This window comes from Neodiprion lecontei, chromosome 5 (genome assembly GCF_021901455.1).
Source record: "Neodiprion lecontei isolate iyNeoLeco1 chromosome 5, iyNeoLeco1.1, whole genome shotgun sequence".
Taxonomy (NCBI): Eukaryota; Metazoa; Arthropoda; class Insecta; order Hymenoptera; family Diprionidae; genus Neodiprion; species Neodiprion lecontei.
The window spans coordinates 11,358,369-11,430,457 of NC_060264.1; the positions used below are offsets into that span (position 1 = coordinate 11,358,369).

General features: G+C 41.1%; 1 protein-coding gene across 2 annotated transcripts; it reads right to left on the minus strand.

The window, feature by feature from the left end:
• Positions 1 to 9,860: 9,860 nt before the first annotated feature.
• On the minus strand, positions 9,861 to 48,403 carry LOC107220646 (mucin-17). 2 transcript variants are annotated; one of them, XM_046739298.1, is made up of 8 exons: positions 47,957 to 48,403; positions 31,002 to 31,111; positions 24,799 to 24,846; positions 24,193 to 24,663; positions 23,820 to 24,107; positions 16,485 to 23,739; positions 12,438 to 16,394; positions 9,861 to 12,341 (listed from the first exon to the last, which is right to left on the minus strand). In XM_046739298.1, the coding sequence occupies exons 2-8, from the start codon at positions 31,090 to 31,092 to the stop codon at positions 12,239 to 12,241; spliced, it is 12,213 nt and encodes a 4,070-aa protein (XP_046595254.1). In that variant the 5' UTR covers positions 31,093 to 31,111; positions 47,957 to 48,403; the 3' UTR covers positions 9,861 to 12,238. The 2 variants fall into 2 exon arrangements, with proteins under 2 accessions (XP_046595254.1, XP_046595253.1); XM_046739297.1 differs by having other exon boundaries at positions 12,438 to 23,739.
• Positions 48,404 to 72,089: the final 23,686 nt, after the last annotated feature.

The window sequence follows — 72,089 nt, forward strand, 5'->3', positions numbered from 1 at the left end:
TTTTTCATTTGACGCAGAAATAATAAAATGGCACGGATTCTACGAATTTACTATTGCGATTTCTTTAGGGGGGTACTTGTGCTCGATCCATACCTATGCCTACTCTTATATCTCTTCTTTTCAGTCTTCTACCAGAATATTGCACTTGTTGGTATTACTACACGTTTTGATATTATTGTTGTTGTTATTGTCTTTATCCGTTGTTGTCTCGAATTTTGCACACCTGTTAGGAAAAATAGTATACGGAACTCGTGCGCGAAACAGGCAATTCCCGTACTTGATGCGTAATGTAATATTTTTGCTCTTATCCCTTCAAATGTTAGTGCTTGACAGAAAAAAGATCCTTCCGGAAGATGCGCTCTTCAGCTCAAGTCCAACAGGTCGCTGTTTCGATTTTTATCTCCCATTCGTCTGACATGGAAAAATTTTACTTTTCGTTAAAAGTTAAAATATTCGTAAACCACTTCATATTTTTTAAATTCACGGATAAATCCTTGAAGCTGATTATTCAAGTTTTCCAAACCTCTATAACAAAGCGTAGTGATCATCATTATAACACTCATTAAAGTCATCTGAAAACTACCGATTTTTATCTTGTCCGTTAAAATACTTTACCAGTATTTCATCCGCTAACAAAAAGTGAGCTTTTCCCGTATTAAATTACGGGGAAAAAAATTAAAAAAGTGAACTATTGGATTGGAGTTCATTTTTCGGAGGATCTTGTTTCCATGAAACATGAACATTTCAGGGACCGCCAGGTAAAAGCAAAAATAAAACTTTTAATTTTGAACCACTCTAGTAAATATATAATAATATTATTTAATTACTAGAAAAGGTTGAATCAAAAAATTCCTCGAAAGAAATATCGTCTATGATATATATACACACAGGTATATGTAAATTAATCAATTTTCTATGACGACAATGAATAATTTTTTCCAGAAACTGCATTTTTCTTTGCACTGAAATAAATAGGCATGACTGATGATTTTAAGATTTAAGCTTTCAAAAAGTTATCAATAACAAATTTCAAGTTAGGAATAGCATTCGCAATTTTCGCCATTCTTAAGGGGTTACATGTGTTTCGAGCGTTCTAGAAAGCATATTTTCTCTATTGTTTTAAAATATTGTTACAAAGGGTGAAATCACCCGTTTTGCCCCCTCTTTAATGATCTAGTAGTCAGCATAGATAAAAGACGTTTATAAACCTCTTATGTCTTTAAAAAGAATAAGGTTGCTGCGCCAACCGATATTATTGTAAAAACAGTCTTGTTTCAGACTTTAAACAAGAAACACGTATATTGCATTAAAAGCATTTATCACGATATTTTTGTTCACGCCTTTGATTTGATAATAAGTAAACTCGCGGATCCATATTTTATTAACGTAACGCCTAAATCGTTACAATTGGTGACAGAAGCGGGATCTTGAGTTCTTATTAATTGAATCAACTCAGTGCGCGAACTTTAATTATGAGTAGCAGTCGTTTGACGCGCTCACGAAGAAGAGAAAGTAGCGGAGAAGAACCTTTTGTTATGGAGAATCCGCGGGTCCCTGAAACAATTCCATCGCCTTCAGTGGACCCTCTTCCAATTCCTTCGACAATCTCTCAAATTGATCTGCTGAAGATCATGTCTCAACAGCAAGAGGCTGCTGAGCGCCAACAACAGCAACTTCTTCAGCTGCTTCTTGATCAACAAGAGCAGCGAAAAAGAGAACAAGAACAACAGTTGGAACAGCGAAAAAGAGAACAAGAACAACAGTTGGAACAGCGAAAAAGAGAACAAGAACAACAGTTGGAACAGCGAAGAAGAGAACAGGAACAACAGCTGGAACAGCGCAGGCTTGATCGAGAGGCACAAGAACGATCCGAAACTAGTCTACACGAACTGTTCCGGACGACTGTGGCAGCTCTTCAGGCTGTTCATCAGGTGAATGGCTCAGGAGAACCGGCTGTCACTCCACGAGGTTCCGGAGTCATTACGCCGCTTCCCTCTCCTGTTCCTTCTCCTGTTCCCGTTCCCGCTGTTCGACAGGTCCGACATCCAGGACAGTTCCAGGATGTACGAGACTTAAGGTCTGTGCCTTTTACTAGGGGAGTAGTTGAATCCCCAATTGGTAGAGTAACGGTTAATAATGAGGTTGGTTTTTCCGAGTCTTTGCCTCAAGTTCGACCTCAATATTCTCATTTTAATCAATTAAATAATTCAGGATTTCCTGAGGTTGCTTCTCAGATTAATGAGAAGCCTCTTTATCCTTTAAAACCGCCAATTTTTGACGGAAAAGTTCCATGGGCAGATTACGAACGCCAGTTTAATACAATTGCTAAACATAATCAGTGGGACTCCGCCATGAGGGCCCACAGTCTTGCCTCCTGTCTTCGAACGCCGGCTTTGAACGTTTTAACGGCGTTGTCTGAGGAAGAAATCTCTGATTATGAAAAACTTAGTTCTGCATTAAAGTTGAGGTACGGAAATGACCACTTAACAAAACTGTACACAGCACAATTACAGACGAGAAGACAAGGACGAGACGAAGACCTTGCGTCTCTTAGTCAGGACATTGAACGGCTTTCTCGTATAGCTTTGCCGGATCACGAGCCGTCTCGTAACTTATTAGCAACGCAAGCTTTTTTGAATGCGATTAATGATCCGGAAATTAAAATGGCCGTTGGAACGTCGGGCCTCACTTCTCTGCGGGAGGCAACCGCCAAAGCCCTCGAGGTGGAGGCAATGAGAAAGCAATATTTTGGGTTAAGCAAACTTCGTCGGATTGAGGTGTCTGAAAACACCTCAGGAAGACAGAGTTTTGAATACTCGGAGGAGCCAAAACCTCAAAATTATAAAAATAGAAATAACGGTAACAATTTTAAATCAAGAAATCGAGGTTCTTTTCAAAACCGTCGAAACGAGCGTATAAATAAAAACGTGGTTGTGACAAGTCAAACTAGCTTGACTTGTATATTTTGTAAAAAAACAGGCCACGACGCCAATCATTGTTTTTTAATTAAAAAAATTAGTGGAAAGCCGATGCAAGGCTCGAATCCAAATTCTTATAATTGGCGTAAGAAAAATATAGAAAAAGGGGAAGCAGATCCTCAATCGAGTTCTTCAACAGGAACTCACTCAAAAAACTAGTTTCAGATGATTTGTCAGGGCGGAAATCATCGCAGATTGTTGGTAGTGAAAGCCCTCTTAGAGAACAGTTTTTAATTAGAAGTCTGCGACAGTCTGGTCTTTACGCGCGTGGTACTGTTAATGGCGTCGATTGTCTGTGGGTAATAGACACGGGCGCGGAAGTAACCGTAGTTCGATCGGATCTCTTTAAATCCGATGACCAGATTGTTCCCTCTTTTTCTCTGCGAACAGCCACTGGAGAGACGACCCCGGTTTTGAGACAGGCTACTGTCCAAATTAACCTTTTTGGGTGTATCGACTCTCCACATAAGGTTTTTATAGCAGATATAGAGGATGAAGGTATTTTGGGAATAGACTTTCTTACAGCTCATAACTGTGTTATCTCGACTAAGAGAAATTCACTAGCTTCAAACAATCGCGAAATAACTCTTTGTACAAATAGGAATGGAATTTATTGGACTCCTCCTAGAATTCGAGAAATAGAACTGTCGGAAGATGATTTGCAACAACATTTTCCTCTTCATTTACGGAGCCTTGTTGAGAAATCTTCGATTTCGTTAAATTCAGCTCAGGAAGAATCGTTTAAATCTCTTTTGCTAGAATTTAAAGATTCTTTTGCCAAAGATAGTGGTGATAAGGGCCGATGTACTTCTGTCAAGCACAAGATCGACGTCGGAGAGAGTTCACCAATTAAACAAGCTCCTCGAAGACTCGCTCTCAACGCCCGAGAAGAGGTGAAGAAGCTTGTGGAAGACATGCTAGCGAACGATGTGATTGAGCCATCGTCTAGTCCCTGGGCTTCACCAATCGTCCTTGTTAACAAAAAGGACGGATCCAAACGATTTTGTATCGATTACAGGAAGCTGAACGATATAACGAAGAAAGATTCTTACCCTCTACCCAGAATCGACGAGACACTCGACCTGATAGCTGGTGCAACTTGGTTCAGCACCATAGATCTTCAGAGCGGATACTGGCAGGTCGAAATGGATCCTCTAGATAAAGAAAAAACAGCTTTTGTTACGGGTTTAGGAGGATTATGGCAGTTCAAGGTTATGCCGTTTGGTTTGAGTAATGCCCCGGCTACCTTTGAACGAATGATGGAGGCTGTTCTCCATGGGCTCACGGGCAAAATATGCCTCGTTTATTTAGACGATATAATCGTTTTTGGCAAGAACTTTGAAGAAGAAGTTCAAAATCTCAGACAAGTTTTCGCTAGGCTGAAGCAAGCAGGTCTGAAAATGAGCCCGAAAAAATGTCATCTGTTCCAGAAAGAAGTAGGCTTCCTCGGACATATCGTTTCAGCACAAGGTGTGAAAACCGACCCATCCAAAATAGAGAAGGTTTCTTCTTGGCCGACACCTAAGAATAAAGAACAAGTTCAAAGCTTTTTAGGCCTTTGTACGTATTACAGAAGATTTGTAAAAGGTTTCGCTAGTATAGCTAAACCTCTCCATCATTTGACCGGAATCAAGATTCCTTTTGACTGGACCCCGGAATGCGAAGAGGCTTTCAAGAAATTAAAAGAAAATCTTATTTCTTCGCCGATTTTAGCTTATCCAGAGGTCGAAATTCCTTTTATTTTAGATACGGATGCATCTCTTTCAGGAATAGGCGGGGTTCTGTCACAAATTCAGGGAGGTCAAGAGAGAGTGATAAGCTATTTCAGCAGAGTTTTGAGTAAAACCGAGAGGAATTATTGTGTCACTCGTAGAGAGCTTTTAGCTGTTGTTAAGACCGTAGTACATTTTCACCATTATTTGTACGGCAGGAGATTTTTGATACGTACAGATCATGCTTCTCTCAGGTGGCTACTTTCGTTTAAATCTCCCGAAGGTCAGGTAGCTAGATGGTTAGAAAGGCTCGGTCAGTACGATTTTGATATTCGTCATCGAGCAGGAATTCATCATGGAAACGCCGATGCTCTCTCTCGAAGACCCTGCGAGGAAATGCCAGAGTGTAAACAGTGTGCACGATTAGAGAAAAATCGTGACCCCTCTCTTATAATACGGAAGATTTCTTTCGAAAATAACCAGGAGGAATGGAGAAAATCGCAACAAGAGGACGACACTTTGAATCAAGTGAAGTCTTGGAAAGAAGCAGAAACTCGCCCAGACTGGCAGGATATATCTTTAGCCGAGCCAGATTTGAAAATTTATTGGGCTCAATGGGACTCTATCCTTTTAATTGATGGAATTTTATACCGAAAATGGGAATCTGCAGACTTGAAAGAAATCAGGTGGCAACTTTTGGTTCCCAGGACACGAGTTCCGGAGATTCTTGCTCTTTATCATGATTCTCCTGCAGGTGGACATTTCGCTTCAAATAAAACTCTGGGCAGAATTCGCAACTTCTACTTTTGGCCTCGTTGCCGGATGGACGTTGAAGATTGGTGTCGAAGATGTCGAGTCTGCACGGCAAAGAAAGGACCTCGAGCGAAGGGACAAAGCTCTCTTCAGATTTATAACGTGGGAGCTCCATTTGAAAGGATAGCAATGGATATTCTTGGACCTCTCCCGATAACCCATTCTGGAAATAAATATGCTTTGGTTATTGCTGATTATTTTACTAAGTGGCCAGAAGTGGTCCCTCTCGCTGATCAAGAAGCCTCTACTGTAGCGCAGGCATTCGTTAAAGAATTTATTTGTAGACACGGAGTTCCTCTAGAACTTCATACTGATCAAGGCCGAAATTTTGAGTCGACCTTAATGAAAGAGGTTACTCAGATTTTAGGGGTTAGAAAAACTCGTACAACTCCTTTGCATCCGCAATCTGACGGCATGATAGAGCGTCTGAATCGGACTTTACTACAATATTTGTCGTCCTTCGTAGAGCAGAATCAGAGAGACTGGGACTCCTGGATCCCTTTCTTCCTCTTATCTTACAGATCTGCGATTCACGAGACGACGAAACAGACGCCAGCCCTCATGCTTACTGGAAGAAATCTTCGACTTCCGTCAGATTTAGAGAAAGGCCCTGTTCCTGTGCGAAGACAGCATCAAACAGATTATGCCTTTTCATTACAACAACGTTTAGAAGAAATTCATCACTTTGCTAGGAATAGAATTTCTATGGCTTCAGATAAATTAAAAACTCGTTATGATATTCGAGCCAGAGATTTAAAATTTAATCCTGGAGATTCTGTTTGGCTCTTTCAACCTCGAAGACAGAAAGGACGATGTCCAAAGCTACAAAGAAATTGGGAAGGCCCTTACTTAGTGGTTAACCGGATAAATGATGTTGTTTATAGAATCCGAAGATCTCCTCATTCGCGTCAGAAAGTGGTTCACTTGGATCGTCTTGCTCCTTTTGAAGAGGATCAACCTGGAACAGTCTCTCCAAGACCAGGGACATCCTTCGAGGTTAGATCTTCAAACGAACACCCTTGACGACTGTGATCGATTTGACCTTCTTTACAGTCGGTTATCGATTGGGAGAAGAATTTACCTTTCGGAATTCATTTGAGTAAAACTCGACCGCTTACGATTATTATTGAAGGAAATATCGGATGCGGAAAAACGACTTTCACCAAGAGATTTTTAGCAGATCGCCAGGTCTGTACACTTTTAGAACCTCTTGAAGAATATCGAAATGTAGCCGGAATTAATCTTTTAGATTTGATGTACCAGAACCCAGATCGTTATTGCTATTATTTTCAACATTTCGCTCAAATGGTTATGTTAGATAGACATCTGCAGACGACTTCATTGCCTGTAAAGGTGATGGAAAGATCGATATACAGTAGCAATTGTTTTGTAGAAGCTCGTCGAAGGTTAGGTAATTTTCGCAACTTCGAATCTCATTTATTGACAAAAAATTTTGATCTTCTCATTCGCTCGTCTGAGCTCAGAGTAGATTTGATTGTTTATTTGCGAGTTTCCCCAGAAACTTCTTTTGCTCGAGTTAGTTCCCGTTCTCGTGAGGAAGAATCGAGTATTTCTTTAGAGCTACTCAGAACTATCCATGAAGTTCATGAAGATTGGCTAGTGAAACAAACCTTTTCTTCTTTATCGGCTCCTGTTTTGGTTATCAATGCAGAATCCACAGCCGACCAAGTTTATTCTAATTTTTGTCTTGCAATGATACACGGACAAAGTTAAACCTTTGATTTTAATATTGAAAGAATTTTATTCTTAAAAAAATTTGGTTAAAAAAAAAAAAAAAAAAAAAAAAAACTACATTAAACTACATTAATGGGAAAAGGCGACTAATATTTAAAATCTTCTTAATTTCTTCTTTGACATTATCGCATCCCTCGCACCCTTCCGTTTTCTTTACTATATCGAATAGACTCTGTTTGCAAGAGCGACAAAGCACTTTTTCTTTGAAAAAAGTCAGATGGAGAGAGACTTCTTGAAGAAGAAATTCGGGTTTAGAACTAAAAAGAAATGATTGAAACAAAAAAATTATTTTCTTATAATTTATTTGTGTTATTCGATATGATGTACTCACTGTGACTCAAAGCAGCTTAGGCATAGCAAGCCGCTTCTTCCTTTTTCGGAAACAGCATTCAGCTGGCCGCAAGACATCTCTCTCCAAAGAGAGTTAAAATAGTTAGACCTTTCCATTTCGCTAAGTTCGTCCAAATTTTCGAGAGAGAATACTTTTATCATCATAGCTGCATTCGTCGAAGTATGTTCTTTTGCATCCATGTCTTGTCTGTCTTTAACGACTACTTTTCTTATAATGATTTGTTTTTTTCTGCGTTGCTAATCAATTTGAAATTTGTTTTCTTCGGTTGTTTCTTTCTAGAAACTTCTTCTCTGGAATCGAGTTTTGTGTCGGATAGGCTTTGGTTTAAGGAATAATGTGAAATGAGCCACGATTATTTTTCGAGGTCGATGAGCGATTGCTTGATTTTCACATTTTATTAACCTTAAGTGTCAGTTTTTGTGAGCACTTTTTCAGGTTATTTGACACAGCCCTTTCCTTCCAATCTTCCCCGATTCCTGAGGATGACTGGTGGTTTTATTTTGAAGAAGGACGCAGAAATAATTCAGATAAGATCGTTTCTTTTCTTTTGAATACATATTCAATTTATTTTATTCAAGTATTCTCCCAAATTCACTCAGTGAATTTGAATTGTTATACCACCACTCACATTTGTCCTCCAAACTCTAGGGTGTGCTGTCTCAGAAGAAGCTCTAGATTCAGTCACCCCCCGATTTCCTTATTTCTTATGAAGAGAAGTCTGTTTTCGTCTTATTTGGTCCTGGAATTGTCGGTTCTCGGTTCGATGTTTTCATCCGAACCTGTTTCGAAGGGATCCTTCATGAAGAAGATTGAATTTCTTCCCGACGTCAATCTGGGCCGTTGCGGAAAACTTTGTATTCATGAAGCCACATAACACTTAATAACACTAACCTTTATAAAACATGGCACATAAATTTTTGAGATTATTTAACGCTCAACTATCTGCTCAAGGTTTTCTGTGGTTTACCTTGAGACTGTGGGCAAATGCCAGATAGTAAAAAAGGGAGTTCTTAAATTTTTAGAGCCACAGCTCCAACTCACCTTTGAGCACTGACTACTAGAATACTTTTATAATTATTTTATCTTTCCCGAGTCGGGACGACTCTTTTCCTCGGGGGGGAGTAGTGTTACAAAGGGTGAAATCACCCGTTTTGCCCCCTCTTTAATGATCTAGTAGTCAGCATAGATAAAAGACGTTTATAAACCTCTTATGTCTTTAAAAAGAATAAGGTTGCTGCGCCAACCGATATTATTGTAAAAACAGTCTTGTTTCAGACTTTAAACAAGAAACACGTATATTGCATTAAAAGCATTTATCACGATATTTTTGTTCACGCCTTTGATTTGATAATAAGTAAACTCGCGGATCCATATTTTATTAACGTAACGCCTAAATCGTTACAATATAATAAAAGAATATTTGTTTCAAAGTTACGGCATATGAAAAAACAATATTTGAACGCTATTTCACAAAAATTTCATCCAGAAATGTTGAAAATTCAGCCGATCAGAACTGGTTTTCAGAGACCCAATATTTTCGTGATGGACTACATAACTTATGCTAGCTTAATCTGAAATCAAAAAATCAAATATTTTCTGTTAATAAGTGAGTACTACTTGTACTTGGAAGAAGGATTCGAAATGAAATTTTGAATCTTAATTTCTACGAGATAGAAAAAAAAAAATTTCAATTGGATTTTCTGAAATTTCCAATCCCATGTAACCCCTCAAGAATTAATTGAGTGAACTTTATGATATCACCAAGTTCAACTTTAAACCTCTTTAACCATGAAGGATAAGTGTGGAGTAGTTACATTGAACTGCTCATATATCTGTGTATATCTATAAAAATGTCCATGTGCTATTACCATATTCAACGTGACATTTTTTGCCTCAGTCTTTTTATGTTGAGTTGATGTGGTTGATATGGAAGCCACCTCATTGACTTCCAGAAGTCAGATCTAATGGTTTTTGGTGTTTATAGAGATACACGTTTCCGTATATTACATACTTACACGTTAATAATAAGTGTGAATTCGAAGCACTCGTTATAAATAGTCAGAGTGTGTTTTCATGGCTTAAATAATTATTCCCTTTAATAACGGTGATTGTTCTACACGAAGCAATTCACGATACAAAATTTATGGATTCGTAAATGGAAACGGCATTGGGTATTGGTTGAAATGAGATGGAATTTGGAAGGATGTTTGCGCACATTTTTTTTGTTAGCACTGAAAGAACTGCAGCTAATATTTTTGACATATAAAATCATTTATTCATATAAAAGGACACTTTATATACTAGCACGTGCCGTCCTAAACCTACCGTAGGCTCTTTCAATCGGTCTTCGTCTCCATGCCGCAATAATCTTATCACATACATAAACATGCAGTAACCGATAGGGACTCAATTAGAACCGTTATACGCTAGTTTTCGTTGAGTATAAAAATGTCCGTTCCAAATCGCCGTTGCACTGGGGATAATCAGTCGCCGAAATTTCATAGCGTATTCATACATATTATTTAATTTGCACGAAGGTTTATATTGCTGTATAATTCAAATGGTATATATTTTATGAAGGTTCTTCTGTTTTTTTTTCTTCTTTCAACATTTTTTTTTTTTTGTTTTGCCTTTATATAATTACATGTATACTGTACGTACCATTATATTATTGTTATAATTGTAATCGTAATATCTAATATCAATTCATTTTAATTAATATTATTACTAACGCATAAATGGATATATAAAGATAAATTCCTTAGTTTGACTAATCCCTAAAGGTGGCGCTATGAGAATGACTCGATGTCGGGGGTAATCCTTTTTTCTTTCTTCTATTCGTACATAAATGATTAAGAAAAAATCATGAGTATGGAACACGTATTACGAAGGCATTCCGATTTTTACGCATAGAGGCGAACGCTGATTAATCAATCGTATGCCTATTCGGGAATTACACCCCCGCCTCGTAACGCCTAGTCATTTCCAAAACGCAGGAAAGTTGTCTAGCTATGCGAAATATACACAGGGATTGCTAGTCCGAACGTTCAAGGGTTAGAAGCCATTCTTCACAATCAAACTATAATATATAATATCATGTATAAAAAATGTATACGGTAGTAAAAATGGCAAGCTTCTCTCGATCGAACGACCCGGATCGTAGCCGGACCGCACAGCTAGGCGGAATTCTGTGATATAATATAATATTTCATTTATATTAGTCAAATACAAAGAGTATAACAGACTTCAAGATTTTTGAGGAAGGCCAGATTGTATCTTCGACTTCTAATATAAATACAGACATCAGATTTGTTAAGTCTCGTACGATGACACGGGCCTTTGTTTGTATATTATAGTATATCACCTACATTTCTTTGTTCGATGGAGCTTCAAAGTGTGATGAAATCGCATATTGACCAATTATTCTGTATTCAACTACAATGATGAGGTAATTTGAAAAATAAAATAAAAAAAATTCCTTCACGCGAGGTGAATTGAATTTAATATTGTTAGAAAAATTGACGTTCACTTGGTTAACACTGCAGAAAAATTAATAAAAATACGATCATTACAAAGAAATTTTTATATTTTTACGGCACTTTGAAGCTAGAGAACAAACAAGAATTTCATATACGCTGTATTAATTTTAATTAATTATTATTGAGAGTATATTGTATAAGAATCATATAAATGTATTTTATACGATGTCAGCTCACCGGAGAAGCATTCTCAAATGAACTTTCGGTCCTCCGAGCGAGCTGCTGTTTGAGCTTTGAAGTTGTGTGTACGTTTATCATATAATGAATGAGAGTTTAATGTTCCCCTTACTATTATTAATTTTAATCTTTTTAGCCACGATTGATAATAGCAATTACGGATAATTGGAGGTGTGTATTTGAACATCGATTGCGAATGTCCTCGGTCGAGAGGTTCATCAAAACCCCGAATCATGCGCGCTCATTTTCCAAAATCTCTTAATTGATTTTTTCGAGTAGCTGTTATCCACCGTGGCTCAGCTATATAATTTCTAACTATCTCATTTTATTCTGCCTCACCCATCTTCACTTTTTTCTCATTACTACATCCTTTCATAATCTCATTTTTACGCTCTCTTCTTATTATCATAATACGCCTAGATTCATCTCGATGATGTCGGTGAAAGTGATATGGCTAAGTTGTTGTCGCTAAGCGAAAGCGCCTTTTTTTTGGCACTGACGAAGGCACAGTCGTAAGTCTCGTTTGTTTCGCAGCTCTGATCGACATCGATGAAATATTTCGTACAGCACGATAGCAACATTACGATTCAGTATAGTTACTTATTATAATTGTGGCGTTTATCTTGATTTTTTTCTTGCATCCTTTCTTCTCTTACTTTGCTTTACATTTTGTCAGCGTAAATGTGCCTATTACGATTAGCTATTTTTTCCCTTCGATATATGTATACTGTTACCCGCGTATATATGTATATGCATATGTGGGTATATATGTATATAGATATATAATATAAAAAGGTTTACGTTTGGCTACCCAGTTCGTATTTGTCGGGCACATTATTGTCTGTGTTCCGCGCAATGGTTAGAATAATCTTAATTCACTTTTTTACAACACTGTTTTTAAAACTTCAGAGCTCATCTTCTCCTCTTGGCTGTTGCAGCAGCGATCATTTGCCTCAGCATAGGTTCTGGACTGCAGACTCGTGGTTCGCACTTCATATTACCATCTCCGCCACATCTGTGAAGTAAACGAAGTTTTTCAAATATCGATTGTCACTTTACAGACAAATATTCCCTTCCTTATTGTGGGAACTAATTCTATTTTGTTACTTACGTGCACTGAAGGCAAGGGCCTGATGCAGATGGAATGGTTTCTCCAACTCGGTATGCCTGTCCGCGAATTTGGCAGCCACTTCTTCTCGCAGCGCCTTTATAAGCGTGTGACAAGAAGTGAGGCGGCAGAGTTGTCGTTGTCGTTGTCGTTGTGGTCGTCAAATTAAGCGAGGTCGCCATTGATACCGGACATTCGTACCTCGGGCAACAGAAGCCGTTGATGGGCTCCTCGTGACAGCCAGGAATTGGTGGCGGGCAGCTTTGCTGAAGGCAGATAATATCGCTTCGGAAACAGAAGCAGAAGTCGCAAGGATCATCTCTCGGTATCTGTTGAGCAGACACGTAGACCTTGCCACCATATCTGCAAGTGCCCGGTCCGTAAATGTCCAAATCATCTCCTTCGTAGTCATCGCTATCGCCGGTGTCGTCAGATTCTGGATTCAAGTAGGTTCCGTTGTTTATTGGGAAGTGGTTGTTGTCCTCGACGGGGACCGTTTGATCTGGATAGGCCAAGCTTCCTTGAGGAGCCAAGGTACTTGTGATTGGACGTCCGAAGTAACCAGGTTTCATCGCAGGTTTCGTCTCCTCAATCGAATCGTGCACTGAAGGTACAGGAGTATCTTCTGATTCAATGGTCAACTGTCCTTCCGTATTATCAACTGCAGGTTCTTCTGGGACTTCTTGAGTTTGGTCTGGAGTTTGAACATGTTCTTGATCTTCATTAGTTGGTTCCGCGGGTGTTACGGGAGGTACGGATCCAGCTGGAGCAGATATCTCAGTTACTTGATGTTCGGTGTCATGTTCCTTCTGTGGAACCTTCGTCTGCTCGTTCTCAGTTTGCTTTTGATCTTCTGGAATAGGAGATGCTGTCGAGATTGGCTTCTCGCCCTCTTCTGCGGTGTTCTCAGCGGTACTTTCCATCGATTCCCCTTCAACCAGTGCTGGCTTTGTTGCCTCAATTAGACTTTCTTCGACAACCGATGGATTTTCTGAAGCAGGTTCATTGGAGAGGTCTGTGGCAGGCTCAAGAGTTGGTTCAGAAGTTTTAATTGCTTGTTCTAGTTCAGGGGTGACTGGTTTTTGCTCTGGCTGTCCTTCGATCGGCGTAATGTTAACTGGTATTTGTTCCTGTGTTACTTGTTCGGCAATTGTTACCAACTCCGGTTTCACAGATTCACTTATGTTAGTCTGTGTTGGAACCTCTTCCATGATAGATTGAGTAGTTGATACTTCTTCTTTTGGATAAACAGTTGGTTCTTCTGGAGTGAAATTGGTAGATGTACTTTGCTCTATGGATTGGGGCGGTTCAATGATCTTCTCTTCGTTCATAGCGGTTTCCTGGTCTGGTCTCGTGTTAGGAATAGGTATTTCAGTGTTTTCAAACAGTCCAGATTCCTCTGTGGGATGTCCAGCAGCCACGGTTTCCTCTTCGCTGTTTTGAGTTGGTTTTGGCGTTTCCAAAGGTTCAATTGAAGTGACTTCAGGTGTTGCTTCTTCTACCGGAGTATTTCCGTCAACCGAACTTTCTGTTAGCGCTGACGTTTTGACATTATCCTGATCACTCAGCTCAGTTGTGGATTCCTCCGCATTAACGTTTTCACCTTCTTCACTTGAAACAGACTCAGGTGTTTTGATATGATCGGTTGCAAAAAGTCCGGCAGTGGGCGTTTCAGTTGTAACTGTTTGTTCAGGTGTCCCTACTGTTGGCAACTGTGGTTTGGTTTCGTCATGTGCGACTGTAGTTGGCACTTCTTGGCTATGGCTTGAACCTGGCTGAGGTAATTCAGTAGCAATTACTTTTTCATCTTCACTCGGAGTTGAAGCAGGTGTTTCAGCGTGATCGGTGGAGATTGTCTCAGGAGTTTTTACTTCAGTCTGTGTTGACGTTGGTGTTTCAGGGTTCTCTTCGGGAATCACAGGTCTAGCCGTTGGACCAGCTTCCGGAGCAAGTTCACCATTTTCGTTTGTTGTTGGGGTAGAAGATTCCTCGCTCTCCACAGATGCAGTGTTGGCTGCTTCAACCGATATACCATGGTCATCAAGAGTTGCACTTGTGACAGCCAGTTTGATTTGATCGTCAGATAAAGGTACACTTGTTGCTTCTCCTTCGACTGAAATGCTCACAGCTTCCTCGCCAACAGTTGGCACAGGTATCTCACCTTCGCTAGGTGAAGTAGGTTCTGAGGCTGTCTGGTCAGTCGGGATAATTTCTTTCTCTATGCCTTCGGTCGGTGCGAGTTCCTCCGTATCTTCTTGTGATGCTGGAACGATTTCTGGTTGTAATGTAGCAATGGGTTCTTCGGAGTGGTCAGGTGAATCAGGCTTGGACTCAAGTTCTTGAACTGGGATCACTTGCTCTTCAGCGTTTTCCACAGGAATTGGACTTTTGGTACCAGATGACGATGTTTCAACTGCTGGCAGCTGTGCTGGGGTAGTTTCTTCTTCTTGACTTGCACCTGATACAGCTGTTACGCCTTGATCGGGTGAAACAGATTCGGAATCTTCCATTGGAAGCGTCTGAACCTCACTGCTAGTAGTCGACGGAGGCGCCTCAGCGCCAGATTGTGGAATTTCTACCAAACTCGGTTGTTTAACTGTAACAGCTTCACTTTCTTCACTCACAGATGATACTGTACTAACAGGACGAACCTCGGGTTCACCTGTCGTCACATCTTGGTCTGGTAATGCTATCTCAGATATTGGTTTCTTTTCTACATCAGGTTCAACCTCAGTATTTTCAGCTGCTTCGGAAGATTTGGCGGGTTGTAACAAAACAGGACCAGTGGGTTTCTCAACATCAGAAATAGTTTGCCCTTCTATGTTCACAGTAGATGTAGGCTTCTCGGTATTTTCAATCAATACTGGACTAGTTGTGGAATGTTCTGCTGCTACAGTCTCGTCTTCTTGGTTCACAGTTGGCGCGAATGTTTCAGCAGTCTCAGGTGACGCCGGTTCAGTCGTGAGCTCCAGAGTCGGTGTTTTGTGGTCTTCATCGGTTATTTCGGAAATAGTTGGCTTCGTACCTTCTTTGGATGTAGCTGGTGCAATTGCTGGTATTTCTACACTGATACGCTCACCGTTAGCACTAACTGGTGGTTCGGATGATTCACCTTGCTCGGAAGTAACGCTTTCTTCAGGTACAGTTGTTTTAATGTCTTCTTCGGATGAAATTGGTCGAGTTGTTTGTTCTTCCACACCAGTAGGCTCATTCTCCGTATTCGCTGTTGGTTCAGATGATTCAGCAACTTCTGGATTACCAGTTTCAGTAGTTTCTCTTATTTCAGTTACTTGGCCTTCAGTACTTTCAGTTGAAGCAGTAGGCTCACTTACATCGTATAATTCTGGCACAGTATCCACTGATTGACCACTTTCGATTACCGGTGTCGCTGATGTTTCATGTGAAATTGGTTCAGCTTCGTGCGTGTTAACCTCGGTTGCCTGTTCACCAGGGTTCTCGTTAGGTTCAGTTGTCTTCGTGGTATCCGGTAAAGAAGACATGATCGATGGCTCCGTTTCAACTATAACTTGGTCATGTTTTTCTACCGTCGACGTAGTTGTTTCAGAGCCAACCGTTAATTCTTGCTCAGCGGTCGGTTGTGTTGTCGGAGCAGCAGCTTCCTGCGGTTGTAGACCAGATACGGGAGTCTGTGCTTCACCTTGCTCGCTCGTTTTAGTTGGCAAGATTTCATCTGTAGTGACTTCAGAATTCGAACTAAGAATAGGAAGTTCACTGTCAATGTGTTTTACCGGAATTACTGTAGAACCTTCTATTTCATCCTCGACTTGTCCAGCAGGAGTTGGTTCAGACGACTCAGCGTTATTGGATAAATTAATTCCATCTGTAGGTACCGGAACTGAAGGAGACTGATCTTCTGAGCTTCCAGTAGAAACGGACGCTTCAAGCTCTGGATAACTTCCGATTGTTGAGCTGTCAACAGGAACTTCTTGTTCACCCTTTTCAGGCTGCTGTTGTAAGTTTGATTGGTCTTTTGGAGAAGACGACTCATCGGTCTGCTTGCTTGGCTCGGTTATTTGGCCGTCTGATTCAGATTGAGGCTGAGGTACATGTTTTTCTGGGTGCTGACCAATTGGTGTAGTGAGTTCATCTGTACTTTCTACGATTGACTGATCGGTTGGGAGCACAGGACTAGTTGCTATAGAATCAGTGAGTCCGGATGTCTGCTCGTTATCGTCTGTTACGGATACTTCTGGATGTTCTGTGTTTTCAAAGTGCTCTTCAGATCCACCTGTACTTTCATCGACGGGAGCTACTGGTTCAGCGGGTTCCTTTTCGGTAGGCTGTGAAATGTCATCAACCTGCTCTCCTTCTTGTAATACCCCGACAGGTACTACAGTTTCGTTATCTATTGGTTTTTCAGAAGCTTCATGATGTTCTTCGGGTCCAACATCTTCACTAGCAGGGACTGCTTGTTGATCAGTCACCGTTTCAATCTCTACAGCAGGCTTATACTGCTTGGTAACATCGGTTGTTTGTTCTTCGCCTGAGGTGCCTGTTTCAACAGGGTGTTCCTCGCTGGTTGGAATTACTTCTGGACTTTCTTCACTTAATGGTATGAGAGTTACATTTGTATCAGTAACTGTACTTGTTTCTTTATTGGATGTAGGCGTACCCTCGGGCTGCTGAGCAGAAGTGGTTTCATCTACAGTTGTAGCAGGAATTATGTTCGGTTCGTTATTTGTTATAACTGCTTTAACAGGGATTTCAGAAGGTTCGATAGGTGATTCTGGCTTCTGTTTTTCTTCACTAATTGGTTTTTGCTCTTCTGTCGGCACTATTGCTTCTTCAGTTTGTTGATCAACTACTTCTGGCTTGGGATTTTGTTCCGTTCGATCAGTAACAGGCTGTTCGGGAATTCCATTTGTTTCAGAAGCTCCAGATGGTTCTTGTACAGGTACGGTTGGTTCAGGAATTTCCTGTTCGATGGGTTCAACAATCTTTTGATCAAGGTCAGCAATTGATTCAACGCTTGGCGTAGTGCCTTCATCAACTGCTACAGTTGGATGCTCTTCGGAGTCTGGTGTTACTTTATCTGATGGCTCAGCTGGATATTCAATAATAGGCGTGCTTGATTCTTTAGAGTAATCATATGTAGATGGACCATGGATTTCTTCATATCCAGGAGTGTGATTATCTGCCATCTGACTATCTGATTCCAAATTAACAGTCGGCGTAGAATCACAGGAGTAAATTGGGCAGCAAGAGTCCGTGTTGGTGTGAATGGGCATACAGTTGGACAAGTGGCTTGGTGGTGGTGAGCATTCGACAAGATCACAATGAACTATACTGCTAATGCAAAGGCATTGCGTTTGACATAGATTTGCTGGTGGAATACGCGAATTATTGGCAAAAGATTGTCCATCTACAAGACAATTGCCTTCCCCGGGAATGCTCGAGGGTACATTATCACTGAACACTTCCGGTCGTTTCTCGGTGGTAGTTTGATCTTTATCCACTTGACTTGGGATCTCAGAAGGTACTGGTTTACTTGGTTCACTTGGCTGTTGTTCTTCAGGAGTAGCTTCAATTAGCTCCTGTTCTTCCACAGATGGTTTAATTGGCTGTTGTTCTTCGACAGATGGTTCAATTGGCTGCTTTTCTTCGACAGATGGTTCAATTGGCTGTTGTTCTTCGACAGATGGTTTAATTGGCTGTTGTTCTCCGACAGATGGTTCAATCGGTTGTTGTTCTCCGACAGATGGTTCAATTGGCTGTTCTTCTCCAACAGATGGTCCAATTGGCTGTTGCTCTCCGACAGATGACTTAGTTGGCTCTTGTTCTTCGACAGAGAGTTCAATCGGTTGTTGTTCTCCGACAGATGGCCCAATTGGCTGTTGTTCTTCGACAGATGGTTCAATTGGCTGTTGTAATCCGACAGATGGTTCAATTGGAAGTTTTTCCTCTTCTACCGTCTTTTTTGGTTCTTCTGGGATGATGACAGTTTCAGTCGGTTTTTCGTCAGATGGAGATTCTCCTGAGGGCGTTTCTTCGGAAGTAATAGGATTGACTGGTTTCTCCTCAACAATGGACGGTTTAGCTGATTCTCCTTCAACGGTTTCAATACCAGACGGTTCTGTTGGATTTTCTTGTGATTCTGGAACTTCAGTAATCTCGCCTTCAGCTATGCGAGTGTCAGAATGTGCTACTGGGTTTTCTTCAGGAGCAGAAGCTTCTATAGGTCCTTCTTCAGGTTTAGCGATCATGGTTGGTTCAACTTCACCGAGCAGAATTTTTTCGTCATCACTGGTAGAAACCTCGGTAGGCTGCTTTTCGGGTACTGAAGACTGAGGAACGTTCTCAACAATTTGAGGTATTTCTGAAAGCGTGTCTTCGGATACCGAAGATTCAGTTGACTTCTCATCAGCAATAGAAATTTCAGTAGGTTTTTCTTCTAGTATAGATGGTACGTTTGGTTCTCCTGCGATTTCAATCGATTCTATTGGTTTTTCTTCGACAATTGAAGATTCTGTTACTTCTACTGTAACAGCTGTACCTTCAGTTGGCTTTTCTGCTGCAATTGAGGGTTCTATTAGTTTTTCCTCACCAACAGGAACTGGGGTAGGATTCTCTGCAATGACTGAAGGTACACCTAAATTTTCTTCACTTTCAGATGTCGTAGCTGGCCCTCCTTCGGCAGGTTCAGTTTCTGTTATGTTGGAAACTGGTGTATTAGTTTGCTTTTCTTCGGCTACAGAAGCATCACTAGGCTTTGTCTCGGTGACAGGTAGATCACTTATTGTTTCGTCTGTAACTGAAATCTCTGTGGGTATTTTTTCCGTCAACGAAGTACCAGTTGGTTTCTGTTCGGTCGCTGTCGCACCGGTAGACTCTGCTTCGATGATATTTTTATCGGTCACGACCTCTTCTGAAACTGGAATATTTGTTTGCTCTTCTTCGACATTCGTTGCATGAGTTGGTTTATTTTCGGTTTCGAATGCATCCTTTTCTGCACCAACTGAAGATTCTGTGTGCAGATTTTCACTGTCTGAACTTTTCGAGGGTTCTTCTTCAGGTATGACAGTTTCAGTTCGTTCAGTTGTAGGGGTCGATGACTCGATTGGTTTTTGGTCGATGAAAGAAGTATCGACTGGACCTTCTGTGGCAACGGATGGGTTAGCTGGTTCGTGGTCTGTTGAAGCAGTTTCAGCAGTTTTCATTGTGGTAAGCTCAGCCTGGCTAACAGCGATGACAGAACCAGCTTCCGATTCTACTTCGGCAATGGGCGTACCACTTGGTTCGCCTTCCTCTATGGAGCCACTGGTTGTTTCGTGTTCTGCAATAGGAGTTTCTGTTGGGTTCTCTTCAATGATGGAATTATCGGTTACTCTCTGCTCTGTTTCTGGAACTCCTGTCGGGTTTTTTTCTGTTGCAGAGGCTGTGGCATCTTGTTCCTCCTCTGTCGATGATTCTGTTACTTTTTCTCCACCAACAACGACCACAGGTGTTTTTGTTTCAGTTAAAGATTCTTCCGTGGAAATTTCAATGCCAGCAGGTACATTAGGTATTTTCTCTTCCTGGACAGAAGACTCCGTCGGTGTTGCCTGTGTAGCAGAGGCTTGGAATATCTTTTGTTCTGTCACAGGACTTTCTGTTGGTTCTTCATCAACAGGGATGCTGGTTTCTTTCTCATGTATGATTGAACTTTCGGTTGGATTTTCTTCGACGATGATAACACCATTTGGTTCTTCTTCTACGCCAGGGACCTCGATCGGTTTTTTTCCATCAATAGAAACCACAGTCGGTTCATTTTCTATAAGAGAAGGTTCCGTTGACTGTCCGTCGGAATTAGACACATCAGTTACTTTTTGCTCAACAAATGAAATCTCAGTAGGCTTCTCATTGATACCCGATGTAACTGTTGATTCCTGACCGGAAATAGAAGTCTCTGTAGGTTCTTGTTGAGATTTTGAGATGTCAGTTAGGGTATTCTCCGTGGTTGAAGCTTCGTTTGGTTTTTTATCAGCATTCAACGGCTCGTCTTCCGCAACAGACGTTTGTGTTAAAATTTCTCCAGTAATAGACGTCTCTGTTGGTTTTTCATCGGAAATAGGTGTCACATTTGATTCCTCATTAACGATAGGGGTTTTCGTTGGAGTTTCCTCGGAGGCAGGAATGTCAATTAATTTTTCCTCTGTACCGGAAGGCTCAACTGGATTTTCTGCATCGAAAGAAGCTTGAGTTGACAGTCCTTCAGAAACGGAAGCCTCTGTCAGCTCCTGTTCCACAACAGATTCTTCAGATGGTTTTTGATCGATGATTGAGATTGTCGTGAGTTCTTCTTGAATGATTGAACCTTCTGTTGGCTTCTCTTCGGTAATACGTACATCATTTGGCTTTTCTTCAGCAGCGGTATTCACTTCGCTAGGCGCTTCAGGACTGATGGGAGTTCCGGTTTCTTGTTCTTGGGAAATCGAAACTTCAGTCGGTTTGTCTTCAGCAGTGACACCACCTTCAACAGGATTTTCGCTTGAAATAGAGCTTTCAGTTAGCTGTTCTTGGGGAATGGCAGTTGCAGTTTGTTTTTCATCAGCTGTAACAGGTTCGTTTGGTCTTTTTTCTGGTATCAAAGTAGTTAAAGATTCTTCTGTAGGAACAGGTGTGTTTGACAGTTCTTTTTCAGCAATAGAAACTTCAGTTGATTCGCTTTCATTTTCAGAAGATTTAATTGGTTTCTCTTCTACAGCCGAATCCGTGACAGGCTTTTGTTCATCTCCTGAAGCCCCTGTGGGGTTTTCTTCGGGTAAAGAAAGTTCAGGTGTCTTCTCACCATGAGTAGGAACCATCAGTGGTTTTTCTTCAGCCACATTTTCGGCTGGGTACTCGCCATTTGCTACTGGTTCTTGCGTTTGTTGATCTTCTTCAGCAATCTCACCTATACTTGCCGTAGGTTCCAATGGTTTTTTCTCAATTTCAGCTGTGGCCTCAGTTGGGAAATTTTCATCCTCCACAGGTACATGGTTTTGTTCGCTGTCCGTTGTCACTGGGGATTCAGTCGGCTTGGTATTCACAGAACCTTCCAGTTCTACTTCTTGAACTTCTGTTGACACTTCGGGAGATTCTGAGGCCTTGACATCGCTTTCAGTAGGCTCGTCGAAGATTTGCTTACTACCGTTTTCTTGTTCATCAATAACGTTTTCCACAGGTAGTATTTCTGTCTGAGTAGCTTCAGTTGACAACTGACCGATTACTGTAGATTTTTCATGTTCAAGCTCTTCCTGGGGGGTCGGTTCGTGTTCCTCTTCGGATGAAGCAGGAGTGACAGTATCCTTAGAAATGTGTGGAGCTTGATCCTCGTGTGAAACAATCTCCTCTACTACTCCAGTAGTAACCTCCTCCTGTCCTGGAGTGATTTCGGATTCAGTCGTCGGTCCAATTGGTGGGATATACGTTGCAGGAATTTCATCCTGCTTGTCAGTTATCAAACTGTCGGGAACATGAGTATGTTGAATTTCGTCAGATACTTCGGTGGCATGCAGTTCATGAACGACACTTTCATCCTCAGCTTTGACAACTGGAACCCGGTCAGAAATTGGAATGCCTGTTGGTCCTTGTTCAGGGATATCAACAGATTCTTCATGGTCGTGAGCCGCTGGTTCACTAGGATTTTCGACAGCAATTGGACCTTCAGGTTGTTTTTCGTCCGTAACTATCGGCTCGATTGTATGCTCTGTATCAATCACTGGTCCTCCGGTCTGTGTTTCTGAAATTTCAGCTTGACTGGGAACTTCCGATGTTACCCCATCCGGACTAGGAACTTCGCCTATCGTGACTTCGCTAGCTGGGACTTGACCTATCGTAACTTCGCTAGTAGGAACTTCACCAGTTGGTAATTTGCCTGTTGGAATTACACCTGTTTGAATTTCACTGGTTGGAGCTTCGCCGGTTGGAACTTCATTGGTTAAAACTGCGCCTGCAGTTGGTTCTTTGGCCATATCACTGTGGTCGATTGTATGCCCTTCGATCGATCCTGATTCTTCTGTGGATTTGTCTTCGTCAGCTGATACTACCGTAGGTAATACAGTTGGAGAAACCGGTGTCTCCACTGATTCGTTCTCATGGCTTTCGGGAAGTACGCTGATCTCTTCAACAGAAGTAACTGGCGTAGCTGTTTCCTTGATTGGTTGCTCGGGTACTTCTGATTCGGTTGGTTTTAAAGTAGAGGTCTCAGGGAAAATCGATTCTTCTGAAGGTTTGGGTTTTGTAAGTTCAACTTCACTGGGGAAGATGACGATGCTGCTGTCTTCAGTTTTGGCGCTCTCCGTTGGCATCAATTCTGTTACTGCAGGCTCCTTTGTGACTTCTTCATCAGATTTTACTCCCTGAGTTGGCAGAGCTGTCGATTCTTCAACAGCTATCTCATCATTTTCAGGTAGAGGATTGACTGGTTCTTGTGGTTCACTGATAGCTGGTATTTTGGACGGCATTTGTTCTTCGCTTGTCACGCCCTCTGCCGTTTCTTGCTCGATTCCAGATTGTGTTGGTTCTTTTAAGATCTGCTCATCTGTAGACCCTTCATTTGATTCCTGTACATTATTCATTATTTCAGTAGGTGTCGGTCTTTCGAGTATGGTTTCTTTCGTTGGTAATTCATCCGTGGTCTTGATTTCATCTTCAGAAACGATTCCGTCAGTCGATTGATCTTCAGTTGTCTTTATTGCATCTTCGGAAACTGTTTTGTCTGTAGATTCTATTGGGCTTATTGGTTTGCCTTCATCAACGTTCACTTCGGTTTGTTTTTCATCGGCAGTCACTGTAGGTTTAACTTCATCATCATGTTTAATCGAACCATGAGGCGCTTCTTTTTCTTCATCTACAGTAGTCACTGGCTGTTTCTCACCGATTACTGCAGGCAATTCCGGTAAAGCGACGTCAGTTGGATGCAGATCTTCTGCTGAGTTTATCGGTGTACTTTCAGATTCGACTACACTGGTTCCGATCGGAATCTCTGCAGGTTTCGTCTCATCCTTTGCACCACCTGGTAGCTCTGTGGGAATTGCCTCGAATGGTTTCACGGTGTGTGGTAAGATGCCGTCTGCTTTCACGGTTTCTTGTTGGATGGGACCTTCAGTCACAGCCTCATTTTCTCCAGCTTGTTCAGGAATGGTATTGTTAGCGCCAGGAAAGACGTCCACCATCTGCTGTGGTTGGTTGTTATCTTCATCTACATATCCTAATCCCGGAATAGGTGATTCAGTAGCTTTCTCTTTATAGGGATGGTCGGGGATTGAAAGTCCCACGCCCAACTGTGGCTCCTCCTCAACTTCTGTTGGACTACTTTCACCATCTACAAAGAGAAAAAATAATTTTATAAATACGGGATTGGAACAAATTTCTGATATCAAACAGTATAAACTTATTACTCACCACATTGATAGGTGGTGGGACAACATTTGCCCTCTGGAGCAGGTTGAGGTGTGCAGTGCTTGCCGTGAATTTTCATTGGTATCTTGCAATCTTGAACTGCGCAAACAATGTCACCGCGGAAGCAGTAGCAGTGTTGGCATGCTCGTCCCGAGTCGATGAGTTCTCCGTCATTGTATGTATTTCCGTCGCGGTAACACATAGGGGCGCTCTGCCCTGGAGCAACTGTTGTAGTCATGATAAGTCCAGGAGTGGTAGGACTAAGGGTAGTCGTTTGTTCTTCGTCATAATCTGAAATTATGATGCCCAAAATTTTAATACGTGTGTACAAAATTCAACGGTAAGTGAGATATAAATTACAGAAACTTCAACACACCACAATTATATTTGACTGGACAGCACACTCCGGGCAAATAGACTGGGTTGCAGCCTGCGACACGCAGGGTACATTCTTGCATAACACAAGTTGTTCTGTTTCTGATGCAGTAGCAAAGTTCGCAAGGATTTCTCGGGTCTACTGGTAGCTGAGCACCATCAGCATAGAATCTCTCGTCAACTCGGCAGCCGTAGTTGTCATGTGCACCAATTTCGGTGGAGCCGATAATCGCTGGTGAATTTGACGTAGAGGTCAGAAGTTGTACAGGGACTTCTGGGCAAGTGATGATCGGACAGCATTGATCCGGTCGTTTTTCGACTGTGCAGTTTTGGCCGATAGCTTTTGTAAATGGGCACACCCTGAGGTAGCACATCAGCATTCGGTTGTGGCAAGTACAGTTTAAGCATGGTTCATTCGTTACTATTCTATCGCCTTCTTGATAGCGTTGGAAGTTGTAGTAGCAGCCAGATTCTACATTTAGAAAAAACAATGCAATAATTAATTGACACGTCGTCGATCAATTACACTGTTTGAACGTCCATTTATTTAAATTAGTCAAAACTTCAACAAGATCAAATAATCTAAAGGACAGCCTTAAGAACTCACCTGCTCCATATTCCGCAATATGCGTCGTATCGTGTTCACTTACAGGAGCTGTAATCATAAAAACACACACGTTATGCGAATGATATTTATTTTGGCTTCATATTGTAGACGGAAACAAATTATTCCTAGCACGTAGCTTCGTAGTGCTCGAATAATACCACGTAATTATAATCAAAATCAACAAGGCTCTGAAATAGATTGCACTCAACCGATTACACAAAGAGAGAAGAGAAGTACATGCGGAGTTGAAAAATGGAAGAAAGGTCCGCCTGTCATGCACGTTACCCTATACTGAGAAGGCATTCATCATCTGATGCTCCGAGGGGAGGTTACGTTGTCCGGGAAAGCCGTTGAATGAGTCAACGCGTCAGATGTACCGCCGCGTGTGTGCTGGTGCAAATTCTCGTTACCAGCTAAAGCTTAGGGTCCTGAATGTTCCTCACCCTATTCTATTATTCTGTGTCTTTCTAGGAACGCTCCACGATAATTACTGGAGATTAGAGTGTCTGAAGTAGGGACTCCCAGGCAACAACTTTGTAAGTAAATCAACTTAGATCACTAATATCAGGTACCGGTTTTCACAGATGTGCAATTCTTAGTTTTCTACGATATTTTTTTTTTGAATTCACCTTATGTCATCGTACCAGTTCCGTTGCCACGCTTTGCAAGTACCACTAGTTTTATATTTTATTTCTTACGCTGCCCACGCGCATGCGAACAAGAGAATCAGCATTCCATGCTGGACACGCGGACAGTTTCCAATGAAATTATTTGTACCAAGAAATCTGCCTCGACGAATGACACCCGAGTCACATAAGAAATTCGCAGCAAAATACCTACGCATTATAAAATTGGGTACAACTTGATTACGATATGTACTAGTACGTAAAGTTAGTTCAAGTCTAAGCATTGTGGCGAATGTGCCAAATTATACATTTCTGAAAACATCGTTGAGGATTGACCGGTTTTGACGTGCTGCAGTAGTCACGCATAGTAGTACATGAGTTTAGTAGTTGTCCCGGTACGTATAAGGACATTGATTACTTGGCTGATCGTATTCTGGTCCGAGAAATGAACAATGAGTTTTTTTACGATATCAATATTTCTCAGAAGCCTTCGGATTGTAAAAAATTTGATCTTTTTTTGGAATCAATAGTGACAGTCCTGGCAACAATACTGACAATCGCTAACGGGTCATCATTGGCAGCAAAGATTAACTAGGCTAAAAAGTAGAATCTTTTCTCTTTGTCAAAAGTGTGTGGAATCGCCTGAAACGGCACTTTAGAAGTATAGTTAAACAAGATTATCATTCTTGTTCGACTCTGTTGCGAGGTACAACAGGTGAAGACCGTACGACTAGGATAGTCTGATGAAACCAATTTGGCATAAGGATTCGTGACTGGACATACACGATCTCAGACGGAAAAACTCTAATGAGTATCTTTGCCTTGAGGTGCCAAGAGCATGTAACCATAACGTCTGAGGCCTAATACACTCAAGGCTAAGGAGACTCAAGCTGTAGAATACAAAGACGCGTCATAATGATGGTGCACAAAAAATGGACATTAGATGTGCCAAAATGAATCTGACGGCGCTGTGTTACTAAAGAGTGTTAACTAGCTGATTAGAGCTATTTGAAATAGTGACGGTCGTTAATTTGAGCTCACGATTAACACCGAAAACATCTGCGTTTGATTAAGGAAGTAGATTCACCTACGCCGAATCTGGGCGAGTAATAAATTACGTAAAATGTCGCACGGGAGATTGCGGCATATCGAGTACTCAACTACAAGCAGCTTACAGTTTTCATTTCTACTACACAAAATGTTTCTTCAGAGTGATAAAATTGATTCCTGCGATAAACCCGCCATTAATTACCCACTCGTCATTTAATATCACAGCTTTTTGATGAATAACTACATCCTATCGGCTTATCCAATAGAAAAACGTCCCATTAGTCACGAATTCATAACGTATTCCGAGTAAAAGCACTTACATATAGTGCCAGAATGTGTTATCATTGATTATCGAGCCTAACCAAGACTAATCGAAATTAGCCGGTGCGCACTACGCTAAAAATAAACACGAGACGAGTTCTTCAGCAGAGCTAACCAGGCTGGTAGCCTCCCAGTTCATTGTCGGAATATGTTACATAACGTGTATAAGGTAATAGCTTTTTCCGTCGGATGGATGATCTGCTTGGCGCTGGTTGACTAGTGTGCAAAATGTATCTCGTAAGCTTGTACGTACATTTATGAGTAGGTGTAACTTGTACCTGCCTGAAGGCGATATTGGCAATGTACGTGTAAAACTGATGAAATCATACCATGGCCTTGATGTGAAAGTTACCTTTAGAGTCGACCGGTCATGCGCGTGCACAGTTCAACGGGCACATTCGCATGAAGCTGCTTCGACGAGAATCGTCAACGAAGATCTCGTAATGAACGCGAAACCCACCAACTCAAAGGAGTAAATGATTTAAGCTATATTACCAGAGAAAAAAACACTGATTTAATAGCACGGTGATTACGAGGTTGCGTCTATTGGTCCAGGCTTGTCGGTTCTCTCTGTGCTACTCCTACACCCTTACCGTGCCTCCTCATCTCGTAAGGTATATGAAGTAATGCCTCTGCTGCAATAACTCGACAAGGTAACCGTTAAGAAGAATTCCAATCTCTGAACCTGATGCGCAACTTGCGGATAGTCAATTTTTTTCCGAAGACGGCCTGCTCGAAGTCGACTGGTGAGATTACTTAACCTCTGCGTTGCACTGACGTAGCACCCACACGTTCCGCTATACCTTTCCCCGCATGGCCTCGGTTGATCTCTGCACCTTTCCGTTTTCCCCGTTTCTGCGCAGAACTGAGACCTCTAGTCTAGTAGAAAATATCTCTTCATTATGAGATGCCACAGACACAGATGCTCGTATCTCTTGTCTTAATAGTCATCGGACAATTCGTTATACTAAACTGTACCATTTGCAGTATAACGCCTTACACGCGGTTGATATGTCACCACGTAATGCACACGCATCGTTGCACGTGTTTAGGTAGTCATAATCACTATTCTGTTGCCAGCGGCCACTGCCGCCTTTGCTAAGAGGTTACAGGCTTAACCAGTACTCACAGCCTAAGAAATGTGGGCAAATTGCTATAATCCACTGCTTGACAGTTAATTTTATTTTATCACCTCTTCTAGCATGGTGAAAATAATTTCTACGACATTCTACGAAAACACGTAAAAATTTAAAATCTTTGAAGATGATTGTTTTCACGTAGCTTTTTCATAGAAAACGATGAAATATTATGAAAAGATATTTGTGTCTACAACTCTTTTCAGAATAGAAAATGAATAACCATTCCAAAACTGTAAATAAAACTAAGTGAATTTTTTTGATAAAATACGAACGTCTACGCAACATTATGACGACCATCAATTTTCTGCTACAAGACCAAAAATATCTACTGGTAGTAACAATATGTATGATTTCGCGAACACTTGTAGAATTGCACATATGAGTAAGAAAATCTCAAATTGAATAAGAACACTTAGAGTCTTGCGTAGATAATTGTAAAAATCTGGGAGTTCTCATGAGTGTTGATGAAATTTACAACTTGGAAACCAAAAACTTGTTTTTCGCAGAAATTCGTAAAAAAAAAACCAATTCTTGATAGGATACTTTATAATGTGATTACGAATATCTACGAGACGGTATTAAATACTGTTTGTGAATTACTGCTATATATAGCATCTCTTTGACAAAGAAAACTTACCAAAAACAGATTAAGTTCTACGCAGAAAGGGGGTCTGCGATCAAAGACTTTTTACGCTTTTTGAATATGATCCCGATGAGTTTAAACAATACGCCATATAACTTACAATTGACCTTGTCTTATTAGAAGTAGGGGAATGTGAAAAAATCAAAACATTACTTGTTTCCCTAAGCAAGGAATTCTACGATATTTTACAAAAAAATTATATCGATTTCAACAATTAACATCCGTACAACGATCGTGAAAAGGTAGGCCATTCTACAACTGGCTGTGGAAAACCACAAAATTCTACGACAAAGTCTATTTAGAAACTACGATCGTCTTCCGAGTTCTCTAAAAATCGTAAAGTTTTTCGTGAAGAATCATAAGAATTTTCTTCACCAGGTTAACCAATTTTTATCAGCTGGATTCCATCATACCTCTCAAAAAGATTCAATACCAAAATATTCCGAACCCGTGATTCGTTTTTTCTAATCTATACTCAGCGAAAGAATTACTTGGTATGAACAAAATTTTTCAACTATGCACAAATCTCTGTCCCACGCATGTTTAATGGTTTTATTGATGGATTTTGTATGACACATGCAGAAAATATTCCAATTTCCTGAATATACATATTTCCACACTAAAGAGATTACTTTCTTGGTCAACACTTTTAGGTACCAGCAATGAGACTCAAAATTTCGGTTCGTTGCGAATAACTTGAAGAAACAAGAAAACGTAGTATATATTAAAGATCGTAATGGAGGATAAATAGAGGTTCACCCAATATGTTCCACATTGTTCTGAAGCATGTAATTTAGTCAATTGCCGATTATTGAACAAGTCACTTCGAATCCGAGATGAGTACAGCAAATGTACAGACAAGCAGTAACAAATGCGCAAATGTGTGCGACCTATGGTTTCCCCATTCAGCAGCTCAACACTTTATGAAAATGAGTAACGAGTAGTTTGTTTGACAAATTTCTCAGACCACGAGGCTTGACAAAGCGAATGTAACATAAATAATAATGTAGGACTAAACACTTTGACTTCACAACACTAGATTTCGTTAGTTGAAAAGTTGTGTACCAAGCTCTTGGAAGAAAGAAACGGGATAACTGTGGCGAGACACATGAAACATTTTTTTATGGGGCTCTTGAACCAATCCTTGAATTACCGCTGAACTTGACCTCGGCAATGAGTCGTCAGGCCTGCACAGGGTGCGCGGTGTCTTGGTGAAAGTGGTCTCGCCGGTTGCCGAGGACAGTGAATGGTGTCCTCGCGGGTTAAGCTGCACGCAAGTAACTGATCCAGGAGACACGTCGATGTGACCGTCAATCTCAGATGTTTACCGACTGTCAATGAACTTCGCGTTACTAAGCTCAAGGAGCTTGGCAACATACGTCGACTAGCGTGAACTGAAGGGGTCTTTAACCCTCGCTAAACCGGCTTCACTTGAACGGAAGTCGATCATCGAGTACCGCGAACTCGGTCTTCCAATGACATCGAAGATGTTGACGCTCCTTCGGGAACGAATACGGTCGCGTATATACCTCTGCGAGAGCCCTCCAGTTCTACAGAAATTTATCTTACAGAGTAAAGGTCTTATAGAGTGTGGTCCTGCGATATACATTTAACTTGAAATGATAAATATAATCTTTTTTACAGAAAAATTATTCTACGTGCCGCAGTTCTACTGAACATAAATTCAACATCGGACCGATTCGACAGAGTGCAGTTCTACAGCCATTTATGGAAAGGGCATCGTTTCTACAGAGAAATAATACCCCGTTACCCTGTTCTATAAAGTTCTTCAGAAGTTTTTACAAAAAGTAAAGCCCAATTTATTCTAGCTTTCTGGGTGATACAAACGCCTTTTGCGATCTTGTCAGGGAATCGGGTGTTGTGGTTTCGGACATGGTATATTATTCTGACCTTTGTTAAACAATTTTTCCCTAGAAGTGATCTCTCCAGAAAAAATCTCAATTTCTATAAAACTGCACACTCTAGAATCGATCTTTCGTTGAATTTCTATTCTATAGGACTGTGGTAGGTAGGATAATTATTCTGTAGAAAAGATTACGTTTATAATTTCAAGTAAAATGTTTTCTGTTGGATTCTAGTCTGTGGGATCTTCATTCTCTAGGATCGCACTCTGTAGAACAAAGTTTGTGTAGAAAAGGTTTTGCAGAATATTCTCCGTCAGTATTTTACTCCGTAGGATAAATTTCGATAGAACCTATAAATTTCCGCCTTGGCAGTTATCGACTCTGCCTCAGGCATGAGAGAAACTATCGCAATTCGCCTTTCTGTGTCAAACGAATGAATAAAGCGAAAATTTTGGAAGCTGATTCTCTTTAGGGACGGGGAAATTAGGAGTTTGAAAAATGTTGAAACGATTTGGTAAAAAAATTTCTAAAAACACATCTAGAACAAGTAAAAACTTACCAGCGCGTGAGCAACAAATTGTTAGAAAAGCGATAACCAGGAACAGGATCATCTCCCCGGGTCGGCTCATCCCGGCACTCAACGCCGACATGTCGGCGGTTCTTTGTCTTCTGCAAGTTAATAAAAGAAATTCTGGTTATTCTCCAAGTGTGAAGAGGCGCGAACTCGGACTTTCGTAAAGTCCGTAGCAAGTGTCTGTGAAGCGCAGTGTAAATATCATAACGTGAGAACTTTTTCGAGGGCTTGTTTCAAGTACAGGTTATGAAAATTTGCAGTACGCAAACACTTTGAAATGTAAAAAGATAGGTGCATATCTGCGAGAATGCGCTTATACGTCTCAATTTCATAAGCGCGGTACTTTATCGCACGAATGAAAAATCAAGACTCGCTCAGCCGACAAGAATTCTGAATTCTCGCGACGCGGCGACGCCAGGAAAATTGACCCCCGAAGTGTTTCTTTACTTCTCCCTCTTTCAATCGCGGCTTTATCGTAAGCGTGGAAAATCGGGACTCGCTCGCAACAGCGAACGAGGATCGACTGCCGGGAGGTTTCCGTTAATGCTCCAAGTGCTGCGAGCTAATAGCCCCGTGATCGTTAACGCCAGTTCCGTTTTGCACGGCATAAGTTATAAATTACACCTTAATAATTGCAATTACGAACACGTGAGGGGTTCGATAGTCGAGAAATGGAATGAAATAGGTAAAATCTCATCCTCATTGGTAGCTCACACGATGCTTAACCCCAAGGTGAACGGCGGAGGTTGGCGACGACGCTTACGTCATTCCGTATTCTCGTTACAACCCATTCGATGCGGAATTCGGTGAATGGTCAACGACTACAGTAGCGTGTGCTCCGTCGACTTCCTTCCCCCCATATTTCTCCTCTTCGGGACGTCTTGGGTCTACGTCACTTAGCACCACCTCGACACCTGGTGCATATCAATGCACTACCGCCATCTCCGTCCGTCCGGGTCCCTTTACTCCCTCGAACCACCGGACTGAGACTAATTCCACTTACGCTCTCGACAAGCTCTCCCAGCTCGTGTTTGTTACACCCAACTCTTCGCATGCCTATTTCTCGCCTCAAGGAACATTCATAGTTCTCGGTATGTCGCCATAAATTCATTTCTTTTTTTTTCCTTCAACATGTCTTTTCTCACCCTTGATTCAAAATTGATTCTTGTTGCAAACCACTTGCGTAGTCACCGTGTTCTTTGTTTCGATAATAGATACAGACGGATACCCGTCGATCAGGTTGCGTAATTTTGATCCAGGGAAGTAATATTCCTCGTTACTTTGAAATCTTTTTACATTTACATGCTTTTTATACTCTATAAGAATTTACCTTTTGCAAGTATTTTATTTCGCGACAAAATTGTGAATTCATGAATACTTTTGAGGTTTGTAACCATAAAACTTAAAATCTGAAGTACTCCTTTTCAGGTTTATTCAGTAATATTTAACTAGCTGGAAAAATACTATCGACATCCATTTTTTAATTTCATCATGACGTATCATCGATAATCTGAGACAATTTTGATACACGGTTTACAATCATTGAAGTATACTTCGATTCAATATTCACAAAATAAAAAAAAAATTACGAAGTCAAATACAATCTCTTTACGTGGAATATTTACCTAAAATAAAGTTGAAAATTCATTAAGCCTTCATGTATAATCTTCCACCAATAAATGGTAATTAATTTCCTTTACACGTAATCAATTTCTTATTATACCCGTTGCGCAATTCTACGATGGAAAATTCTACTTTTTCTGATTGTTTTTATACATTGTACGCATATCGAGTGACGATAGCCCCGCCTTTAATGAAGTAAAATGCCCCCAAAAAAAAAAAAAAAAAACAAAACATGTTACCGTGTTGCAAGGAAGTTCACGAGGTGATCGAATGTAAAATACAATCGATTAGGCCGATTGAATCATGAGAACGTTCTTATCTTTGCAAAGAGTCGACAGACAGATCGTCATCGCCAACAGCTGGTAGAGTCGGTCGAGTCACACGTGACCTCCCGAGGAGCTGAAATCGAGTTTCACAACGTCGAAACGTTGTAATTAACTGGCCGATCGATGAAGTCCCGATTGTGATTCGGCTTGGCATTATGGGCGGAAGACAGGGCCGAGGATGACCGCCTCGATACCGCTGCGCGGCTGCCGTGGGGTGCCGGCCAGGTCGCCCGAGCGATTCCGTTACTGCCGGAAGGCTCGAGAGGCTGGCTCCTCCGAGCCATTAGCGTGGAACGCGGAATATGATTACAGCCTCCACCTCTGCGTCGACCCCCACCCCCGACTGTCGGTGAGGGGGATCACGTCACCCGGGCGGTCACTCTGCCCTCGCCTGGACCTCGTAATCCCCCCGTGAACTCCCTTCGAGTTCATTTTTTCCCTCCATTAGACGTCTCATTGATTTGTTGGGAACCATAAACCCGCTTAACATCCCGTGACTAATGACGTTTCGCCACATGCGGGCACCGCTCGGGAATATTGTGCACGTGTAAAGTGCCGCGCGCGGAGCGATCGTTGCCAGTCGTACCCCATCATCCTATTCAACGCCGTCGCCAGGATGACTACGCGATTTCTTGCGCAATTAGCACGCTTCATTTTCTGCAATCGGATCATTTTCACCATCGGGTCCGGCCCTCCCATCCGACCTCACGGCTCAAAAAATTAACACCATTCTTCTCGTTCTGCACGATCAGACGGCAGGTATTAAACCGGCGAGGTTTACTGCAGACGATTCCACTTCGGAATATAACTGAAACTGATCGTCGCACAGAAGCGCCGTGCTGAATCGGGATGTCACGCTCGTACAGTGATATCGCCTTAACGAGCCCTCCGGAACGAGGAAAAAAAAATGGCATGATACCTGGCTCCTCGTGACCTCGGTTCATCCTTCTGGCTGTCAAGCGGCTCGAGTTAACAACAATAATTGTTTGGAACTTGATCTTGAGGTCTTATTCCTGACTGGCTCAAGGTGACAGGAAGTCACGTTTTGGTTTGTTGATCATTGGTAATTGTGCTAATAATTAAATACGAAGCAATATTTTACGAAATTATATGTATCCGATTTCTTATTCAGAAGAGAAGCTTCTACCGCATATTGTACCGTGTTCGCACAATTTTTATGACATTGGTTCAATTTTGATGAGTAAAATGTGGAAAATACTGAGAGTTCCTACAGTGTCCAACGATAATATTTAAGTTACTTCTTTACTTTTGCATAGCTATCACGTCTTGCTGATAATAATTAATATATATTAGTATTCTGAAACGAATATTAAAAATATGAACTTCGATTCACCTCACTGACGTTTTTTAACCAGTTCAATAATTCATGAAGTTTGAAGTTTGAACCTGAATATTTTTCTTACTTGTAAAAATTATAACTGACGACTATCCGAATCAACCAGTAGTCTTAACATCTCGTCACTGAAGATATTTCAAAGAATTTTTCTGAAGAATTTCTGCGACACGTGTAACACGCAGACGAAGGTTAATCAATAAGCACCAAGAACCTATCTGCCGTTTCCAGCCCGGAAGGTCGCGGCTTACAGTGGCAGTCGTTCACCCCCAAGGTGTAGGTATTATTCGAAGTTATAATGAATATGGCGCGTTTCGCGATGATCCTGAAAAAAAATAATTCCCCTAACGGTAATGGCAATTGGTCCTTCTTCGCCGTCGCCGTAATACGTGGCGCAAGGGTCACACGCGTTACTTTGCCCCGAGGCCCGATGGTCACTCCGGGGACGAGGACTTCCGCGTGCCACCGTCCAGCGCAGCGGACAGGTTGATGGCGAGGCTCGTTACCAGTCAAGATTTGACGCTGGGTAATGAAATGCCACCGCCGATTGCCAAGTTCGGCAACAACCTGGCCATCCGGTTGTGACTCGATTGCTTGGACTTTGGCAGTCGCGAGATTATGCAGTCTGCTTGCGCGGATCGTCTCGCGCGATGATTAACTCAAAATCGACCCTGGAGTGAGCGGCGATCTCTTCCACGGCATGCAAATCCCAGCCTGGAGCCACGTGCACGCTGGGACATGCCCATTATCATGCCCTAGCGCGGTGAGTTATACGCTTATGGTTGTAGGCCTCGCGCAGTGACGATGTGCGAAGGAAAGGATACAGCGGTGGTAATTGATGACTTTTAATGGACTAGAGATTACGGTGTTATAGCGAGTTTTAATTACCGAGATCACACGTTTGTTATATGCGGGCACCTATCTCGGTGTGATTCAAGACGGTACGCTGCCGTCGGGGCACGACGTCAAGAGACTTTGGAATGAACGGAATAGGAGATGTGCAGGTAGATAGAGACAGCGATGGAGCTTGGGAGATGTGAGAGGGGAGGAAAAAAGTGTAAATGTTATTCATAGCTTCTAGAGCTTAACTCCGCGTCTCCGTCCATTCAACGATGAATAACTGCGATTGCCTTCCGTGTAGTTTCTTTCGGTGTTAAAATTATTCAAGTAGACATAGGTGTACTCGGAGTTGTGGCTGTTTACATTTGCACACGGTTCCATGCCCCCGCTTCCCGCCACCCAGCTCTCGTGTGCAAGTGAAACGTGAGCAAATACACCTTCGGGTAGGTATTGGTGCGGCAGGTAGAGAGCAGCTTATCTAAATGACCGTTCGCGCGCGGGTTGGAGAGCAACGATCTTTTTTGTGAAAAGACCCGGCTGACTCACCTACGTCTGTCCTCGCAGAGTCAGATAAACTCCATAACTTGAAACAGTTTACAGCCGCGCTGCCGCCGCTGGCGTGACGCGTAACTTTGCACAGCGATAGAAAGATAAGAGCCGGAAACAACAATCTCGACTTCCGCACCTTAGTTTCATTGCACAGCTACGTCTCGTACCCCCCGGACAAAGAGTAGCATTTTTAATTATTCTTCTTCGTTGATAGAACTGCAACAACGGTGACGAGAAAAAAAAAGGAATAGAGTATCGAATCAAATCTAATCGCAGTTCCGAGTCGGAACTTTACGCTGTAACGATTCAAATATGCCCGCCCGAAACCAAAGCAATTATCAAGTACAAGCTGGCTTTAAGTACGAATTACGTAGATTCCAATTATGCGTGATTAACATAATATATAATAACCAAGTCGGTGTGAAGTAAAACGTCAAACTCGTTTGAGTTGTCTGCAAAAATGAAAAACCGTAGATCTACACTTTCAACGCCATTATTAATACCGTCTACAGAAGATTTTCATTAATTGTCACTACAACTTATCAGGAAAACAATTTAGTATATTAAAAAGTCAAAACCTCAATGAAACATACAAAAATTAAAGAGAGAGACTGTTTAAAAATAAATAAAGAAAGATCAAAGAGACAATTTTAAAGAAAGAAAGACAATTTACATTTACAATTTCAACGTTATACGCCTTTTGACAAATAATTTATGTATTAAATGAGTGGATGATTCAATGAATGTAGAGAGTGAATGAGAGCGAATGAGATGTAGCTAAGTTTGTAGTATAGAAAATGAAAAGCACATGCAAATGCAGTGATAAAATTCAGATAACATTGCAATTAAAAGTTTTGTCGTGCTTTTACTGTTCGGACACCACAGTTTCTATATCATGACAATTTTTAAATGATTGCTTTTTCTTCGAATTATGAATGGAAGTACATACGAAATTAATACTCAAAAAATAAGAGAAAGAAAAGAGTGAAAGGGTTCGGCATCACAAAATACTCTCGTCATAACAAACCGCGTAGTCCTTATCTTCGGTTGTCTACACACACTCACACACACATACACAGTGCACGCCGTAATTTTTGAAATGCAGTGCAACCTGAAGCCACTACGAGAAATAACACACACTTAAATATCTAGGCTAATGTCTAACTGTGCGTTTTCGTTTTTTCGAATACTAGAACTTACATATAACCGTAAATGTATTTTAAATGTAATTGCTGTTTTCTCTTCGATTTTGTCGCCTTCCGTTCGTTGCAAGATCATGACAAGTGCAGGTACTTTTTTCTTTCTATTCAGAAGAGCATATTTATATTTTCCAATATATTTTCTAACTCCCGGTTTTTAGATCGCGTCTGCGGAAATTTCCGCTGTACACAGAGGTCCCTCGCACTCCTCAAGTTCTGTCTTTCTGCTTTATTTCTATCTGAGATATTTCTTTCTCTTTTAGCTTAAGTTTACCATTAGTGTATTCAAGCTAGCTCACGTATCTTGTATTAGACCCATTTTTTTTTTCATTGTGTCATAATATTGTCCAATACTGTCACGGACGTAAGTCAAGTGTCCATCTATCGTTCATCTCGTTCATAACGCGCTGTGAGATTTGCAAGAGCAGAGCGACTCGCAGTCATTTCATGCCGGGGTTAATACGGGTTATTACAAGCCGATGATGCGGGGGAATGATTCAATCATGGATGTCGCGACTAATAATAGGGTGGTTTTTAACAGGGTTATTATTGAATTTCAACCGGCTCACCCCCCAAATCGCCTCGAAATATTTCAAACATAATTCCCTCCCTAATTCCAGATTTTTATCTCAACTCTAACGCGGGTACATTAAGTCTGCCGAACGGATCTCGATAAAATTTGATATACGGGGGTTTCTTGGGTTGCTGACTTCACGTTTGAACTCAAAATTTGAAAATTCAAAATGGTGGATCTAATATGGTGAACCAATATCCCAACAATGACTTGATGTTGCTCTATTGGATCCATTCTTTCGAGTTTTGTAATTTCAAGTTCAGATTCGAAATCAGCGAGCTCCAAAAACCCCCTACATCGACTTTCACCGAAATCCAATGACTTTTTGGATTTTGGTCCACCATTCCAGACTTTCAAATTTCGATGTGAATGGGGAAATCCACCCTATTACGGCCGTGGGTCAGAGTTGAGATAACAACAGAAAAATCTGAAATCACTGGGGAATTATTTTCGACTTATTTGGAGCCGATTTGACCTTTGAGGAGGAATGACCTCTTTAAGGACCACCCTGGGCTAACAAGGAGCCTGGTATCCTTGACTGTGAACTTCGATCTGCTCATGCACGAGGTGATCGTGCGACGACGAGGACTCTCATCACGATTAGCGCGATCTTCTCACACGTGTGCGTCGACGCGAACGGTGCGTGAGCGGCTTCCTGAGCTCTGATTACCCGGCGCGCTCCTCGCGGCTCGAAATCGTACGTCGAAGGCCTCCGCGTTCACACGCGGAGAAGGCGGCGTGCAACAGGTCGGCAACACGCATGGTCTATTTATAGAACACCTGAGCTAGAGTTACGTGGGTCGGGGAATCTCCCGCTCCTCTGGCCGCGCGGTCAAAACCCCGCCATCGCGTCGTATCCCGTCTCTCGCGGGCTTCAAATCACCAGTCATCATCGACGATACTTACAAGCAACATTAGCAACGTCCCAACACGCTGCACGGAATCGTTGCGTGCATGCACGCCTCGGAACGCTAATACAGCTTCTGCATGAAAAAAGCAGCGGCGTCCTACGGCCAACGCCGCCGCTCCGCGATTACCGATACCAGAATTTTAATAAACTCGACGCTCGTGCAGATTGTTTGAGGGGATTTATAACCCAAGAGCGTTGTACAGCGTTCACGATTTTCAAGATTCTATGGACTCGGGAGTTGGGGGAGAAAAGAATTGAGCAAACCGGGTTTAGAGGTACGCAATTTCAGCTGTAATTTGAAAGAAAATATTATTTCGTAACATGAATATTGTGGCCGATATGTCCACTGAAGTCACGGTAAGCAAAAGACAGCGTTGAAAACGGTAACCATATTTCCAGCTAAACGGAGTATCTGACAAACAAAACTCTAAGATCACTTTAAAGGCTAAAATTTAGTGAAGTTATGAATCTTTTTTATTGGTAAGACATATTTTCTGGATTTTCGGCAGTGTCTTTGGTTGGATACGTTAGACGGACAGAATGATACAAAATCCGCTCCATAGGAGGTTAGTCCGTAATCATATGACAGTCGTGTGTGAATTTCAAGCTGATCGGATGAACGGTTTTGATGGAATCGTGGTTACCGTTATCGAAAATGTGGTTTCGAGTGGCGAAATAACCGCGTAACGGCGATCCGAAGCGGGGCTGGACATTTCTGCTCACAACTTCTTTCATTTTGCGAATTTCGAGTCCCACGGCCCAACAAAATAAATGTAACGGATCCGACTACAATAATCTACAGAAAACCAAAGATCCGTGAAAAATTATTTTTCTAGTCTTAGGAACGCCCTTAAGACAGTCGTGACGGTGAAAGTTACGGATAGGGGTAAAAATATTGACAGATCAAAAATCGAAGGGTGACAATATCGAATTTTTAAGGAAGCAAAAACTTAATATATAGAAATTAAAATTGTTGAAAGTCGAAAAATGGACAAGTAAAAGATTAGAAAGGTCAGAACACGGAATGCCAAACTGTAGAATCATCGGAATTCCTCTCCATAATATAGAATCGTATACAGATTATCGATGTTGCTGTTCCACGTTTTGACCTTTCTATATTTTGTTTTTCTGTATCGCGACTTTCAATGTTTTCAATTTTTTAAACTACAACTTTTCACATTTTTCAATTCTACGAATAAAATTTTCGCGTCTATGAAAATTTCATACTCTGGTCCCTCTATCAATCAGCAGTTCCAGTTTTTTACCTCTACCCAAAGTTACGTAAATATCCATTCCATAGGTCTAGTATTCCTACACGCTTTGTCTATTTTTGGAAAACTATAAGTAACTTTCCTCGCGCAAAACAGCAATTAAGCTTTCTTATTGGATCGTTGCTGCCGTGTTATCACTGAGAAATGTGATTAGTTATTAATCGGACGAAACGAACTGTTTTCCACCGGTGAAGTAAAATTATACGTTTGATTCAATCGTGAAATTGTTCACAGCAAATACATTAATTCGTTGATTATCTTTTACCGTATAGGTAAAATATCTCAAATAAATCGATTTGATTGTGCCAAAAATTCTTTAGTTCAGGCAATCATAAACTACATTGCTACAACGACAAAATCCTTTTCAACTAGGTATGATTATTCGACTATACGAGTCATTTATCTCAGTGTGGCATTAATCTTCGTATCGTTGAAGATACTTCGAAATCTTATATTGAAATTAGCCGAATTACGCCTATTATGCCTTGAAAAGCTTGGGAGTGGGTTACTTCAGAGAAAAGCCATTATTGCTCAGGCCAGTGCATAATCTGCACATTGACCGAGACGGGATGTAATGTACAAACCAGGTATACGCTGTTCGAATATCGAGACACCGTAACACCTGGAGAGTTGCGTACGGGGACAAAAAGAGGGAATACCTAAGAGAGGAGATCAAGGTGAGGATGAGAAGGAAAAAGAGGAATGAGAAAAAAAATATATACCCACACATACGTACACCTAAGTATGCGTACAATACAAATGAAGAAAAGAAAATTACGTTGACAGCTCGAGACAGAGTTCGACAATCGTGCCAATAAATAAAAAGCAAAAGAGCCGAGGTTCCGCGACGATGAGGATGAGAATGAACAGAAGAAAGGCGAGACTTCTTGTTCAGCCCGCGCCCATAGTTGTTGACCGTGCAGATCGAACTGATTCATTACTTCACGGTGATCGACCGTGCGAGTCTACGGCTCCGTGGCTCTGCGTGGTCTCTGGCTCGCGGAGCGATATACCGTGATTCTTTATCAACTTTAAGGTCGGATTCGTACCAAGTCCCGCTATATGACTTAACGTGGTCCTTGCCAAGAAATATCTGAAAGTGGATCACGTTGCTCGATAGACCGCGTCGACGAGGACGAAGTCGCTGACCGTTCGCGCACGGATTCGAGAGCAGCGGAAGTCGACCTTTCTACACTCGAACCGCAACAGCTGCGACCGTTGGTGACTGTTAAGAACGCTCACGCCATTGGCCACGTGTTACGAATTATCATACGGCGCGTGATTGGAAGACAAGGGACGCGATCGTGCGATTGATAAGCCTGTCCTGAGGTCACTGAGAGTCTCATCTCCTCGACAGAATTATGTATACATGTAAGGTATAATGGTTAAAGCTCCGCTGCACCGGAATACATGACTCGAAATATTTTCCAGTTTCGTTGACTTGTTTACCCGCGTGGGATCGCTAAGTGGCAGGCAGTCCCGATGCCGCTGGCATATGCAGCGCGCTCGTCGCAAGGGATACCGCTCGCCAAAGTAAATCCAAAGTTCGGAGATTCCTTGTATTACGGCGGTCAAATATGCCGCTGAGGTTCGAGGGTGTTGTCAGGGCAAACAACCAGGTTAACGAGACGGCCGGCCCTTCCCTGCCCCCTCCCACGCACGTACAAATGAACGAACGAAATCCAACGAGGGGGTATCTTTTTCCAGTGTTTCAACGTTGTCTTTATCTACGTTGTGAGTAAATATTTGCAACTTGATTCGTTTTACTACGGCGATAAGTGAAATGGAAATGATAGACAAAGATGTACCGTTATAGAAGGAAAACATCCACGGCTGCCATATTTTTTTATGGACTGTAGTTTCGAAACGAAACGCTTGATCTTCATCCTTGACTGCTATCCATTTCGTTTTTAAAGTGTAGCTACCGAAAATCTGTTTCAGCTACTTTCATGTATATTACAATAGTGATGTTGTACAAGTTGTTGAAGGTAAAATATTGTATTGCGTGTTAAAGGTAATGAAACTTATTTGTTTTCTTATTGCGAGGACTGTTTTGAGTAGTCCTTTACGATTCCATCAGTATCGAAGCATACGATACGTTGAAAAACGCGGAATCATGAATTTCGAAAATTTCAAAGCAATTTTTCACGTTTATCACGTTTAGTACAAAACTGTATTTTTTCATTCAGCCCACTTTTCCATCCATTTCCAGGATTATGAATATTTCATTTGTGAAGCTATCGTGGCTGAAAAACCGTGTCTAAGGTAACCGTGCCTGCAGCCAAGAAAGGCTGATCGGCGTATCGCGTATGCATCGAGTAATTTAACAACAGCCTGGACGATCAGCGGTTATCTGAACCTTGACGAGTTCGACCAGGCGTAGGGCTTCCAAGAAATAGCCGATCTTCTGGCAGTTTCCCGGTCGCAAACCCCTTATGCGAATCCGTCGCTAATCGATCGCTGCGCTGCGCCCTTTTTTGTCGACGAACTCCACTAATCGGTGGATATCGCAACGGATTCTCGGTTATAAACTGCTGTCTGATCACAAAGGTTGGATACCGAAGGGTTACGGAGCCCAGTTTGCCGGGGTTAGGACATTCAGTTTCCTTAGCGCTACGCGTGGCCAGTCTCGTAGAAATTGGCAATCGTTCGCAGTCCGAGCTCGTAGAATCGGTTGGAGTCGATTTTCGATGCGAACCAAGGTCGAACGACTAGACAATGGCTGCCGTAGGTGGGCACATGCGTATAATGCAGCTGCGGAGAGCGGCTGATTCTCAAGAAGTAAATCGTAAGATGAGTCAACGGGAAACCCTGAGGCCTAAGGCGTGAGTCAAGCGTGTCTCCTTCCACGAGTTAATGTTTTTCTCTGCGCATGTTGCGGTAACTGGTAGTTAGTTTTAATTTGCCTCTCGAGGAACTCGCGCCTCCTTATACCGAGCCACGGAGAAATCGGTTCGCCGACTCTGACTTGAACTCTGCCAAAAGACAAGGTGGGAGGCAACTGGAAAAGCAGCGAAAACACGTCCATCGATAACATGCCGCATAGCGTGGCCGATGGAATTTATCGACCGGTATACGCGAACACGTTCCTTAACGTGGCCTCTTCTTACGACGATTGAACCCGCCAGGCTGCCCTGTCTTCAACCTTCCGGAGCAGATAGAAATAGCATGTTATATGATGTACGTACAGGACCCGACAGTCTCTGCGTTTTTACACTCCTGCAACTGCAGCGCTTCGATCTTACCCTGGATGGTCAGTACTCGGATGGAACGGGTGAGAGAAGAGGGCCTTATTCGAGCATGGAGTGGACGACGATACCGGCCGGTAGGCAGGGAGCTCTCTTCGCTGCCAGTCGAGTAAGACAAGGCAGACTGCACGGGGTAATAACGTGTGGATGGTGAACCGGATGCACGGACCACACGGAGCTCTGTGCCTCCCCCGAAGGACGCGATACCATCTAACCGCGTCTCCTATGCTCTTCAGGCATAGCGTCTCGCGTGTCTCTTTCCCCCCTTCCCCCCCGTAGGAGTCGTCACACCTCAGAGGTCTCGTCGTCGGAGGTTAAACTTGACGATTAATCTTTTCGCGGGTGAGATGGGCACGTCGGATGACCAGTTGCGTTGCTCCTTATTGTACAATCGTTTCGAAACTTGAATCGGTATCGGTAATCCCGTCGGCTTTCACCCGTATTGTAGAGCAGGATTTTGAAATATAAATAAATGAATATTCGAGAACACTTGAAATGGCACATTCCTCGCACGTATCGATTTACACGTTGTAATAAAATGTTGCAAAAGTAATTCTAAGAACCCCGCGAGTATCTACGTACGTTCCATCGAGATTTCGAAACTCCGAGGGGATGAACATTTTTTCAAAAAATATCAAACACGTTGCGCACCGTTCGAGTATTATAGCGAAGATTGACCTTGATGACGTGGTATCATATTTCTTTCGGGGCATCAAAGACTAGTTCGATATAAATGACAGCGCTTGTCGGACGTTTAATTAGCCTGCAGCCGGAGGCGAAAATAAATTCGATGTAAGGTAGAAAGAAAAGAGAATGGCAAAAAGAAAAGTAAAAAGGAGGAAAGGAAGAACTGCCGCCACTGCCGCAGCGCACGTATCCACCTACCTACTCGCTTCGTTAACCAATCTGCATTTAAGTACTAATTATCCAGGATTTAGTGCCCCTCGTTGCATATACACCGCCGCCTAGCGCGCACGTTGGTGCTGCAACGCTGCTGCAATGCAAGTGATAGCGTTCTCTTCTCTTTGTCGTCATCTTCTCTTTTTTTCTTGCGCGTGTTACTCGACGCGATTGAAAATATACCGTTAACCGGTTCGCAATGGAGATAAATCCCGAGGTGAAATGTTACACACATTTTTCTTTCCCACTCTCTTCTTCCTTAATTTTCCACTTTTTCTCTCACGTATGCATACATGCACTCCGCTGCCGACGACACGGGAGTTAATTTAGCCACCCGCTGCAATAAGACGAAAACTTATTCTAGCCCTAACGGTCGAGATCGAGCCGCGAAGGAATTCACGATCACCGATTCGGCCTTGATGAGACGGCTCAAAGTGTGACAGATACAAGGCATAAAGATATCTTGTTCGAGTAGATTTGTATGAATGTGTGTTACACACGGTGGAACAACCTGTTACCCGGGCTGTAATTATTCTGTAAGTCGAGGTCGGGCCAGATCTGGTAAATCGGTGCTGTAAGTTGAACTGGAATGGAACTGGAACCAAAGTGGAACTCGATGTGGGCCAAGCTTGCGGAAGGTTCACTAAACTAATGGAGGGTATCTACATATCGCCGGTGTATGTCATTTGTGTTGATGGGCACAATGCCTCTCGGCGCGATGCGAGCAGCTGGCATTTCGCCATTATTTCCCGCGTCGATCGGTAGTAGAGGAATCGAGTTGGAGATTCGGGTCGCGTTGCGTTCGTGCGTAGCGTCGACAAATCGTATTGCGGCAAGAGGAAGCTTATATAGGATTAAAACAAAAAAAGAACCGTCTTATGGAAATATATAAGCAGTTGTCCGTTAAATTGCGGTTTACTTTTACAGGTTTCATCGGTTCCATATCATAAACAGTTATATCGGACGGTTAATATGAACCGGCGCAATATGTTGGCCTCGGGCGATAGGATTCAACCCGGAGGTGTCGTGTTACGGTCATTGCGTAATCGGGTGTGGCTTTCCATTAAATTATTCAGGAAAATTGGAACACGTCGCGTTGAACCTGCGTTATCCGGTTCAATAGCGTGAAGTTCACCTGCTCCAACGAGGAAGGGGCTCGGTAAATCACTGTTAAATAGAATTTGACTCCAACGGTTCGTTGAATTCAATCGTTCCCAGCCGAAAAAATTGGCAAGCTTGTCAGCCACCGATCGGTTCTACGAGTCATGCTAGGTGTGAGTTTTCTCCGTGACCTCCAAACGAATGAGATCGTTAGTTACTTCAGTCGAGGTGATGAATTTGAGGAAGAAGTGGCGGTCGAGCGTGCGATCTGATAATGCCGGGGCTTGGAAATCTGCCGACGAGAAATATGAATGAACGTTGATAGCTCGAACCCGCGTTCGAGACTTTGGAAGTACGGAATACCCAGCGTAGGAGACCAAAAACGACACAGGCGGCGTGGAGTAAAATTTATCGCGTATTGTTATGCACATTTTTCAGACTGCAGTAGGCGAGCTGGAGCCGCAGCGGCAGTTGCGCCCAACAGTAACGCGACAAAGGCCGAATTCCATGAATTTATATTTGCTCTAGGATAGTTATATACCAGTTCTGTTTTCCCCTCCCGGTTCTTCCCGCAGGCTCACCGTGCTTCCCTCCCTCTCTCCCATCTTTCTCGCTCTCGTTTCGCGTCTATCAGACTTTTCGGGGGCGTCTATTATACACGCGATCTGTTCAATTGTAGGCTGTTCTGCCCTCCACCGGGCGCACAATACACGCAACAATGGTCCCACTGTGCTATCTCTGTATACGTAGCACCTTTGGTGTACCTACATTCACGACGCAGCTCAGGACCAAACGTACGTGTGACGAGCAACCCGCCATCCATTCGACAATGCGACAGCACGAGCGTCCATATCATCGAGCTAAGCTGCTGTAGCTGCTGCTGCTGCTGCTGTTGCTGCACCTTTCCACAACTTTTATCTCATGCTCTCACCCTAGTACGCATGCCACTCCAGAATATTTTCAGCATTAATTCAACGCGTCTCGATGATTGTGCAGAGTTTAATACTTTCTTAAATTATCTTTACGGAGGTTAGCGCTCGTTCAGACGTTTAACTGACAACAAGCTAGTTGTTGCCAAGCTAACTTCATCAAATAATCTCGAACAAGGCGGGCCTCTGTGCGATTCAATTTAAGTACCACATTTTTGAGGTAACGCACGATATACCAAAACCTGTCTAACGTTGCGTTGCAGAGCAATAACGATTTGTTCGAATTTTCGCTTACTTCACGCTTTAAATGAGGGGATTGATCAAAGAGAAAATTAAAACGACGTGTGAACCGCTTTTTCGACAATAGGCTTGAACCTCGTCCTTTCAACATTTTGACCAATTGGAACAAATTATGGCAGAACAAAAACGGATCAAAAAGACAAAAATTGTCGTCTAATTAGTACAATTTAGAATATTCTGATGAATATCAAGAAACTTCAAATTTTGTTTAAATTATAAATTGAATGAGTTATACGTTTTTCCCCGTTCTTTATAATAGTCGAAGTATAGCTGTGAATTGATTCATTCCGCTTACGAACATCGATATCTCTGACGAAGAATGTGATTTCATTATCAGAAAAATTTATATGTTGTCGGACAAAAAAAGCATTTATCAGTTCCAACATATTCTATAAATATTTTCGCCAGATTTCGTCTTTATCTGAATTATAAACGCGCTCGGAATCAAATTTTTCTCGTTTATCTCTGAAACCTCTGCTCGAAAGCAGCCAATCATCAGCTGCGGATTGGGAGTGACCGAGTGAGCAGCAAAAAAATTCTTTTTCTTCATTTCCTTCGTGTCAGTCGCCGATCAATCGAATTAAATGCAAGATCGCGCGAGTTGGGTTCATTTATCGTCGAAGTCGCGATCGGACTTGCATACCTATCGGGTTTGGGTTCTGAATTATTTAGTGTGGATGTCGGGCGTCGTCGTCGCGCCGGGCTTCTTGCGACGTCTCGCCTGGACTCTGTGAACCTGCACGTCGATCCTCAACCGATAAACGTAGGTGAGTTTTTAATCATTTCAAACTCGTCTTACTTTATATATTATACGTGTTCGGGGTAACGCGGTAGTCAATTTAAGTCTAATCATGCCACACCGGTTCTTCTTAAACATCTCAACTCTGTTTCGTCACTTGGCTTTTGTCAGAATGGATCGCGTTTACTTTTCTGTAGTCTACCTTTTCGAAATTCACCTCCTTTTTTTTCATTCTTTTTTTAATATTGGCAATGCGTGATTACGTAAAAAAGGACCTTACACTCTTAGTCCGTTTAGAAATTTTGAAGAATATAAAATAATAGCCGAATACTTTTTGTTGCATCCAGTAGAAGTTTTCACAGGCTGTTTCCTCGAACTTGTTAAACTTATATGTATGACCCTCGGTATAACAGATAATTTCACGGTCGTAACTGATCCTACGCACTGCCTAGATACGTTTCTATATCATGTTTTCGCTAATAACTTCGTGATTGAGAAGTTGAGGAGTAAGCGATTTTTTTCTCATCACACTCGGTGACTGAAACCTCAAGAAATCACGGATTGGATAAAAATTTGAGTCGTCGTATCGCGGTCGAAAGAGACGAAGGCAGTCCTGATTTAATCCGCAGACGTTTTGCACAGATTTTGACATTTCGTTTTAGGCATGATAATATATACATATATTTTGCAATTAATTTTTTTTGGGGCGGGGGAATTTTCTTGCACTTATAGTATATCCATATAAGAATTTTCGTGAGAGTGCACTGCACAGTTCAATAACGAGCACTTTTAATTTTTTCCTTTTCCAATTATTGTGTATTTTTTTTTTTCTTTTTTCAAATTTATGGTCATATCCGTGGTTCGATTGATTATTGATCAGTCACTTAAAGCACTTGGCACCTGCACAATTTTACATGTTTCGCTTGTAACACTTCATAACGGAGCCAGCTCGGGGTTAATTTGTCGTACTTTGCGCACGATTGGGATGGCAATGTCTCTCGGCGCTGTCCCTTTTTCTTATTCTCGCCTTTTACAATGCGAGTTACGTGTTTCGCACGCTCATCTCAGCTCACTTACCTATGCGGAATCCGTAGCTTCTTGCGATGAGTCCGTCGTTCGGCAATGTCGATGGTCCTGATGCGTGTGCGTATAAAATTTACAACTTCGCGCGCGTCGTATTACAACCCCGTTTATTACTCGCGTAGATTAATCGCACGTATTTAGGTATGAAATATATATACCGTGCGTCGAATTGAACCTCGTTGAAATCCCCCGTCCGTTTCTGAGTCTACGTCGCGTACAGCGTGTACATTAATTGTTCGTTTACTTGTTATTAACAACAAAAAAAAAAAAAAAAAAACAACAAATTATACCGGCGTAATAAATATCTATTAATATATACGGCACCGTGCGCGAGTCCACGTGTGTGTGTGTGTGTGTATATTATATTATACTTTTATAAAAAGACCTACTCGTACAAGAAGCACCCTTTAAAGCGGTGTGCGTACTCGACGCGCCACCGCACCAAACAGAAGTGAACTCATGCGCAGCTTCGGGCCTACACTTTAAATACCTTTGCGCGCCCGACCCCTACTCCGTCGCGACGCGCTGATTGGCGGGGGTCTGTATGCGATGGCCCGCGGCTACAGAAGAGACTCGGACCCGCGGACCAGCGTCGCCACCGCCGCCGAGAAGAAGCACCCTCCACCGTCGCCGTCGCCGCCGCCGCCGCCGCCGACGCCGACGCCGACGCCGAGCCGGCGCATTTCTGCCCCGGACGTTCAGTTGCCAACATTGAAAGCCCCATTGTACGCTGGACCGCGGGATGCGCAGCATCTTCCTCCTTCGCCGCCGCCGCTGCCTCCCCGCCTCCCCAGGTCTCTTGCTCCCCCACCCCCGCCCCCACCCCCGCTTCCGACCACTCAGGACTGCAAACACTATTCTGCAACGTCACAGCTATTCTTCGTTTTCGATTCCCTCAAAAATTTGAGGACCTTTCGCTAAGATCTCTCTCGCGGCACGATCAGTTTCCATGGTAGACGATCGAAACCAGACGTCACGTAATCGCGAGTGCAGGTCAATCGCTTCGTTGGTGAAAAGAGACGGTTTCGTCGTACCGATTATACCTTACGTCAATTGCTCTCCAACGTCTTTCGCGACTAAAACGATGTGACAGTGCCCGCGATGTATGTATACATTAAGTACAATGTTCGAGGTATCTCAATCACGGATAGTGACTTTTTTTCTGTAAGCACGTTCCTGATTAGGGACGTTTTTTTTTTTTTTTTCGTTTCTCCTAAAATCATTTCTTTGCAGACAAATTTCTGCATTCTTGCAACGCTATTGGTTCGATGAGAAATCGATCAGGTCTTCCCGCACCGTATGGGTTGCCGTTTACGCGACTGTTTGCCGTTTACTTGGAAGACGCTTCCCGCGCTGCGTCCTTTCGCTCGTAGTTTATAGGAGATGAGCGTCGCGATGAGGTCTAGGCTGAGCCATTGCTTTGAGCCAGAGAATGTTGAGGCCGCTCGAGCAGGCTCTTCTGGTTCAAGTTCACCTTCTCGTAACGCTCGCGCGCGCTATCTTCCACGATTCTTTCTTTCATTTCCAGTTATAGTCCAAGGCGTGGGTCTAGGTCGCATTTGACCGCGGCGTTTGCACATCGGCCGGATTTACCGCAACATTAAACGTCGAAGAAAAAAACCATACAAAAAAAAAAAAAAAAAACCACCAGGAATTATCGGTATAATTATTGAATACGAGTAAAAAAGGATAGAAGGATGAAAAAAATAACCGTTCGAAAGATGTTCAAGAGGCGCACACACCGTCCGTATGTGTGCATATAAGCACATGAGCTGAGTTGATCACCGAGAGTGTGGGAGAGTTCAATGCTCGAGTAGGAGGCGACTTTATTCAACTTTATGCAACACGTTATACCTTATAGTTATGCACAACGTAGTGGATACCTCTGGGTATACCTACTGTAAATCTATCATGTATAATGATAATTGCCTACGTTTTCAGTACGATACTATTTTTTATTTTTATTTTTTTTTCTCTTTTCTCATTCATTAATGAAACGAATTATCTCTAAAAACTAAGAATAAATCTCAGACGATCATAATTTCATTTTACTGCTTTCCAAAGGGCATGAAATAAAGTTATCCTGCATTTACGTCCTTCTACGCATTCCCCTCTGGGAATTCGTGCGTAGCGGGTTTTTTCCCTGATTCAACCTTTCTTTTTTTCTCCGTTTCATGTTGCAATACATGTATATGCGTATATGAATACACTCACGCTACACGTGTGTGCGTAAATTACAGAGCGATTTCCAATGCTACTAGTCACAACTGTACGATCTCCAGGTATGTAAGTATTATACGTATGATTTATTTTGCCGAACTCTGAGTCGCGCTCATGCGATGATCACCCGCAGCATTGACGTCACGATCGGGCACTGATTTCATCAAACGGTAATGACTGAATTCACATTTCAGCACAACTCGTAGTCGACGAGTTAAGTAACAACCATCACTGTTCACATCACTTACAATCCTCTGAAATTTTCGACGAAGATGACGAAGGCAGGATTCTTGTACCTTCGTAAATTCGTTTTCGTTTGCCGGGTAATGAAGTTTTCAGTAAAAATCCGTTCAAAAAAAGTAAGCAAAAAAATTGGAGGCTGGAAAAAAAATTGGGAAAAAGAAGCAATCACCGCAACGTGTACCCGTACCGACGTACGTGCCGTGCTGCAGCACTTGACCTGAAGTAAACTTGAACGAAACGAAGTGGAGCGCAACTTTCGAGTCGCACCCATTACCTTGGATCGCGTAGGTATTATGCAACGGATCTTCGGCAAAGATCGAAAGAGTTCGTTGAAATTCGTTTCAATTTAAGCCTGTCGCGTGCAAAGCGTGATAACTTATCGATACACGTAGAAGCACATTGTCGATTCATTTTTCTTCGAAAGAAATTAAGACCACGATTTCATAAATTACACGTATTACACGCATTATCATTAACGGTTACGGTTGTTGGATTGCCGAGGATCTTCGTACGTTGTATGTACCTAATCGATGATAAGTGCAGTATTTGATTAACCGTTTGGTAGAGATTCCGGGCAAGCTACCGCTCTTCTAATAGTTCCGTAGGAATATAATGTGTCCAACATCCTCCGTAGACTGCTTTAAATGAACTTCAACTTTACTGGCGTAGCGTGTGCGATTATGTCTCGTTATAACATCCTCTGCTCCAGGCATACGTATCACGCCGAGAATATGAATTTTTATATTTCCTGAATATCATCGGAAGTTTTATAACTGTCCGAGGAACGGTATATTCGACGGCATTTCAAAATTTACTACCACTCAATATCTGAGGCAATATAAACACCGCTGACGAGCTTTAATTACTTCGGTCCTCGATTTGCCGATTTCATCATACGAATATATCAGTCAGCATAATGTCACGATGTACTCGTAAATCGAGTTTGACTAGCTGCCTTAAGTATATCCTAGTGGTAACTGCTCTCTGTCATTCATTTCTTCTAAGCGTTCGCTGAGTTAGTCACATCTGTGCAGAATTCAGTTTGTGATTCGAGCATCTGTGGTCGAAAAAAAAATTGACGATAAAAAAACATCAATTGGATTAGGTACATCTTATCGTTCACGCATGCAACTGTTTCGTCAGCAGTTGTAAACTTAACAACTAGATTAATGCAAATCGATTGTAGTGTGTCATATAACAATTTTTTTCAATGGAAATGGTGCATATTGACCAGCTGATATTCGTTTAAGGTATTTGATTGATTATTATTTATTGTAATCGATTACATACCTGTTAAAATTCAACGTCTGTCAATTAGACGTATTGCATCCAATTATTCGCTGCAAAATACAAGAAATTTTGCTTCTATGCAATGCATTTGTAACGAATCAGAACATTCTTGAATTTATTGTTAATTTAATATTGTTTGTTATTCATATCGATAAGCATGGTATTGCTACAAAAAAGATGCATCTTCTGTAAATAATCATTGATATACGAGTTCTCAATTAAAAAATTATGTTTTGAATGCATTGGAGAAGTCTAACATCTAAACCTTATATATAGTAAGGTTTGTTTTTCTGTCCGGAGAGAATCGAACTTGTCTGGGGGCCTAGTAGTCAACTACGGAAGCTATTTAAATAGTTTTAAAGTTGTGGTGATGTAATTCCAACATCATTTTTTTTCCGTGCACAAATCGTTAGCAAAATTGAGGGAAATTCAAAAAAATACTAATATCACAGGAAACAGTAACGCGGTGTCATTTCGACAGACAATTACTGAACAATTTGAACCCATGGCATTCGGAGCTATTTAGAGAAGATCTAAGGAAAGAGGAAATATCTATAGCAATATTTTCAGCACACCAACGTTGGCGTAAAAAGTCACCAACATTTACCGGAATGGTGGAAAAATACGTTAAAGAATTTTTATACAGTTTTACAGAAAAACGTCCCCAGAGCGGCGAGATGAAGATCTGACGGAGACACTTTAAAATATCAAAAACTGCACGTGGCCAATGGTCACATTTTTGGCATTCTCACTTAGACAATGGCGGCACTGTAACATCGAGCACCGGTTACGCCGTCAATCAGGCTCGGAATGGCATGAACGATAATTACGAAAAGAGAACGGTGTATCGAGCTCGAAGGCGACTCGCTGCTTTTGCTATTACGCAAGTCGAGTCCTAGTGAACTTGGCCCGAATGCTTACCCGAGAAAGAAAGAGTCGCGCGGGCCTGGAGAAAGGTGAAAGCACCCGTCAACGTGTAACCGAAGTGAGGTAGGCTTTGAGATGATGTAAGACGAGGCGAGGTTTCAGATGTTGCGCTCTGTCTTGGGCAGCTACCGCATCTTGAAAGAAATTAAAAGTGAATCGGTTAGGAGAAATTGCTTTTCCTTTCTCCGTCACTCCTCACATTTTTTATTCATCCTTTTCTTGTAACAGTATCGCTGCAACATTTCTCTTTTTATTTCTCGGCTTGATTACTCTTGCTGGACTGAATTTCTCCAGAACTTCGCATACTCCCGTTATCTTTATAATTGAAGCTGAATCTGTATTTCATTCTACATATTTCTTTGAATCATCTGACCTCCGACGAAACTGCTCGCATAATGGAATCAAGAAAGTGAAGAAGAACAATGTAAGGTATCGGCTGCGATCCTAACTTGGATCATCGTTGTTACCCACAACTCGATAGATCAGAGATAGAAATACTTTCAAGGTCTGCTGTTTCCAGGGTACAAGGAAAAGACAAATCTCACCAAGAGCGTGCTGGTTGAGAGCATTTCCAATCAGCGTAGTTGGAGGTGTTTTGTTGCTTGTTCCTTCTGGAGAAGCGTTAAGCTGCGGTGGTTATATGCAAAAGCATTGCTCCACCCTGGACGCATTCTTGTGGGTTTCTATCGTGCGATGCACTTGTGGTATATACACATATTACACATGTAACCACGTACGTAACATCGTTACCACAGATGCGGTACAACTGGACCCACACATGCGTATTAGTGCTCTCATGTAAAGACTGACTACGAGCTCGACAGATTCGTATTACCGAGTTCGTGTGTACCTACAACGCTGCCTACGATCGTCAAGAGAGCTTTTTTCTTCGAATTGGAATATGTATCAGGTCTAGTTTCCTTCATTCCTTACCGTTCTATGTGCTCGTTGAAACTTTTCATCGCGGAAGAATATTGGTGGATAGGCAAACTCCCGCTACACGAACAGACCTTTTTCGTAACAATTTGGTAGTGTTTTTAGTTTGGTGATTATTTCAAGCTTATAATAAACGAAAAATCTTGAGCTATTACACGCTAAGCTGAAAGAAATTTATCAGACCTACAAATTTTCGTACAAGCTTGTCATCGTCATTCCCATTCCAGCTCAGCAATCTCTGTTGGATGTACAATGACAGTTCCTGAAGATGTGTACAATACGAAGTATGATAGATATGTACATCCGACATTTTTTTAATGGGATATTGTAACTATTATTTTGTCTGATGCAGTTGTCTAGGAACTATTCAGGATTTAAGTCACTCGATTCCTATCAGAACCAGTTTATTAAATAAATGACTGACGTTGTAGTATACGTATCACAGATTTATGGGAAAGTAATTCTACTGGACATAAAGTCAGTAATTCCATATAATTGCGACTGTACGGCAAAGTAAATCTAATATACGTACTAATAGTACTAACAGTACTGATGTTATAGCAGTTTTTATGGGTTCTATCAGGGGTCGTGCAGTCGATACTCCAAAACGTCTCAACAGTACTATATTTTTTTTTTTTTTAATGTTGTGCGGCATGTCTTTGCAAATCTTGATGGAAACCATAGACAAAAGACTTCAGTATCAACACATGAGCAATTCTTGCTCCAAATGACTGCCAAGTTTCCAGTGCATGAACTATACATGGACAATTGGAATCAGAACTTGTTGCACTTGATCTTAAATCTCCAATTGCAGTACTGCAGTATAAATATATTAATAACCGTTAAAAATAAGCATCTGAGTACCGATTTTATGAGTCCGAAACACTGTATGCATAAAGTGCTGTCACTACGATTCGGAGCTGATTTCACAACAATACCTCTCGAAAAACGTTTCTACTAGCTTCTATTCTCTAGTTATGAAAAGTGAGCTCTGACCGATCCCGACATCTGTGCGTTGAAAGATTGACTAAGAACCTTGACGAGGCTGCTGCATGAATACATTCATCCATACGAGCACTCCAATCACATCCCCTTTCACGGAGTACAAGCGCTGCAGAGTTTCGAAACCGTGAGTTGCAAGCGACCTTTAATTTGGCTCGACGATTGCGATTCGGAAATACGGATGGCCTTCGATCCATACAGTGGCGCCCTCTCAGCAAGTGCGTCTTATGTGGCGATCGCAGGAGCTGTAAGGTATCAGAGGCTGCGTGCAGGGTCTCTTAGCGGAAGGTATAAGTCAGGTATAGCTGACTAATGCAAGGTGACGTCATCTGCGAGCTTTTTCTCTTCGCGGAGTCATGCTGCTGGGCTGATAAACCAGCTTCCAGGACAGTACACGATCTCTGATTAACGAGGCGCCAAGTCTCGATACTGGGGTACCTCAATTACCCATTATTTCTTCGTTTAACTAAGTTATTGCTCATTGATTGACTCGGTACCTGTGACCAGTTGTCGGCTGATTGTGGTCTCATCCGGAAGGAGAACACCACGCTACGTATGCATGTGCATTCCTTCCAGTCAACCAGACTGCATCAGTCCTTCTGCAGACGTAACTGAGCATAATAAAGAAGTGTCGAAGAATCAATTACGTCCCTCGGTTATCTGCATTGCACTGGTGAAAGGTTGTTTTCTCTCAATTAAGGCTCCAGCTTGATTCTGTTGTGCCAAAAATATAACAGATCTAATTAAGACGATATGTGCCAGAGCCATCCTAGCCCGGAATGCAATTTTGGGTGCTCATGCGCTGTTTGCTTGTTTATTCTCTGGATATAGTACGTGCATTCCGGTGCAGGCGATAGTTCTCGCATGGGGCGAGAGGAAATCAATAGCGTTGCTAGGCTGGGTCCGGAGGATGGGACGCATGGTGTCAAGTCGACAGCATGGCACGGACAGAAGCTGGGCGTGCGTATATATACCAAACCCATAAAACCGAGGAGGAGTCGGGCCAAGTCGTTTATGAAACTCGAAGATATCTTCATAAGATTTGGCAGAGTGAAATTTGAGATGACCTCCTAATTCGCAGCTTTGCATGCCCGGTGATTGAGAAGCACTTCCATATTACCATAATCTGACGAAGGGTTATGGCTTGTTTGCTTATTTCCTTTTCGGTGAATCATTGAGCGGCATAGTTCCACCGGTTTATTTGCACTCTATGAATTTTCCACCTGATGTCTTGTCGCAGACTTCCAACCATACAACACATGGTGTGTAAAAGAAAATCACTGATTCGCGTAACTGCAATGTTTCGCATGAAATTCGCCACCCCGCGCGATTCTTTATAGTTTCTCGCACGGTTTATGATCCTAGTAATTTAGCGTTATCCTCGGTTCGGCGAATCCATAAATCAAAATCCATCATTTACCGACTCTTTATCATATATCCAGACATTTAAGCTGGTAACCGTATTCATCATACCCCACCGATTGGGAATCCCCTTGTATCTAAATACCCCCATTTCTGGGTGCAGATCGTCAAAACACCCCAACCTTTCACTGATCCCTACAGCTGATCCATATTAATATACAACTGATCTCAATACGCAGCGCGTGTTTCATCCCCCAATTGTATTCTGCTGAACAATGGTTCGTGCAAATTAAACCTATAACGCACGTCCGGATGAATTTTCTAACAATTATGAAAAATAATTTGAGAAGCCAGCTCAAATGTAAATGAGAAAATTGAAACCATTTCTGATTATTTGGCAAATGTACAGATTTGGAACTGTAGAACAAGTTTTCAGCCGTGATTTATTGACAATTCAAGCATCAATTCTATGTTCAAATACGGTGGATACCTGTATCTGCCAGTACGCACATATGACGTGTTATTGTGGTACCGGAGATGAAGTTCACCAGTTCTTTGATATCTATAAAACGGTTTGTGTTAATTGAATTTTGAAAAATGTGTATCTTTCTACCTTTGATAGTATCAAAAAGAGAAAAAAGTAAGCAAGATTACAAGCATAAGATATAATCGTGTTCTTAGATTCTAGTGAAGATTTCATCAGGCTTGGACTATAAAACAGTAATCAAGATGCGTGCATTTTGAAAATGGTGAAATCGCAGTCGGACCGGAAATTCGTGTGCAGTATCGAACATCGAACTTCGATGTGCTCGTGTTTAAGACTTCGTATCGCAGCAGATGTGTTCATGATTTTCCGATGTTAACAGGCTTGCAGGATTGGTTGACATAAACGACAAATGAAGCTGATCCTGAATATACCTTGTTATGTTGAATACTTTACACCTGCTTGTTCTTAAAGGAACAAACATTTGCGTAAGCGGCCGTGAAGGATACGATTGGAAATTTGGCTCACGGCTGTATACAAACATTGAATTAAGGAGTCTTGGCAAGCTTCGGCTGTTATATAGGAGGCCAAACACAAGCCAAAGGAGTCACGAGAAAAAAAACTCATCAAACAGAAAGTAATCGATACGTACTCTCGGTGCCTAGTGATTTTGAGAACGTTATTACACGCACGTGAGGAATCGGAAAAATGCGATTGGCCTGAGAACATATCAATTCGCATCATCCGCCGTGGATGCAGCATCGTATGGGGAACAAAGACCCCTTAGAACAACTCAGGGTCGAAATCCTTAGTTCTGACCCCTGACCCGGTCGCCTGCTCACCCTGAACTGTCCTCGCAGTTGATTGATTTCCATGAATCCACATTGGAAGCTTACAATGATAACGTGTGGTATTCGACTGTGTGGAAAGCGAGGGTGAGCCGAGAGGGAGCTGGTGGTGCACATGTGTCCGGTGACGTCATGTGCCAACGCTTCCAGTGTCAGGGGAAGCTGGACGGATGGATGAGCAATTCGTCCGACGCCTTGTCGTAAATATTTGCAACGCACGTGCACGTTGTCATTATAGGTGAACTCGGATCACGCATTTCGGATGTCCGAAGTTTATTATGGATACTAAAGACTCGGAGGAACAGTACCGGAAAATTGATACTTTACTGCACTTGGAATTCCATGAATTGGTTTAAGAGGTTGGCTAGTCACAAATCGACGATTTTTATTCATCTTGATACAAGATAGTCGTACATTTAGCTTTCGTCAAATTATCGTACTCGTAAACATCTTGACAGCTATAAAACATGTGAAAATTGAAAATACTGGAAATACCGATGCGTTATTGTGAATTGCTTTAGAACAATTAAAAATCTATTAGATTCCTCTCATTTCATTGTACCATGGCTTATTTTACCTAGTTTAGGAATATTTTCTACAAATTCTGTGGAACATATTTTTATGACGCTAGCAGTATTGAATATTTAATTTCACAATATTATACCAATATTGATGACAATCAATCGACAGCCATATCGATTTGACTACTAAAGAGAAATAAGCATGCTCCGGTGACTTTGCAGAAGATCGTCTTCTGAACAAAATGAGACATCACAGAAGAAAATCGAATGAATCTACTTGATTTTCAACGTTTTTGTAGCCTTATGGAATGAAGCATCGAAATCTGAGCTTTCTTTAATTTCCTTAATTCATTGTTACGCTTCATTCTCGAAATTTCTAATTCTTAATACTCATGAAGCAGATAACAATTGCTTGAGCGAAACCACTAGACGTTGGCAGTTCAATTTCTCGGAAATGAAGAAGCGCCAGATGAGTGGTTGCAGTAAATTACGAAGGACTTGAGTAATTTTGTCGTTGCAGGCTGGAATAACCTGTCTGCGGAGGAAGCTAAAGCTGAGTCCTGGTAGGGTCCTTGAGAAATTGATTTGTCTTTGTAAGCGACAGGATGCGTTGTGCCAGGATGATGGGTCCGTGAAGAGAAAAATATATATAGAGAGAGGGAGTGGGACGGGAGTTGGAGGGAACAGATTGTTATAAAGCCCTTTGACAGTGAGTGCTGCTTCAAGGGTTCGGGGCACCATCGAGCTCTATGCACTCTCGCAGTTCATATTTGATGGAATTTTTACCCTCGGCCTGCACTTCACATACAGAACTTCATGTGCAGCTTTCTATTTTTCAAATACTCCAGCGCCGAGGCTTAAGTCTGTGGAGAAATTGAATCGGACGACGCTGCTTCTCGGCCTTAGTACAGCTAATGTTTCAATGAACGAGCAGGTTGTCAAACAGTTCATGATTATTGTCTTTATTATGTAAGTACTGAGAAAATTCTCATTCGTACAGTGAACTGCAAAATTTTGGTAAATCAAGTATCGTTACAAGAATGGTTCGAATATTGTTGGAATTGGAAAAACATTTGGTATAAGTAACTACTTAGTGTGGTTCATTAGTTTAGTACATATTTTCGGTTGAATAATGCCTTAACATCCATTTATTATCCATTGACTATAAGTAAATTATACGTTTCACTAATATATTTATGCTGTCGCATAATCTGACAATACATTTTACATTACAGATATCTAACATATACATTTTTTTGTTCGGGCAATATAAAATTATCATTGCTGCAATCACAAAAAATTAAATACCATAAGTGATCATAATCAAAAAGAATAGTAGCACTTACCAGGTTTTCTTGTTAAACTTATTTTCATTTTATACCCGGACTGTTATATTTTGATTTTTATAAATAATGAAAATAGGTAATCACTGTATATCAGCCATTACTAGAAATTTCTCCCTGTGCGGTTTTCGACTCGTTTGTTTATTCCTCTATCTTCGCAAAACCATTGCGAAATAATTATCTCTACCATCATTAATGTTACATAGATGAGTACTTTTTCTTTCTATCGAAGGTGAAATGCGTCTTCTAAGAATATGAAAATTAGCTTATACCATATGTATAACCGTGTGCACACGGGAAGCTATTGTTATTACACCTCACAATACCTCGCGATGTGTACCTATTTATTTCTTGTACATAACAGTTTGTTTAGCGCCAGAATAAACTTCCGGGTGCGTTTACCTTGATTAATTATTCGCGCCTTCCTCATTATAGACCAGCCTCGGCTACGTACACGTACAATCGTCAACATCGGCTAATTAAAAAAACTGAATTTACCTCGGTATCGCGTATGCATTTGGATAAACTAACCAAGTTCTATATTCATTTACTGCATCCGCGATTTGAACAGATGTAAAAAAAATTGAAAGGTGATATAGTTTTAAAAACTGTTCAATTTTAATTGGTCGACTAGGAATCGATGCATACTAGTCATTACGTAAGCAGCTGACTGTGGTTTTGAAATTCAACTGAACGGATGGCAATAATTTAAGACTTTTATTGTAGTAAATCAATTAAGTAAACCGATCAGAACTGAAACGAAACAAGCTAAGAAGTATTGCTGAAGTCATTACATGTGTAATCTAACTCGTACTGTAATTCACATTGTTGATGAGAAATAAGATTGAAATAATTACATTTCAATAGACTAGATTAATTGATGAAATTAAATTTAACAAAAAACCAGCTAATATTATAGGTACATGGTAAATTGAAAAAATCACTTCACAATGAAAATAACATTGAATTTCACAAAATGGACTAAAATATTTATGCTTTAAGTTAACTTATAAGTTGAATAAAAAATAATCGAACGAAACTAAATCATTAGAGATAAATAAGCTTTAAAACTAAATTACTAAAATACTAAATAAATGTAATCCACTAACCTACAGTAGTGTGAATTATACGATTGAAAATAAGGTCTGCTGAAATATATGAATCGCTAACTCAATATCCACAGCAACATGCCTGCGAAAGTGTAATTGAAATTGTTCATTGATGTGGAATCATAACCAAGATAAACAAAATATCGAACAAAAATGTCAGGAATACATCAAAATTAAACCACGAACTAGATTGAATGAAAGGCAGGGTTGATCTTGATTCAAGTGAACCGAACGAAACATCGAAGTAAACTAAAATCGAACGGAACCGAACCCAGCGAAAACAAACCGTGATTAGGCCTGAGAATAGTCTAATTACGAGGAACTAAAGTGAATCGTAATCTTGACTAGCGATAGCCACTAAGCTAAAAATAATCGATGCATTGATTAATCGAGTTTGGTAAAAAACTGATTATTTTTAGTCATTCTTAATCTTAAGAAGAAAATCTTCTCCGAAGCAGCGCATGCTACTATTCTTTTCAACACCTGTAAAGGAAAGTTTCATTCCAGAAGTAACGAACGTTCCACTGACAGTGCGTAAAATTGCGTCATTCAAAAGTGTGCAGGCGCCAAAGAAGGCCCTAGGGTGTAAAATGAAGCACTTTAGTTGTGGGCATGCGCCATTATCGTTTTACTGCACTGTTCGGAAGTGGGACACTTTATGCACGCTTCAAAAGTTTCGAAAATTTTATTTTCCAAGCAGACGTTGGAAAAAAATATTTCTGCTGCCGTGTTGAAAATAACAACAAATTTGCAATAGACAACTTTCAAATTCGTATCAATGATTGTTCATATCGAATCCCCAAGCAAATGTTCTAGGACAAATTATGATATTTTCTTCGCATAGTTCATACGCCATCAAGTGCACACACTTAAATACGTATCTATACGAAATAGAGTCATTTCAATAGTTGTTTTTCTTACATTTCCATACGTATATAATCCAAATTTGAGGAGTTATATTCTCTGCAAACGGTCCCCTTATTTATTATAAATAGTTTAATCGTTTACTTTGTTATAGCGGCTAAACTGTGAATGATTACGATATAAAAGTTTCAACTAAGAATTTTCATCCTTCGATTTTCGATAAAAATTTTCTCGTACACTTGTCTCTAATCTTCAATACATTTAGCAATTTAAATGTTTACAAAACATTCAATGGCAGTATGATAGATAAAGTGAAAGATTAAAAGAATAGAGATGTAAATTTCGAGGTCAAATATTTACGTAGCTATTGACGGTAAAAAAAAATGTATACATCTCGTTTCATGAAAAATTGCAAGCCGAACTTTTTTTGTCTGAAATTGGTTTTGGTAGTACTTACGTGTTAGCTGCCACAGTGGTATAAGCGATATAATTTGTTCCAACAAAAAAGCGAACCATTTTAGAGAAGAATACTTTCTCGATATAGATTTCTTGTATCAAAAATTATTCCAAAAAACACAATTTTGTCCATTGCATCTCATTCTAGGGTGTGGAAAAATTTTTACCGTCATTTTTAGAGTTTGTGGGCACCGGTCTTCTAACAAACCCCTGGGCGCCATAATCCTTAGCTACGGTGCTGCTCCAAGGTATAATTCGGTTCACGTTCGGAGACTATGTAGCAGTGGAAAGGAGAGACTGGAAAAATTCCGACATCGATTTTCCGCGGAATTTTACGATCGTATCACACAATGCATGAGCATCAATTCGATTTAGCCAGCTCTAAATCTTCAGGGCTTCTGAACCTCGGGGTTAACGTTACTCCAACGAAGTTTGGGCTGCCGCAAATCCGAAAAAGCATTGCTCAATATGTATATCGAACAAATATTGGCAGACGGCACATCGAATAATGCGCAAATTATTCGTAATCGTCGTCAACCCGTATGATTCTTCTATCGGTCTATTGACTGACTAATGTAAGTCAGGACGGTTAATCCTTGAGCTGGTAACGACGAGCGCTGCTTACTTTGCACTGGGCAAAGTAATAAGAAGTAAAAAAGAGTTGCCGTATTGAATGCTACACGTGTATTATTAGCACTGCTCGGACTTTGTCAAAACTAATGAATCCTTTAGACTCAGTTTTCTGTTACATTTTGTTATTCTGTTCAAAAAAATACTCGCCTTTTTATTAAATACTAATTACTGCTTTTGCATTGAATTGAAATTTGGAGAAAGAAAGTTTTTCTTCTTCTTTATCGAGAAAACTTCGTCTGTGGTTAAAACCAAAACCAGACTATAAGTTTTAGCCATTTTCGGCCAGTACGGCGTCAACATTCTCATTGAGCATTAAAAATCTGTCGATGCGAGTTTGCTTGGTGCATGATCAAACAAAATTAGATTACTTACTCGAGTGGGTTTATTGCGAAATTGCAAAATTGCACAATAGTCGAGATGCGAAAACCGAGCAAATTTTAATGTTCGTTTACGAATGTACTCTCGTAGATTCAAATATTTGAATTCGCTATTGTAAATATACGTAATAAGTAATTCTCGACTATTGAAGTGAATGTTCTTGGTGCACGATCAAACAAAATCAGATTACCTACTCGAATGGGTTTGTTTCGAAATTGAAAAACTGATGAAGTCTACAAAAGTCTAGATGCGAAAACCGAACATATTTTAATATTTGTTTTCGAATGTACTCTCGTAGATTCAAATATTTGAATTCCCTGTTACAGATATATGTAATCAGGAATTCTTGACTATCGAAGAATACTGAAATTCGATTCTTTCCGTATTACATAATATGACCGAGACTTTCCGTTGAAAAAAATTGAAAAATTTCTGCAAGACGGCCCAATTGGTCGGAACATGTCCATTCCAGAAATCGTGAACTTTAAATTCCACCCTAATTTCCAGCTCTCCTGGGTGTCTGCTCTCAAAATCAATACCGAGTGCGTAGCATTCGCCCTCTACGTGTTGGGGTAGGTCCCTAACCTGCGCATTTCTGAACTGGGCAGGAATTTGGGCATGAATCCATCTGCAGATGTGATCTACTCCTAATTTTCCACATTCTGTGCCCGGGCTAATTATTCCGTTTGGGGACAGGATTATTGGGCGTATCTTCCGCGGTAGGATATACCTACATCTACATACGGGTCCGGGAAAATAAAAGGCGAGCTAAATTGGATCGAAAACGTAGTCACGCTGCCGGCATTGCGTGATGTATTCAACTGCCGATTTGGATTTAATTAGAGTTTTTTTTCTGCGTCCGCCAGAGAATGAGGCAGTTAGACGGTAATATTTTCACGCCTTGGTAACCGCGTCCTTCGCGTCCTCATCGCCACCGCCTCATGTCGGTGCTAGAAGTACGTCGTCAGCAACCGTCTCGAGTCGACGCGTCCTCGCTTTACGCAGAGCGAAAGTGAATTTCTCTCAGGTGTCTTCACTCTTCGCGACTCGAACTTTGAGGTATAAAATTTTTGTAGATTAAACTTCTTTGTATAACTGCTTTCGAAGCTGGATGAAATGTGTAACTTGAAACTGGATCGATGTCCGCGTCTCACAAACTGGGATCCATTTATTAGAATAAAATGTCTCAACTTTTGAATTTTCTCAAAATTGCTCAAGGATTTTTCTGATATATGGCTTGTCGTAAAAGAGGATTGAATTTAATCCGCTCACATCTCTATGTAGTACCCAAAATTTCAAATAAGGCATTTCAGATCAACGCAACGCTTTCAGTGTGAGTTTCGCAAATTCTGACTCATATAAATTATCGCTGCATGCGCGGTAAATCACATGCAGAAGATTAAATTACCGTTAACTTTACTTGTGTTGCTATAATTGTTCTTGCGCATTCAGATAATGTGTGTTTACCTTACGGAGGTTGGGAACTCAACACAATCCTTGCAACTTTTTAAATTGAATTTCTTAGTGCAGAGGAGAAATAAAATCATAATTTCATAAAAACCCTCCATTTCTTCGAGGAAACACGCAATCTTATTATTTTCATTCCGTGATTAAATCCATCCGGATCCAAATTACGTTAAATAACGTAAAAAGTTTCGAAGAAAAGCCGAGGCAGCGGATACGAACAAAAGGCCAGGAAAAAAGTCGGAAGGTATGAATCCGGAAACTTGATCTAAAGGTAATTCGATGTCGCTGAATCGAACGGTGATAATAATTTTGTAATCTTTACTCATGATTTCAATGCTGCAATGCTTATTTTTGAAGATACGAAGATGAACAAAGGATACTTTTTCACGTCTTTTTTCCCCCCAATTCTTGTTTCATACATTTCTTCGTAAAGTTATTAGGTTCCGAATTAAGCGGTTGAAACCCTTTTTTTCATAATAATCTCGGGGGTCGATTGCAGAATTATTATCACCACTCCTTTCAACGTCATCGAATTACAGTTAGATCAAGTTGCGGGTTCATACCAAAAAGTACTACTTTTCATGCTTATTTACCGGTCTATAAGGCTAAGCGAAATACCGAATCCAGGGTATTGATACCGAGACTCAATCTCAGGCGAAGCTGTTGGAGAGTTATGAAACTCTGTAGGTAAAGGTGGCTCGGGATCGAAGGGAACGATTTAGCTCGACTTTTTTTCTCACCTGTAACTAATCAAATTCTGAATGAGCCAGGAGACATTTTCAGAGGCCTGGTTGAAGCGAGTCACAATGGACCCGATCCGGCAGCGTCTTGCGCAAGAGACGCAACTGCCTACACCTAGAAACAGCACCTCTTCCCAAGTTCCCCGATCTCTCCTCCTCCTCCTCTGCCACCGACCGTGCAATCAGGCCTTCACGTATTTATTATCTCGCACAAGTTTCGATCATCATGGAAGTCCGTCTGTAATCACAACAATAACGCCTTGTTAGCGGGGAAAGTTCGGTCGACGGAGCTTTTTGAGCTCAGTGCTGTTGCTGCTGCCATGCCGCAAGCTCAACGGACACGGCGTAATCGACGAGTTGTGCAAGCCCTTCGCTGCATGGAACAACGTCGCGTATACCCGGATAGTCGGGCGAGCACCAAGGCTGCCAAAATTGGACAGAGAGTCCTTTTTCCGGCAGCTGAGATCGAAGGCTTAGCTGACGTACTTTACTTCACAGTTGAATTTCGTTACGCGCAATTGAATCCTGACGCAGCAAGACGAACAGCCGATCTCCCAGCCCAAGAGAGAGGGAGACTTCTCGAGTTAATGCTCCGAGGACACACGCATGTGTTCGCCAGGCTTTGCTTGTTCCTCGGAAACACATCGTGCCAACTTTTAACCGGTCCTCCTTTTCACTCCAGCCGCGCACTGCTCGACACTTGAAAGTTATTTGCTCGCTTCTGCACCGGAGTAATTAATACCACCGATCCCCTATCGACGAGTGTCTCCGTCTTTGTTTACCGAGAGAACGTGCAATTATGCTAGTTTAAACTGATTGCCGATTCATCACACGTCCACCGACGCCGGAGGCAGCCGAGAGTTCTGCTGAACACGAGGCATCTCTGCACTGTTGTCCGTTCTTTGTTGCAGGCTTCGCTTCAGGGGTAACCTCGCTATAAAAACATAAAAATTGCGCTTTTTTGAAAATTTTTTTTGGATAAAAGAAAAGGTAATAAGATAACAATAATTAAGAAAGTTATTAGGCATATATTTGAGTATGATACAAAAAATTACTACCAAAAAATCTTCAATAATGTGTAACTGGTGCACATTTGAATGTGAAAAAAGAAAATTACTTAATCTACATGTTTACTGGTGCTGGTGAAAATGTAGGGGATTTAATAAATACTGTTTTTTGTGTAACTGGCGAGTATCTAAATAAAACACGTTAAATTTTCGACAGAAAAGGGCAATCATTTGTGGATAAATAATGCTTAAATTAACTTATCGAAAATCTCCTACGTATTTCACCAGCTATAAACATGTTGATGAGGTAATTTTTTTCTTTTTTTTCCAGATTCAAATTTGCACCAGTTACAATGTGTAGCAGAATTGAACATGTCTCGCAAGAATGGCTCCTGTGTCGCAATTTTTGAATATTTTTTTCGGTTTATACTTAAACATATGCCTAATAACTTTATTAAATATTATTATCTTATTTCTTTTTTTACATCCAAAAAATAATGGTCAAAAAATTGCTTGTTTCTAGGTTTTTACAATGGCGTTACCCCTTTAAGTTCGGTACTGCATAATGGCTCGATTCATCAGTTGCAGATGTTTCACGATCGGGAAGATCATATTCTTCTGTTTTTTTTTTTTCTTTTCCTTTCATTTTTCGGATTTTTCTCCTCCTTTCTCTTGCTCGCGTTTCTGTATCACTTCGTTATGTTGTAATGGGCGGAAGTTAAACAGGCGCAAAAAAAAAAAAAAATAAATGGAGAAAGAAGAAAAATCTCTGCCAACTGTCTAAACTCCAAAGATATATTATTTTATTCATGGCAGGGATGCGGTGCAGCAGGTCTTTGAAGAGATGCAATTCACCGCAAATGCTCAACGCTATAAAAGATAACACGAACCAAGGGCTTATGAGACTGAATCTTATTCAAGATATTTCGACCCTCTCTTCACGATCTCGACGATCCTTACAACCGTTTCACTTTCATGCTTCTATTTCTTTTTTTAACTTATTACATTCGTTTCGGTGAGCACGAGTATCTATGTAAAAGAGTTCTGTATTTTACATGGCTGCTGGAAATGATCCATGTTCACATATTTTTTAATAATCAATAGGAAACTCGATCGGCAAAATAGATCGATATTTGCACAAGATACATCACAAGATACAACAAGATTTGGATAGCCTCGGACATTTGAAGTGCGAGTACTCCAAAGAACTTTTAGGACGAAGGAATTAAGTATCGAAACCTTGATACATATTTATTAATAGCTTTAGTGTAGCGTTCGCTGATTATGAATTATACAACGAATACGTGCAATTAGTTGAAGAAAGCGGACGCAAAGTTAAATAATTACAAATGATCATGAAAATCAGAAAACTTGAGCTCACGTCGAATACAGAAAAACTCCAACATTTGGGAGCGGCATTGAGTTGACTGAGCTTAAAAATTTTTCATGCAAAACTTTAGCAATAATTTAAATAGTTTTAGGAAATCTGAAGCTCGATACTTGCTAACGAAAAATGACATTTTTTTCTGAAACACGCATGTCAAGTCTTTTGTTGATTAAAAGTTAGAATCGAGATATCTCGACTGTTTCGTTTCCAACACTACACATTTCTACGGGGTTTTTACCTCCAGCCCCAAGGAAGCAGCCTCATCGCGCAGATTACTTCTATCCCCAGTTAATATCCACCGGCGTCTTATCTCGGAGAGAAATTGTTATTGTGCAATAAAAACAAAACGAAAAAAAAAAAAAAAAAACAATGAGAAAATGGAATTGCTTTTGTCAAGGATCCACCTTCGCCTTCACCTCCTCTTCCTTATCTCGAGGAACACGAGAGTTTCACTCGGATTACATTCTGCGGGGAGACCTTTGGTGTTTTATTCCCAGTCGAATGAACCCATGGCGACATGGATCTGAAGTGTTTTGCTCGCAGGCTAAATCATGGAATTTCTACTCCGCGTCCAATAAACCCTGAGAAAAACTGTGCCAGTTGTAGGCAGGCGCGGGGGCATAACAATGGGCAGACAATAGCTGAGGGCGACTAGCCAGGATTGCCAAACTTTTGTTAGTCACACAACTATAAAAAGGCAAAGGTTAATCCCGTCCGAATATTGTCGTCATGGACCGGAATCCACGAATCACTCTCATTGATTTAATTTATGCTAATCGTAAGCGCCACACAATCACGCATCGCATCCTATTGTTTCCTTCTTCGATACTTGACAATTAGCTGCACGTTATGTTGTCTTATCTGTCATCATCTTAAACGTGGTTCGTTCAGGCTTTTCGTTTACGCGTGGAGAGTATAACGATCTATCCACCGAGTTTAGATCGCTGAAATTAAAATTTTTACCAAGTTTAATCTTGAAGTCGCATCATTGCGAACTCGTTACAAGTGAAACACATTCAAATTCGAATATATTAATCAGGGTGGTCCTTATTTATGGTGTTTACGAATTTTTTCCGGGCTGCCTTCCAAATCGACTTGAAATAATTAAAAAACTATTCCTTGATTTTTTTAACTTTTATCTCAACTTTAACCTCTCCCTGTAAGAGGGTGGTTTTCCCCATTTAGGTCACACGCGTGTTTCAGCCACATTCTCTGTATATGTATATTTTATTACGAGAGTAATAATGTTCAATAAAATTTGCATCTGCGAGATTTTAGCGGGCATTAGTGTTACTATCTGAGAAAAAATTCAAATCATCATACCAGGCAGTCTAGACGAATTGCACACCCTCAAAATCAAACTTTTTTTTTTTTATTTAGAGGGTGTATAATATTTCATAAAGGTCACCAAAACCAAAGGCTTGTATTATGTTTTTCATAAGAACTTTGAATTTCATACAGTATATTAGTATACAAAATGATATAAATATTTAATAACGAAGCTAGAAATTGAGTTATGTTGCGTGATTTATGCATAATTTTGTGAAAAAGGGAGATGCAGGGTCTAAGCAGTGAAATAATTTACGAATCAATTTTCTAAGGTGAGTAACTAATTCAATAAGAGTCGTTTGGCTTCTTTTGATGTTTATTTAAATTATATCTTATATAAATATTATGTAATATTATATAAATTACGATACTTTAAATTATATCTGTTCTCTTACACTATGCCACCCACCGAATTCGCTCTTCCGTCAAGTCAATTTAAAGTTGTTATCCTTGCAATTACAGTATGTTTTTAGAATCTCCAATTATTTCCCATAGGAAATCGCTGTATAATTATTGGGTGCACTGTATATTCACCGATACCTTCACCGATGATGGGGGGTATTCGTTCAGTCTGATCAGTGAACGAATCTGTTTTTGATTTTACAATATAATTTGGCGACTACTTTATATCTGCGTTAAATAATTAATAACGTAAAATGGAGGCGTGACTTCAAAGGGATAGCATATACGATGTAATAAGGCACAATGAAATTCATTGACTGAGAATCCCACTTGGCATAATATAGGCAGGAATTCAGAAAATGTTTGCTCGAAATGTCATCTCAGAATGGATCTAATTGTTACACGTAAGGACCATTCATTCCAGATTCTCTGTCGAACGTGCAAGACCCATGACATGGTCGTCTGGGGTGACTTATTGTTAGTCCATTAGCCGTGAAGACTGTCGATCGGTGTACTTTGTGACTACGCAATATTCACGTCTCATCTTACGCCGACACATATGTGGGTACACTTTGCCCGGGTTCATTCGTACACACCCAAAGTTCCTCATTGACTAATTCCGAATGGCCAAACTCGAAGCTACAGGTAGACGCTTTCATCATTCTGAATTTAAAAACATTGCTGCTATATATTTTCCACCAAAAAATTCGTTTTTTCAATCAGTTGATCTGAAATTATATTGAACATTGACTAGTTATCATTGCCTGAAGATCGTGGGGCGATAATGTTTTCGAAAAAATAATGTCTAAGGTTTCGTAAAATTTTCAGATTATTTGTGCGTGCAATTCAAATGAGCTAGATATTTATTGACATTGCTTCGAACACAGTAAGAGTAAATGCTGAAAACAAACCACAAATGAAGAAAACTACGTATCAAAACGGATGTTTCTACTTGAAACTTCATTACTACTAGTGATAGATTCCGCAAATCCTTTTCTGTAGAATATTTTTCATTATTCTCACAACCGATCAGGGATTGTTATTTTATCTATTTTTATCATTGAAACTGCATTCAGGATATACTTTAAAACTCAAATGATACGAATCCAATTTGCAAAATAGATAGCTGTGTTCTAATTTTCAGAATCGAATATTATTCGCTGATAATAATCCATAGTCTGAAAGAAAAACAATGATATATTTCTTGATTTCGGAATATTAGGTTTTTCCAGGAAAGTGATAAAAACTAAAATAATAAAAGGAAAGAATTAGTTTTTCATCCAAACGTTTAATGTGATCACTTTACTGCTTCATAGCAAATATAGTTTTTCGATTTTTATCTCGTCTACACCTTGAACTTGATGATTGTCCAAACCTTCCATGTTCACATAGATGGACCGATACGAGCCGCACATGGCGTGCGTCTTGCATATTTTCGACACGCATGGCCGATCGCAGCTATGGCTTCGTGGCGCCAACGCCAACGCTGAGTGGCAGGATGCAAAGCCACGTGATTATAGCCATCCGATGCCGTTCTGGGTAAGTGACACAATAATATGTTTCGTGATATATGGGGGCTAGCTTCCTTTTCCCATAATTTATAACCCGCTGCCAGCTGCAGGGGTTCATTCGGAGACTCCAACTTTGAACGCAATTTATGGCTCGATCTTCGCGACGTGGCCCTCCAACCCCGTCTTCGCAAACGTAGAAATACGACCCACCTAAATACTCAATTTGACTTTAACTACTGAGCAACGTGGTGTAATGAGTTCGAGAGTTTTTCTTAACCATACATGTCGTTTCGCCAAACACGTGGACACTCGCAAACCCGTTTTATCAGCAGATGTAGCAAATGAGAGTGGTAAATTTGTGATAAAAGGGAACAAGGAAGATTAAATGAAATTGATATTCACCAGGCACTAAAGATCTTGAGTCATCAAAGGAAAAGAAATCAACGATGTTCTTGGCGAAAATAATTTTTACAATGAAAACGAAAACTGGCCAGTTTTTCGGATACTTCTTCGCAATTTAGTTGAAGTCAATAAACCGAAATCGAAATGTCACAGGTATTACGGATTGATCGGAATTAGTCTGAGAGTTTTAATAAGAATCTACGTATGAAGAAAATTTCCGAAATTTATTTTACTTTGATTCTTTTTTCAAAAATCGTACTAACAGTTCAAAAATTCTAACTTATTGGAGTAAGTTGAGGATATTTCAAATAAATTGATGAAACTTGTATTATCATCAAACCTTGCCAAAATTTATCAACCAAAAAAAAAAAAATAAAAAATCAATTTTGACGTGGATTTGCATAAGTTCCAAAAAGCCAATAATTCAATCTGCCGCTTAGGAAGAATCATTGAGGTCAAGGAAGAAGGGCTGGTCCAGTTTGTTAAGTAGATATTTTCGAAATAGTAATTGCCTATATAGTTCAATTTACAATTTATTTACAATTTACATTACTGCCATTTATCACCACATTTATACACATCATTATATGGGGTTTAATATGGCCCTGGCATGTTTTACCGTAGTCAAACACTGTGGTCCGTATAATTGAGGCCTATCAGTGCATTTCAAGAGACTCAACATACTGGCTGTTGGTAGTTGAGTACGAGCGAGAAAAAACATGTAGCATATATAACTCGGTCTGATTTTTTCCCCGTTATCGTAACGTATATTTATGCTGCGTCATACATTCATACATAGTACTATATACGTTATTTCTTAATGGTATTTTAAGGATGCAAAAATGAGAATAATGAGGGAACAAGTCAAAGATGCCAACGACGCTGGCAACGGGTACGAGCGTAACTAACTGTTTTTGGTGAAAGACCCTGAAGAGGTATTTTACAGACGCATCACTTTTAATTCCTCGGTAAAATTGGCCGTAAAGACGACCGTCCTCGGATATGAGGTAGGTGGGTAGGTGCGTCGTAAAAGCCTCACCGAGAATTCAATTTCAGTAGCCGCAGCCACGTTGTTTAAGATACCCGCGTAACGCGTAAACTGAAATCAAAAACGACACTTTGCAACCACCTGACGCTCGAGTGATTATGGCAACAAAGACTATAATGAATCCATGTAACGAGGTAACACAGTTGTGTTCGAATGCGTTTTATCACCTCTATTTCCAATTGTACAACACTAATTTGCAAAAAACAACCGACACACAA

Coding starts and splice junctions, on each gene's coding strand:
- LOC107220646 (XM_046739297.1), bottom strand. CDS start 31,092: ATGTCGGCGTTGAGTGCCGGGATGAGCCGACCCGGGGAGATGATCCTG. Junction 24,108..24,192: donor TCCAGTCAAATATAATTGTG/GTGTGTTGAAGT, acceptor TCATAATTTCAG/ATTATGACGAAGAACAAACG. Junction 12,342..12,437: donor GGCCCTTGCCTTCAGTGCAC/GTAAGTAACAAA, acceptor TTTACTTCACAG/ATGTGGCGGAGATGGTAATA.